This window comes from Poromitra crassiceps (assembly GCF_964638095.1).
Source record: "Poromitra crassiceps genome assembly, chromosome: 5".
Lineage (NCBI taxonomy): Eukaryota > Metazoa > Chordata > Actinopteri > Beryciformes > Melamphaidae > Poromitra > Poromitra crassiceps.
The window spans coordinates 54,234,997-54,307,085 of record NC_139642.1 but is presented as its reverse complement, the minus strand read 5'-3'; the positions used below and the strand labels follow the sequence as shown (position 1 = coordinate 54,307,085).

At 45.1% G+C, this 72,089-nt stretch overlaps 3 protein-coding genes across 4 annotated transcripts in view; 2 read left to right on the top strand and 1 right to left on the bottom strand.

Annotated features, from left to right (window-relative positions):
• The window catches only part of gria4a (glutamate receptor, ionotropic, AMPA 4a), a gene marked incomplete at both ends in the record, with an annotated part of 168,574 nt that extends 158,979 nt beyond the window's left edge, over positions 1-9,595 (top strand). Inside the window, 3 exons of one of the 2 annotated variants that reach the window (XM_083637609.1) lie at positions 480-594; positions 5,250-5,387; positions 9,431-9,595. In XM_083637609.1, the coding sequence (XP_083493735.1) occupies positions 480-594; positions 5,250-5,387; positions 9,431-9,595 (418 nt within the window). Of the gene's footprint in view, positions 1-479; positions 595-2,216; positions 2,332-5,249; positions 5,388-9,430 lie in introns of both variants that reach the window. The other variant, XM_083637608.1, reaches the window with a different exon arrangement.
• A 13,532-nt stretch (positions 9,596-23,127) lies between these two features.
• Positions 23,128-27,043, bottom strand: msantd4 (Myb/SANT-like DNA-binding domain containing 4 with coiled-coils; the record flags this gene model as incomplete). The annotated part of the gene is made up of 5 exons (XM_083636794.1): positions 26,909-27,043; positions 26,588-26,683; positions 25,587-25,883; positions 23,775-24,185; positions 23,128-23,454 (listed from the first exon to the last, which is right to left on the bottom strand). Exons 1-5 carry the CDS (start codon positions 27,029-27,031, stop codon positions 23,128-23,130), a joined length of 1,254 nt encoding a protein of 417 aa, XP_083492920.1. The 5' UTR covers positions 27,032-27,043.
• Positions 27,044-34,388: 7,345 nt separating this feature from the next.
• Positions 34,389-45,842, top strand: aasdhppt (aminoadipate-semialdehyde dehydrogenase-phosphopantetheinyl transferase). The gene is made up of 7 exons (XM_083637572.1): positions 34,389-34,584; positions 35,077-35,190; positions 35,969-36,098; positions 37,083-37,204; positions 39,286-39,447; positions 45,335-45,403; positions 45,532-45,842. Exons 1-7 carry the CDS (start codon positions 34,441-34,443, stop codon positions 45,697-45,699), a joined length of 909 nt encoding a protein of 302 aa, XP_083493698.1. The 5' UTR covers positions 34,389-34,440; the 3' UTR covers positions 45,700-45,842.
• The last annotated feature ends 26,247 nt before the right edge of the window (positions 45,843-72,089 follow it).

Genomic DNA, 72,089 nt, shown 5'->3' with positions numbered 1-72,089 from the left:
TCCCCCCAGTCCCCCCCCCCGAACAGGCATCCCGACCGACCAGAGGAGGACTCATACCCCCCCCAGCTTCCCACCCGCAGACATGGCCAAATTGTGTCTGTAGGAACATCTGACCAAGCCGGAAGTAGCCTAGCTACCACTATCGGGAATTTAACCCGGGTCTCTGCGGTGGTAGGCGAGTGCTTTTTACCTAGTCTACACTACCCAGACACCCCCAGAAATCATGTTAAAGAACAAACTGTTAGGGGGAAGCTAGAGAGAGAGAGAGAGAGCGTTGTCTGGGGTGCATCGCTCCCCACTAACCCACCTTCTTCCCTCCCCCCTCTGCCTTCCTCCCCCCTCTGCCCCCCCCCCCCCCCCCCCCCGTTTCCCTCCCCCCTCCCTCCCTCTGGCTGTGGCTCCTCCCATCTTGTCTGTCTGTCCCGCCCTCCTCTGCTCTGACCAATCTATCTTATCTGTCCCTCCTTTTTTATTTAAAGAAACGCGGTCAACCTTGCCGTGCTAAAGCTCAACGAGCAGGGCCTGTTGGACAAATTGAAAAACAAGTGGTGGTATGACAAAGGAGAATGTGGCAGCGGGGGAGGGGATTCCAAGGTTAGCCCTCACTGTCTGCCCCCCCCAACCACCACTAGTAGGCGCCAAGGGGAGGGGGGCCGCTCACCGGCTGGGCAGCCCGCGACGGCCCCCCTCCCCCGGCCCTGGGGACGTAACGCACGCATCTGCCCCGGCACAGAGTCAGGGAGCTTACAGGGGAGGGCAAAAGTGACATCTTAAGTGTCCTGAGACAACTCACAGTTTAAAAAATATCTATAACATCTGTTGTCACCCGTGTGTGCCTTTTTCGTGTAAAAGGTTCAGACCCAGTGACAAAGGTGCAATGCTCAAGCTTGTTGAGTCACCTCAAATCACCTGCACTCGCAGAAAAAAGGGTGCATTACGTTTTGCGTAATGTAAGATAAAGAAAATGATTTTTCATTTTTGTTGGGATTTGGGCCCCAGTGACAAAGATTTAACCTTTTTCTTTTTTAGGGTGCTTCCACCCTGACCAGAACCAGGGCAACATATGAGATGAATTTATTTTGAATAAGCAGAAAGAAAGAAAAACATACTTGATTTATCTGTTGAGGGCGCTTAACCAGTCTCTGGCAAGATCAATCAAGCACCCCTCACATAGTCGACATATTTAAAATCATAATCAAATGTATTTGGCCTCGGTCTGGTCTGACATGCTTTCTCTGGAAGGACCGCAGAGGAGGAGATGTACTGTAGAAGGGGGAGAGTCATGGGGAAATGGATCAAGAGGAGAGCAAATACTGTCAAGGCAGGAATATTCGCCCCCTAGTGGCAGCTCTGGGGAGAGGAAAGAAATGGAGGAGAGCAGCAGGGAGAAAGCCTTATTGTGAGAGCAAATTTGATAGGGCGATCGAGAGATGTCAACAGCAATACTGTTGGAGGTTTTAAGGCAGTTTAAGGAGAAAAAACAGGCCTAAGTGAAACAGCATATCAGATTTTAAACCAGTTTAAAGAGAAAAAACAGGCCTAAGTGAAACAGCATCTCACATTTTAAACCAGTTTAAAGAGAAAAAGCAGACCTAAGTGAAACAGTATCTCAGATTATTTTAGGCTCAGATTGATTCCAGGCACAAGGAGGGATGAATTATTGATAGGAGCGAAATGCAATCAGAGGCAGAAGGTTCCCTACTGCCCCTATAGGTGTACTGTAGGTATTGTTACGATTTCATCAATTCTATTTACAGTATTTTTTCTATTTAATACAGTCCTGTAGCATTTGTCTTAATGATTATGGAGTTTATGAGGTCCTCCTCAGCCCCACATCAGAACCTTCTCACTCCCTCTCCCAGTCGCAGCACAGAGCGAGCCTGGTGCCAACAATCGTGGCTTGACAGTACTTGCCTCTGGGTCAGTAACCGCATCAGCTGGGGCAGCATGGGTGTGTTACCAGAAGTGACAAAGGGGGGTCCCACTCATATGTCTGTAGCTCGCCTTAGTCCCGCCCCCCCCCCCCCCCCCGCCCCAAGCCCCTCCTCAACGAGCATACACACATGTACTCAGTGGGATCCCTACTAGGTCACTTGATGTAAACATGAGTACCTGACTGTCTATGTGACTGAGCTGTGCAATGCAAATGTGAAATATCCTAATAACATAAAATAACATGACCTATGATGTTATTTATGTTATTTTTACACGCGAAGAACCCCGGTAAACCTTGCAGTTTTGAAACTGAGCGAAGCAGGCGTCTTAGACAAACTGAAAAACAAATGGTGGTATGACAAGGGAGAGTGTGGACCCAAGGACTCTGGAAGTAAGGTCAGTCTCACAGGCCCACAGAACGCTAGCCTGAAACTCATAATGCTGAATACGCTCCAGATGACATATTGTTTAGCTTAGCAATAGCATTTGCAGTACCGTCTCAGTTAGCCTGAAGCTTACCGTATGTTGATGCTCCATGTTAGACTGTAATTGTTTAGCATTTAGTTATCAGCTGCATTTGGCCTATTTCTGTTTTGATGGCATACATTGGACCACAGACATTTCCCTGAATGTGCACCAGATTAGAATGACATAGTTGTTTGATTAATTAAGCAATACCATCTCCATTACAATTAGCATTACAAATATGATCTCAATTTTGATTATCATTAGAAATAGTCACTTTAATGTTTTTGTTTTGATCACATAGCTACACCACTTCTAGTCTGAAACTCATCCCCCAGATGAGAACTACCTTTACTTTATTAGTAGCCTAATGTTATTGGTTAAGTACTAGAACTAATGTACATCCCACCATCTTTCAATGTTAACACATTGGTCTAGAAATACTAGAAGCTCTATCAGAGAATATCAGAGAAGTTATTCAAATAGTAAGGAGTTTATCAGACATGATCCAGATTTTTAGAATACAACTTTAGAATATAATTTTAGAATACTCTTTAAGTCTGACTAAAACTGGAATAAAATGCCATCACCGCTCAGATAACAACCTGCTCTATGATTTACTTATAACAAATTAACATTTTTAAACTGACTTGAGATTAGATGTTAATTCATGCTGTCATCTAACTATGTTGCAGTTGTAGAAATGTGGAGTGTGCTGTACATTACGCTATTGTAGTAGTTGTGCTGTGGTAGTGATAGTAACTCTAGTTGCCATTGTAAAAGTAGAATGTTAGAGATAATTACAATAGTGATAGCTATATTATGTATTTCCAGTTGTATAGAATAATACAGTCGTAGCTATAGAACAACCTAACTTTTCTGTGAACCTGACTGCTTTTTCCTTTATCTGACAATCTCCATTTCTCTGTGGTGTCTAACCCTGTGCACCCCTATTGTCCCCGTCTGCTTTCTCCTCCTCTTCTTCACCTCCTTCCTCCTCATGAGCCTCTCCTCCTTCTCTTATTCTCCCATCTCTCCATTTCCCCCTCTCCCCTTCACCTCCCATTACACCACCCTCTCCCTGCCCTTCACCTCCCATTACACCACCCTCTCCTTGCCCTACACCTCCCATTACACCACCCTCTCCCTGCCCTTCACCTCCCATTACACCACCCTCTCCTTGCCCTACACCTCCCATTACACCACCCTCTCCCTGCCCTTCACCTCCCATTACACCACCCTCTCCCTGCCCTTCACCTCCCATTACACCACCCTCTCCCTGCCCTTCACCTCCCATTACACCACCCTCTCCCTGCCCTTCACCTCCCATTACACCACCCTCTCCTTGCCCTTCACCTCCCATTACACCACCCTCTCCTTGCCCTTCACCTCCCATTACACCACCCTCTCCTTGCCCTTCACCTCCCATTACACCACCCTCTCCTTGCCCTACACCTCCCATTACACCACCCTCTCCTTACCCTTCACCTCCCATTACACCACCCTCTCCTTGCCCTACACCTCCCATTACACCACCCTCTCCTTGTCCTTCACCTCCCATTACACCACCCTCTCCTTGCCCTTCACCTCCCATTACACCACCCTCTCCTTGCCCTACACCTCTCATTACACCACCCTCTCCTTGCCCTACACCTCCCATTACACCACCCTCTCCTTGCCCTACACCTCCCATTACACCACCTTCTCCTTGCCCTACACCTCCCATTACACCACCCTCTCCTTGCCCTTCACCCTCCCATTACACCACCCTCTGCTTGCCCTACACCCTCCCATTACACCACCCTCTCCCTGCCCTACACCCCCCATTACACCACCCTCTCCCTGCCCTTCACCTCCCATTACACCACTCTCTCCTTGTCCTTCACCTCCCATTACACCACCCTCTCCCTGCCCTACACCTCCCATTACACCACCCTCTCCCTGCCCTTCACCTCCCATTACACCACCCTCTCCTTGCCCTACACCTCCCATTACACCACCCTCTCCTTGCCCTACACCTCCCATTACACCACCCTCTCCCTGCCCTTCACCTCCCATTACACCACCCTCTCCTTGCCCTTCACCTCCCATTACACCACCCTCTCCCTGCCCTACACCTCCCATTACACCACCCTCTCCCTGCCCTACACCTCCCATTACACCACCCTCTCCCTGCCCTACACCTCCCATTACACCACCCTCTCCCTGCCCTACACCTCCCATTACACCACCCTCTCCCTGCCCTACACCTCCCATTACACCACCCTCTCCTTGCCCTTCACCTCCCATTACACCACCCTCTCCTTGCCCTACACCTCCCATTACACCACCGTCTCCTTGCCCTACACCTCCCATTACACCACCGTCTCCTTGCCCTTCACCTCCCATTACACCACCCTCTCCTTGCCCTACACCTCCCATTACACCACCCTCTCCTTGCCCTACACCTCCCATTACACCACCCTCTCCTTGCCCTACACCTCCCATTACACCACCCTCTCCTTGCCCTACACCTCCCATTACACCACCCTCTCCCTGCCCTACACCTCCCATTACACCACCCTCTCCCTGCCCTACACCTCCCATTACACCACCCTCTCCTTGCCCTACACCTCCTGTATCACACCCTCTTCTTCTAACACCCACCCTCCCTACCCATCCTCTGTCCCACCAATCCCCTTTTCCTTCTCGCTCCCTCTCCATCTCTTCTCCTTCCCACTCACCTCCCGACACCCCCCCCCCCCCGCCGCCGCCAACCCCACTCCGCTACCTCCTTTCCCCCCCCAACTCCCTTCCCCTACCCCCCCCCCCCCCCTCTACCACACCTCCTCCCCACTCCTGCTCTCCAGGACAAGTCGTCCCAGGCTCTGAGCCTGTCCAACGTGGCAGGGGTCTTCTACATCCTTGTGGGAGGCCTGGGCCTGGCCATGCTGGTGGCCCTGGTTGAGTTCTGCTACAAGTCACGGGCCGAAGCCAAGCGCATGAAGGTGGACCTTAGCCCCCCCCACTGCCCCAGCCCCTCCCCCAGCACCCAGAATCTAGCCACTTATAGGGAGGGGTACAACGTGTACGGCTCCGAGGGGGTCAAGATATAGGGGTAGGATTTAGAGGCTCGCATACAGTATAGGTGGGGTAGTGGTGGTGTTGATTATGGTGGTGGTGCTGTAGATTAATGTATTGTCTATGTAGATGTTGCAGCAGCCCCACGCAACCATGCTGTTGTTAATGTGGTGATGAGGATGTGGTCAAGCATTGTGGAACCAATGTCATTTTGCATTCATTTATTTTTTTTACTTTTTTTGGTGAAAGCTACATATACAGATATGTTTCTTATTTTTGCTATTTTGTTTTGTTTATTATTGGCCCTTATATTTTCTTCCATTTTGGGTTTTGATTTGGTTTGTGTTCTGTTATGGTTGTTATGTTTCATTACTTAGCGCTTCACCCCGGGCTAGATTGGGGTTAACTTTATGTGACTACAGAATTGGTTCCATCGTCTTTGGCTGCAGATGAGGATGATGATGATGATGATGATGCTCTTGGCTGATGACTTGACTAGGCACCTGCATTGTACTCTTAGCTAAGAATAAAATCATAATAAGAATGGGGCGGGGTTGCACAACTCCATCTTCAGGGACTGCCACTGTATTTGATCCATTTCCCGCATTGCCCTTAGGTATCAGTTTTGGTATACATCACAACAACCTTCAAAGCATTAGGTTGGTATTTTAACTATTGTAATAACAAGTAAGCGAAGAGAGAGACTATACTGAAACATTGTTGCCATCATCGATATGAGAGATGTCTATCCACTCCTTTTAGAGACTATACTGAAACACTGAGGCCATTTACACCTGGCATTTAACATGCATTTTCTGCCATCAGATTGCAATCAGATTGTGCTTGACCACTTGAAAGTACAGGTGTAAACGCCCCCAAGACACATCGAAGACGGATTGCGATCTGATCGGCCAAACCACCTCCGGAGGTGGTATGGGACGCATTGTGTACACATTGAACACAAGTGTAAATGCAATGTGTCCTCTCAATCTGGATACAGCAACTGTATGCAGATTGAGAGGACACCCATTGCCATCTGATCACCCAAAACGCATGTTAACACCAGGTGTAAATGAAATCAGGCTAATGTAATGTAATGTAAACCAGGGATACGTACAATCTCAACGTAAATTTGAGACAAAACGGCGGTTAATTTGAAAAGCTCGCCGCCTTTCCAATGTGAATCCCTCTGAACAGGCACTATGCAACATCCATATCCCTTCATATTTCATCTGTAAAGTGGAGTTGTGCACCCTTGCCTTAAGACGGCCCAACCAGAAAACACCTTGAATTATTTCACCCACGACGATGTGGAAACAGCCCAGTTACTTAGCATGGAGGAATAACTGATCAAGCAGACACTTCATAGAATGGCTACTCAGTGATGTTTAAAGGAAAAGTTTCTGATGCAGAAGAGCAATTAACTGAAATTAAAGGAAACATTGGTAGAACTTCATTTTGATGATTTGCACACAAACTTCATAGGCGTTCTCAGGCCACATTAGATGGTTTCATCACAATGAGAAACAGTGTCAGTTACAGTACCCAGGATGCATCACGAAGGAGAGCTACAACATACTGTCTGTATGTAGAACGTGATGCCAACCCCGAAGACCTGATGAAGCATTAAGATGCCCATTTATAAACCGTATTGAGGCTCATGGAGTTGACCTCAAAGCAAAAAGCTAGAATATAAACAAGTGATATAAATATGATCAGTTCCGAACCACTGTCAACCAGTTATGAACAGAAAATGTATGTTGATTCCCCCGAAAATCATCCTGGGTACTTTTCGAGTGACCTTTTCTATCTTTTCCACGTGGCTCTCAGCTGAGCTGTAGATCAGCATGACAGCACAAGTTAAAAGAGGGGTGTCTGGCAATGGGAGACTATAGAGAGGCAAAGTGACTGCCTACTTCCTGCTTCAGCACTGTACCAGAGATTTTCATCCGCCATTTATTTTCCCATAGACATTTTGTAAAATCCTTATAAAAAATAGTTTTACTTGTTCAAACCAAACGGTTCATATTTTGAAATATATTATATTAGTATTATATATATATATAGATTTATTTATTTATCTTATTTTTTATTATATTAAAATAAAAATGCGGATTTAAAGAAGGTATTTTTTCGATGTCGTTTTTTACGTTTTGGTCAAAGTAAAATGTTATGCGATCTCTCCTTTTTCTAAATATATCTGTACCTTTTGGTTTGAACAAGTAAAACTATTTTTATAAGCATTTTACGAAATGTCTATGGGAAAATAAATGGCGGATGAAAATCTCTGGTACAGTGCTGAAACAGGAAGTGACGTTCCACTTTGGCTCTCTATTGGCTGTTTGTTCATACAGAGTGGACCATTCCTGAGATTAAGAATAGCATGCCTGGATGCTTATGTTCAGATGTTTTCTCCAATTATCCATGTATCCAAATGGCATCCAAAGCATTTCTATATGTGTCTACAAAGGCCAGTGAGTCATTTGTAAGCAGAACATCAAATTGCTGTATTTCAGAACATGATGAGGCAACTCAGCACATGTCTGTCGTGGCCCAACTGCAGCATCCAACCGTGTTTCCTTTCCGGGCATTATTTACAGAGGTCACCCCCTCTACCGCTGTCTTTGTGTGGAAAAAAAAGTAAAAAAAAAAAAAAAGTGGGTAGATTTTTGAGAAATGAGGAAATTTCAGAATAGTACAACCAAAACCTACTCAAAATGGTCTAATCTGGTGGGGAGGTGGGGGGGATGCATGGGCGTCATGCTGAAAATAAGGTGTGTTGGCTCTCACACAAATTTGACTGAACATCAGGGAGTAGCCTGCTGGTGTGAAGTGTCGCCCCCTTGAGCAGTATAGCCAGTCGATCCCTCTCTATAATAATCTGAACCCTGGAAATCAAATCACTCCTTCGTGTCTTTCCTCTGTCTTTCCAAAATCCTCACCTTCCAAATCCTCACCTTCTCTTTTGGGGACTTTTGAAACCCCAGACACCAGAAATGCATGGTCACCTATGAAATGCAGATGTCTACAACCTGAACCTACTTGTCTACTTTGTAGGTCTTTGTTGATTGTTGCCTGCTTTTTAGTTTATTTCCGCTTTTGTCAAATTATTTTAGTGTTTGCACAACACAGCCTGTTAGTTTGTGAGAGGTGAATGTGTGTGTTTAGGGTGCGTTCACACCAGGCATGTTTTGGAGCAGTTCAATCCAACTCTGGTGAGAACAATGCCACAATGTTGAACTCTGGTGCCGCACCAGCGCCTGAAAATGCTCGCTCCTCTTCCAGGTGACCTGTGTGGTTAACTAAGAGTGAGAACAAAGGAAATAAATTACCCAAAACATATGGTTTTATGAGTATTTAGTTGTTTCTACCATTGTTGCATATAGATTTATATGGGTATCGATGGATGCTGACATCTGATAGCCAGCAGTTACTGGAAAAGCCTATAACAAACAGCAAAGACCCCCGACAAGTCCGCCATGCTTACTTAAATTTACAGGTACTGGAATCCTAATCCTATCTCGCGGGATGACAGGTTACCAAAACTCTGTCCATTAAACAAGACCTGGTTCGCTTGTACTGTAGGCTACTGTAATTGGTGAGTGTGAACCAAAATGAACCAGGTCAACTATACTTGGAATCCAAAGACAATGTCGGTGTGATCGCACCCTTTGTGATTGTTACAGACGTGTATACTGGTGTGCACGTACACATGCATGAGTGACGCTGTTTGTGTGTGTGTGTGTGTGTGGGGGGGGGGGGGTGCGTGCGTGTGTGTGTGTGTGTGCGCGCGCATGAGGGTGTGGGTGTGCACATGCAGTCATGCGTGTTTGTCTGCGAGCGGCTATAGTTATTGTATGCTTCCATGTATATAAGTATTTTCATGCAAAATCTCCACTGCCTCCCCTCCCTCACCTCATGTCCTCTCTCCCCCTTCTCCCCCTCCTCCTCTCCCTCTCTCCTTGTATAGCTGTCGTTTTCTGAAGCCATGCGGAACAAGGCCCGTCTGTCCATCACAGGGAGTGTGGGGGAGAACGGGCGTGTCCTGACGCCAGACTGCCCCAAAGCCGTGCATGCTGGCCACGCCTCCCTCCGACACCCCGGCCTTGCAGTGGTCTCCTCTGGACTGCCCTGAAAACCAAAAACACCTGCCGTGCCTTATAAACACACAAGTATACAGACTTCAACACACACACATACACACACACACACACCTACAGTACATGTGCTTACATACACTACAACCACATATTAGCACACACACACATACACACACACACACACACACACACACACACACACACACACACACACACGTACATACATACACATATAAAACACATACGGTACATACATCAGAGACCCATGCACACACACAAACTAGATCCAGTTACACACACTTAATTTGAATACTCGCAGACACACTCAAACATACATTTTTACAGACACACACTTGAATAGACAAACACTGCGCCATCGTCATCTCACTTTCCTGATGCCATTGACACACAAGAGACAAGTAGGTAAACACAACTAAGGAGTGAGCGGTGGGACAAAAAGAACGGACAACTTTGACGATCACACAAACAGCATAATTTTTTTTCTTTTTTCGGGAGGATACCACTATCATATTGACGAACCCACAGAAAACCCAGCACAGACGTACAAGAAATGAACTGTGAACCCGACAACAAAATCAGTGATGATGATGATGACGATGATGATCATGATGAAGATGATGACAACAGCTGATGATAGAAAGACAACCAAACAATTTGTCTCAGTTTTGTCTTGATTGGACAATATCGACTCATGAGCCATGCCGCCCTGACAACGCCTTACGAAGACTTTTGGTTTTCATCATCGTCGTCGTCGTCGTCGTCGTCGTCGTCGTCGTCGTCGTCGTCTTGACTTGCCTGCAAAGACTGAGTGCCAGGTAAATCACCCTTAGAAGACCAGAAAACTGTAAACTGTAAACTTTGGACTGTGCAAACCTGCTACTTTGCCATGGACTGTTCAAACTGAATGAACATGCTTTCTTACTACGCATAATGGTTTCTCGCCCAAACCAGCGAGATGATCAGCCAACATAGAACAGAAATAACCTCGAACACACATTATGGCTGATCACAGCCATAGAATACACAGGGGTTTGTAAAAAAGAAGAAGAAAAAAGGCAGTAATTAATGAAATCCTTCATCAACAACATTATCATGACCCTACTTAGTATGCTAAATAGCAAATAGACGATTACTTTTTGACAAGTGGGAAACTGGAGGGTAAAGCTGTACATTCTGTGATAACTGATGGGGGGAGGGGGGGGATCACATGGGCAGATCTCAAATGACGGTCGAAATAATGTTTCTCAACCTTATATATATATATATATATATATATACACACACACACACACACACACACACTGTGTGTGTGTATATACAGCCTGCAGGCCTCTTTGAATAATTCCTCAAAACAGCCTGACAAGGGAAACCAAAAATCATCATTTGGTGTCAAAGTTCATCCTTGTTTGCATGCTGGCCCATAATGGGAGTGTTGAGAGAAGCCATTTGCTTCCAGGGTTTGCGGGTCAAAAAGGTTGAGAACCATGAGAACCACTGCCCTTTGCTGTGTGCACATCATTTGACTTGAACCACATAGACTTAGCTACAATTTACACTTTCTTTAAAACTAGTGCATTCAATGGGCAGTTTGGGCGTCATTTGAGATCCTTAGTCTTTTCCAGTGGCCAGGGAAAGGAACCATATCAGAAAGCTTGCTTTTTAAAAAACTGTTGTAAATAACTGCGTAGCAAAACAGAACTCACCTCTCTTTTTTAACCATCTTAGATAACAATTCATTGCAATAATGAATATAAAAGAAAATGCCACTACTTGTAATTAAGACAAAATCTTTTTTTATAAATCTACATATTATATATAATACAAATGAATATATATATATATATCTATACGTCTATAGAGAGCTATAGAAAACATTGATCACTGATTGTGGGAGGCCATGGCATACATTCTGTTATATGGCTGTTTTTGATAACTTGAGAATATGAATATGCCACAGTCTTTCGTGTGTCCTCAACACTGAATGTCCATCTGGCACTCACACAGGCACACACACATTAAACGCACGCACACATTGTTGCATACACAGGGTCAGCTCAGAGTGATCACTTTCTCTAGCGTCACATGAGAGGTTTCCATCTTTTCCTTTGGCTGTTTGTCGCACCGTGTGTTTTTCAACCGTATGTCGATTTTAGTATGTGACACTGAATACTTTAAGGGAAGCCGAGGCCTCTAGGATGATTGCTGTATTGTAAAGAAACGGTTGGTTACACTGTAACCCAGGTTACCTGAGTGGAGATTATCTCTCCCTACAAATTCCATCTGTATTGTTGTCCTTGATTAGCGGCAGCTGACATTGAATAGCTCTAAGACACAATCACCTCACCTGTGGGTGAATCACTTCACCTGGTGATTGGGGGCAGCATCCTGATTGGCCTCAGGCTATATACAGTACGCCTCTGATTGGCCCCCCCGGCTAGATAAACCCTAATCTAGGCGCCGGCCCCTTTGGTCACCCTTGATTTGAGCAGTTTCGGAGTGGCTCTTAGCTGGAGAGATAATCTCCACTCAGGTAACCTGGGTTACCATGTAACCAACCGTTAACCTTTCGTGTCGATTATCGTGCCTGGATTGGGGCTTTATAGCCTGGGGCCAATCAGGACGCCGCCTCCAATCACAGGTGAGGTGATTATGTCTCTTAAAGACCGATTCAACGTCAGCTGCCACTAATCAAGGATATATCAATACAAATGACATTTGTAGGCAGAGATAATGGACACGAAAGGTAACACTGCTGTCCACCATTTGGAGAGTGTATCATCGGTGTGCTACGGCCTCAACGCTTTCTGTCTTGTCTTCTAACCAGATGTTGGTCAATTGCAAATTTAAATCCTATCAGTAACTTTGATCATTTGCTTTGGTCTGTCTAGAGTTCCAAATGAACAGGGAATTGCACTTTTGGGGGGGTGGGCTGATTGGATCCATTATTGGCAAGAGTAGTCAAATCGAGTAAAACTGTTTGAATCCACTCCTTCCATTCCTTTAAATTCCTGGACCTTTACATTGTTTGTTTGTTTGTTTTTTCAGCTACTGGAAGGGTGGTAAAATAAAGATAAATTAAATATAAAATCTGAGAAAAGTTGTATGGGGGGGAGGAGGTTAATAGAATTACAATTTTGGCAGTTTCACTTCAACCTGAATTTGTTGTAACACAAGTTTAGCACATTAATAGTAGTGACACTTGTGAAGGGAGCCCCCCCCCCCCCCCCCCCCCCATAAATTATCGGGGACAGAAGAAATACTACGTGTATCCTTCTCCCCTCTCATCTCCTCAGCTCTCATCTCCTCAGCTCTCCCCTCTCATCTCCTCAGCTCTCATCTCCTCAGCTCTCCCCTCTCATCTCCTCAGCTCTCCCCTCTCATCTCCTCAGCTCTCCCCTCTCCCTCTCCTCAGCTTCTCCCCTCTCATCTCTCCCCTCTCATCTCCTCAGCTCTCATCTCCTCAGCTCTCATCTCCTCAGCTCTCCCCTCTCATCTCCTCAGCTTCTCCCCTCTCATCTCCTCATCTCTCCCCTCTCATCTCCTCAGCTCTCATCTCCTCAGCTCTCCCCTCTCATCTCCTCAGCTCTCCCCTCTCATCTCCTCAGCTCTCCCCTCTCATCTCCTCAGCTCTCCCCTCTCATCTCCTCAGCTCTCCCCTCTCACCTCCTCAGCTCTCCCCTCTCCCTCTCCTTTGATCTCATGTCCTCTCAACACATCTCCACTCTTCTCCTGCCATTGAATTCTTTGCTTTCTGCTGCTTGACGTCAGTCCTCATTCACACTACACTCTATTCTTCCGCCCTCCTTTCTTCTCCTCCTTTTCTCTCCTCTCCTCTTTTCCCCGCCCTGACAAAGTAATGGGATGGAGATGACACGAGAACTCTAGACACCGAGTGACAATCTGAAACTCTTGGTTCTGAACATTGCCAAGGTTTGCATTGTAACCTTTTGACATTTTCCAAAAAGCATTATACTCGATGCATTCAAAAACCTCTGCTGCATCGGCAGCCATTGTAGAAGTCCCTCATCATCATCATCACCATCAGCACAAGTTCTGCATCAAATGTATTCAAGTAGGAATTCAAAAGACAAAACATGTGCCCTTCAAACAACTGATAAAAAGATAAAAAAGTGAATACATTTTCCAATCACTTCCTATCAGACTTGTGTACCACTGCTAGCCTGGCATTGCTAAAACCACTTCACGTTGCACTCCATTACATTTGCAACTGCGATTTGGTCTGGAATCTCTGTTCAATTTCTATTTCCAGGGGGGAGTTACCAACGGGCACATTCCAAAATGCCTCAACCAATCAGAGCAATGAAACGTGTGATGCAGCGCAGAGCAACTGAAACACATGTAAACAGACTCATGTTTTTTAACAACATACTTTATTAACATCATTCACTGATCAGTTGGTTTACCAACCATGAGAGCTGTAACAGTGAGACGAGGCATAATGTTTGTAGCCTGTTGGGTAGGGACACCTAGTGGTGCTTTGACAGAAGTACATGTTTTGACCCGGATGTTGAATGTGGGTATGCGCGGGAGCTGTGCACTGTTGTTGAAGTAGCAACTGTCTGCTAGCAGTTTGGAAATAAATAACAGGCGTAGAATTCCGTGACCGACCAATCAGATGAGTATTTAAAAAAAAGTCGTGTAATAAGGGGGGCTGTGATTGGCCCGGCCGTTTTTAGGTTGGTGGAAAAATCTTAAAACGGGAGGGTGGCCAGACGCAGCTGCCACAGCAAATATAACATGAGCTAGCTGGCAATCGTCCGGTTCCCAAGCTATACCAGTGCAGCAAACCAGCATGTAGTAAATAGTTGGATTTCTACGATGGATACATTTGTGAAGAGACAGTTTCGCTACTCTAGCTATCGCCAAACCAGACACACCAGACGTTTAGAGTGTACATGACGGTATTCTGTTGATTTCTTTGCCACCTCCAGCACATGGTATGTCATGCCTAGACAACAGAAGGCTGACTGTTGGGCTGTCTGCTATCCACTAAACACTCTGGCTTTAACACTCTTGTTTCTTTGTTTCCATTTGGTTTGGTTTCTTTTTCTAGTAAAAACATCAATGCCAAACTTGCTCTCTCTGTGTGGTTATTTACTTGGGGATGGGTCCTAACTGTTTCTCTCTCTGTGTGGTTATTTACTCGGGATGCTCCTAACTTTCTCTCTCTGACCCTAACCCATAATACTATTTCAGCCTTGTTCGAGGTGTTTCATCTGTCAAACTCTGTGTGCATCCATGAGCTGAGGAATGGCTGATAATGGGTTCAACATTTCCTGCTGTGATTTTGCCATTTAGGCTCCTTTTCCCCCTCCATGGGGACCTACAGTACCACTCATAGAGACAAGCATCTTCCATTACTCCACAGCTCTCTCTCTCTCTCTCTCTCTCTCTCTCTCTCTCTCTCACACACACACAAAACACACACACACAAACTATCTTTGGTCATTACTGACAAGTATTTCCCATTTACTCGAAGAGGAAGCAAAATAACAATTCTGAGCTGTCCTTCCATCCTCTTAACCTTGCCCTTCACGTGCAAGTGCACACCCACACACACACACACACACACACCCATCCACATACACACACACCTCACTGTGTTGATGCAATATCACAGAGGAATGTGTTGAAATATCGTACTGCAAATTTATAAATTGCTAAATTCTTTTTGACCACCTCATAGCTGCAGTTGCCATCACACACACACACACACACACACACAAACCTTCAATCTCCCTCTTTTATCATCACTGCAGAGTGACAGCAGCCTTTTCACCTTTTTTATTTGTATTGGTTCATTTCATCTCCTCTCTCTCTCTCTCTCTCTCTCTCTCTGCCCTGCATTATCTCCGCTCAGCCCCTCCTGCGCTGCTCTCCCTCCATCTCTGTATCCTCTCTCTCTTCACTCCTCCCTCTCTTCCCTATCTATGCTCAGGACCCATCTCCCACTTTTTCTGCAATGCCTTCTTCCCCTCCCCCCCATTATCACCCCCTCCCCTTTACTCGCTCCTTAGTTCACTCTGATGCATTTCCTCCTGATCAGATAGAAGATGAAATGCTCTCCACTGCACCATCACTTTCATTGCTTTCAGGTAGCTCATCCCTGTGCTGCCTTTTTCACTCATTCACCACAAATCATCAGAATACCTCGGGCTGCTGGCAGTGGTGTGATCTCATTTTTTCAAGTAAATGGTAAATGGCCTGCATTTATATAGCCCTTTTATCCAAAGCGCTTTACAATCAGTAGGTACATTCAGCCATTCATACACCACGCAGGGTGCTGGCACACCATCAGGAGCAATTTAGGGTTCAGTATCTTGCCCAAGGACACTTCGACATGCAGACTGGAGGAGCCGGGAATCGAACCACCGACCTCTTTCATCCAAAACGATTAGTGACGACCCGCTCTACCTTCTGAGCTACAGGAGCTACAGCCGCCCCTCAAGTCGGGTTCACATACAAACCACACACACCCAGAGTCAGGTGCATGTACAAACCAGACACACAGAAAGGACATGAGATGACAAACTGAGTGATTATAGAGATTTTTTCTCTCTCTCTCCCTGCAGTACATTAAACATGCAGGCACACACACACACACACATACAAGTTATTTTTCCACAAGGCTGAATTTACACATCAGCCAAATACATGTGACTTTCTGGCCTGAATGTGGAATGGGTCTGCCATCTATAGGATCAATCAAATATTATAGGTTCAGATTTAAACGTGGATCTTGGACTTGTTTCCTTAATGGTATACCATATTGATCATAGTGGAAAATAAGCTTCAACTTCAAAAAGTCAGTGAAGGGAGACAAGATTATTATTATCATTATTATTATTATTACTACTACTACTATGTTTAAGCTCTTTGATTTCATGGAACAACAAAAGAGGGAAAAGAAAAACATTGTGTAACAGGTTTTCACAGTAGGCCTACATTGTGATTTTGACTCCTATTTCCCTCCTTTAATTGCATTACAGTAATATAGGTCAAGTGATATCCATGAGGAAGATAAAATGCACGAAAACGATCATTATTGTCCTCTGTTGATACAATATCACAGATGAAAGTGTTGCAATATCCTCCTGCTAATTTCTAAATTGCTACATTATTTTTCTCCACCTCTAGCTCCAGCTGTCATCACACACACACACACACCGGGCCCGGCGCCACGAGGGGGCCCCAGGGGGCTTTGCACCCTCAGTTAAAATTTCTGCCCCCTCACTTAAATTTTTTTTTTTTTTTTTTTTAGAATAGTTCATCTATAAAGGCCAGTTAGCCAATGTTTGTACCTGACATGTTTCGGCTGCTGTTTCTGCAGTCTTCATCAAATTTGATCAGTTTAAGTTTATGTAGGCTACCCCCTATAAACATAGCTCTGTTGTTTCAGAATTGGCAGGGAAGCGCTATTTGCTGTGCTTTGGTTGTCACAAGGTGTCAGAGATGTAGCTATTTATTAAATTTGAACCTCACTGCATGTTGTAGTGATCATGACGTGATTAAAACACACACACACACACACACACACACACACACAGAGAGAAATCAGCTGCACCCAAGCACACAGCATGCCATGAGCAGAAAGATGGAGACAACGCATCTGATCACTTTATTTCTTTAATTTAATGAACCTGGCACTGACTGGCTATTATTTTCTTTAGTTTTTTGTCATTTTTTGCAGCAATTGTTTATTCTATGACTTTTCATATAGACATATATGTTCAGAGTGCTCCAGACAGGTCCCGCATTTCACGTTATGCAAAGCTCAGCTCTATTAATGCCTTAATCTGCTGCTGTGAAATAAAAGTTTTATTTGATTTTGAATAGTAGTCTTTTTTGTGTTGTTATTGCGCTTTTCAGAGGTTATTATGGTTAAAAAGTCCAGAAATAGGCATAGCGGGTATATAACCTATGTTTTATGATATAAAAATATCATATAAAAAATCAAGAAAAAAAAAATCTGCCCCTCCACAGTTATAACCGCCCCCTAAGTCATTTCATCCTGGCGCCGGCCCTGACACACACACACACACACTCGGTAGTCCACACAGCACTCAGTCAAGACACCGGTGCTGAGATACCCAATAAGATGGATTTTCACACCAGTTCTAAATCCTGACAGAGCTGGCTTTCATTTCGCAGACAGACGACAAAATGACACGTAGATGGAAAAATAAACTAGTCTTTGTGATTCGATCTGCCCGCTATGAGTCCCTGCCTGTGTGGGTGTGAGAGGGGGGGGGGGGGGGGTAGACAAGTGTGTGAGTCAGGGAACAAGACAAGGAGGAGCTCAATGCTGGCAGATAGGGTGACTTCACAGTTAAAGAGGTCTCACCTAGTATGGATCTAGAGGTTTCAGTAGTGTCATCTCAAACCAGCCCATGCACCTTATTGTCCAGGTCCAATAAAAACCCTGTGGCTCCAATCGTTATGGCACCTGAAGCTGGCTGGCCCTCACGAGTACCGTCTCAAACATGAGCTTTTCAAATGTAGACTTTTTTTTTTTTCAATAATATTTTTATTCAATTTTCAATTTTTCAAGACAAGACAGACAAAGACAAAAAACAAAAACAAAAAGACAGGGCAGCTTAAACACTTCACAAAGACACATATGTGGACAACAATGAAGAAAAGGATGGACAGATGAATGAGAATACAATAAAATAAATTAAATTAAATTAGATGTACAAGGCAAAAGGCAGTATTCAGGTGGCAGTATCACTTCGGTTGAGATATCCAATAGTCAGTGTCTCTGCTAGGTTAGGGTCGATATATTTCAGGTAGGGCTCCCACACTTTATAAAAGACATCGGTTGTTGAGTGCAGCATACATGTCATGAACTCCAGAGGCATAAGCTGCATAATTATCTGGTGCCAGTTCCTCTTTGTTGGAGGTTTGTCTTTAATCCAAAATAAAAGAATATTTTTTCTAGCAGCAAAAGTTAATAAATTAAATAGCCGTTTGTGATGTTTATAAACGAGTTTCTTATGGGGAAGACCAAGAATAAGGCTGACAGGGTCTGGGTCCAACTCCACACCAAAGATGACACTCAACTGCTGCACTATGTCTGACCAGTATCGTTCTATCTTAGGACATGACCATATGCAGTGAGTGTAATCTCCCACCTCTATCTTACACTTAAGGCAGAGGGGAGACAGGCTAGCATTCATTTTATGACGAAGGCTGGGTGATATTTGCAATCTATGTATAATTCTTAGCTGCATCGACCACAGTCTGTTCCACACAGAAATTCTTTTGGCATTATCAAATATATCACACCAGTCCTCGTCATCAATCTCCACCTCAAGGTCCCTCTCCCATATCTGCTTGGTGGCCAGAGTGTTCAGAGTAGAGGTAGACCTTAATAAACTATAAAGAAAACCAATAAAACCTTTTCTTGGACCAAGTGAGAGTACCCTTTCGACCTCAGAGGCTTCTATATTTGTTGTTAATGTTGTACGCCGGAGTAACAAATGTAGACTGTTAAAAATGCAGGAGTGACGATGGGGAAATGGACTCATTGGAGAAAAGGTTTATAATAGCACACTAATGTCATGACTCGTGCAGCCAAAGTGTCTTCAATGCTCAATTCTTTCATGCCTGCATTGGATCTGAGCGCCTCTGATGAGCCGTGAGGTGAGACAAAAGAGGATTTACACTTTCCTTCTTATCCTCCTTTACTCTCAGTCTTCTTCATGTTTTATATCCAGAAAAGAACTAGACTCAGTTTTCAGTCTTTATCTCAGTCTTATATCTTAATCATTCGCTGCAGCCTCCCCTGAAACTGTTTGAGGCCCCCTGGGGAGGCCCACCTCCCACTTTGGAAACCTCTCTGAGCTGGACCTTTTGGTTGTTGTTATAGTGCTGAGGCTAAGATTAGATTAGAGTAGGACAGGGCAGACTAGGCTGTAGATTAGTTAGATTCCTTGTGTGCTAGTTCGTTCCGATTAATGGCTAGAGTAGTCTGATTGTCTGAGCTGTTGCTCGTTTGGCCTGGCCGCTCTGCTGCCGGTTCTAGTGTGCCGCTGCAGTGGATTGAGTAGCTGCTGTATGCCCTGTAGGGCTGGGCGATAAATGTCAGACTAATCATGTGTTGTCTATTCAGTGACTCATATCGCCTGGTAACTATAATACATAACTTGATTGCAAAATTTTCCTTGACCCCTGTGAATATTCATGACCGTATCGCCCAGCCCCAGTATATCCTGTCTGTTCTGCGCTCTCTCCTCGCCCACTTTCTCCCCTTCCCTCTGTCTCTATCATAAGATTGGTAAACCATGTTATTATTATAATTATTATTACTGTAATTGTTATTGTTGTGTCAGCTAGATTTAGCTAGAAATATTCTCCTTGAAGCCCTCTGAGACATGCTTGTGAATTAGGGCTATACAAATAAACTTGACTTGACTATCCACTTCGCTCGACTATAAACTAAAAACCAATCCAGAGTCTTTCGTGCGGCCGCACAGAAAGCCGTTAAAGAGGAAAAACTGGTCTCAGATCAGGAGGAGAGTGAGTCCTGTTTGTTGCAGTCTAAACAAGTCAAATCAGATTTTTAATGTTGAGATGAAACAAAAAACAGCATTGTAAATGAACATATTGTGCTTTAAGTATACATTACAGTATCCAGTTGCTCTTTACATACAGTATGTACTGTATATGGCACCACAGTACTAAACATATTACCTTCAAAAATATGATCAAGCAATAATTCACTAAGTACACTTTCGTTTTCCAGCATGCTTGCCTCACATGACTAATAACACTGTCCAATAGCTGCCCCCGTAATGTGTAGTCACATGACTCTAATAACACTGAATGTCCAATAGCTGCCCCCGTAATGTGTAGTAACATGACTCTAATAACACTGAATGTCCAATAGCTGCCCCCGTAATGTGTAGTCACATTACTCTATTAACACTGAATAGTGTGACTATGTGAACACAAACAGCTGACACCAAAAGACAGATAGAAATAGCTTACTGTACAAATTATTCTGTACAAGTAACAGCTCTTTTTGACACTTAAAAAACTTTTGTGAAGCTCCAACAGATTGATGGGCTGATTTGGTTTGCAAATGTGCACAATACCATTATTATTCATCCTGTCAGTCAGAGGTACCGTGCAGTCTTGCAAAGGTGCATTCAACTCACAGTCCAATATTTTATTTTATTTCTTGACTTAATATGCCCAGATGGGCTGCTGAAAACCTGCCCAAACTTATGTCATTTTGTCAAACATATCTCAGTGTGCTCACCTGTGTCATGAACAACCGACAAAAACAAATTCTATGGATCTTTATATATATATATATATATATATATATATATATATATATATATATATATATATATATATATATATATATATATGTGTGTTGGAGAAAAATATAAGTTCCATTGGCATTTCCTAATCAATAAGCTATAAGCTATAATTGCATACACATAATTATGCTATAAGTTAACATGACATGACATCTGACACATAAAGATTCACCCATAGCAGAGGACTGCTCCTTTTGCTGAAACCTTGGTCAGTGCATCAAGTTCCAATAACAACTGATACAGACAGGCAGCCCTGTAGGCTCCAAGTCAAGTTCATCCCCCCTCCTCTCTGCTCTTCCTCCTCTCTCTGAGTATAAATCTATGTTAAACTGTCAGCCATTTGCTGAATATTTGGACTCTGTATAACATATCAAAATGTGTACATTGAGATTCAGCCCTCTGACAATACATATTGCAGAGAATGTTATGGTAAATAAATATCCTTTTATGAGACATCTTCCTAGACTCCTGGCTTCAATTTATTTGGTTTAGATAGGCTGTTATAATTATCACATTAGCGGAGAAGAGAAATTGTATTCTCTATCAATATGTATGTATGTATGAATCAGCATCTGATTGTCATTTGGTTTCAGCCACAAAGGTGGTCTGCAGCTTCTACAGTAGATCCAGCTGACTGAAGTCTGGGGCAATCAATCGAGGTGAGCAATAAAGCAATAAAGCAGGTGAAACATAACATTGAATCTTATGAGAGTTACAAACACACTGCTGTGTGACATGCAGCCTGGCTGTGAGAGTTACAAACACACTGCTGTGTGACATGCAGCCTGGCTGTGAGAGTTACAAACACACTGCTGTGTGACATGCAGCCTGGCTGTGAGAGTTACAAACACACTGCTGTATGACATGCAGCCTGGCTGTGAGAGTTACAAACACACTGCTGTGTGACATGCAGCCTGGCTGTGAGAGTTACAAACACACTGCTGTGTGACATGCAGCCTGGCTGTGAGAGTTACAAACACACTGCTGTGTGACATGCAGCCTGGCTGTGAGAGTTACAAACACACTGCTGTGTGACATGCAGCCTGGCAGTAAACTGCCAACCACATTAGCTTCCTTCATCATTCTCTTCTGTATTGCAATTCAGTGTATCTCAACAGAATGTGCATCAGTTGCAACATACAGTAGTAGTAGAAGTACTACACAGCTATAGGTAAATTAGCCCTTTTTTTTTTACTAAGTCAGACTTAACCCGATCCTATCCAGGCCTGGCTCACTGCACGAGATGATAGGAACATAACATAACTGGCATCCATTCAAGCTTCCTTCATCAAAGGGAGTTATTCAGAACGAACTAGAAATAATTATTTCCAGATAAACCCGGCTTATTTCAGCAAATAAAATGATTCCAGCTCCAGGTTTTAATTGAGCTCAAGCTTAGCTCCCATGAAATAATTACAAATCGTTACAAAACACTGCCCCTTTTGATGTGAATGTGCTCACACAGGTAGATTGTAAAATCCTGGGTTGCCAGAGTGGTTTGATAACCACACACAGAGTGGTTTGATAACCACACATTGTTTGATTTTGTTTACAAAGATACCGACAGTATGTTGAATGGCTTCATGTTTCAATGCTTACAAACGATACCAGTATAAACAAACCCCCGAAAGCTTAATATTGCATGTAACTCTCAGATAAATGGTCAATTTGAGAGTGAAGAAAATACCTTGAATCCAGTGGAAAAATATGAATAAATCCAGTAGTGGGGATACAGTGTTTCAACAGTGCAAGACTACAAATATGGATGAGGAATTGAAAAGGCTTTAAACTGTAGGTTTGTAACAGCACCGTACCAATTGGTAAAGGAGGAGAGAAAATTCAACGCAGGACAGCTACTGTATCTCTCTTCAGCGGTCTTGTATGAAGGCATCTCTAGGCAATGCTGTTTCACACACATAACTGTAACTGTACATATGACAATCCTTCATCTCAGTCTTCTCCTTGGCCACATTCCAATCAGGAACGATCACTCCTATGCGTCACACCTTCCATGGGAAAATGAGTTCTCAGTCTTGAGAGCGTACACTTATTTGCTCCCTGAAGGGAAAGTGTTCACACTTTTACATGTCATCGCTTGGATTATTTATGAAAATCAACTATTTCCTGTGTAGTGCTGCTTCTCAACTGTTTGATTTTGTATGCATTCCGTGCCTTCTCTCTTTCTCTCTCTCTCAGTGGTGGTCTTTGAGCAGCTGCAGTCTCTCTTTCTCCACTTGGAGGCGCTCTCGCTCTATCTGCAGTCTGCCCGACTCAAACTTGAAGAACTGCAGTCTCTCTTTCTCCAGCTGCAGTCTCTCTTTCTCCAGCCTCAGCCTCTCTGTCTCCAGATCCACCGCCGCCGGCATCCATCTCTGACTTTCCCTCTCTCTCTCCTTCTGTCCGTCGTGGGCAGCCGACAAGGAGGACGTGGAGGAGGAGGGCGGGCCTTGCTGGGTGAAGGAGGAGTCGACGCGTTGCGATTGGCTCAGGAGCAGGACCCTCAGCCTCTCCCTCTCCACCTGTAAGTAGGGGTGGGAATCACCAGATGCCTCATGATACGTTTTTATCACGATACCTAAGTCACGATAAGATAGTATTGTGATATGCTAGTATTGCGATATACTGAGTATTCCCATATATTGCGATGTATTACCTTTTTTCCACTGCAAATTATGTCCCCAAAGGAAAATTATCAAGCAGACAGCCTGACCGACCAACCAACAGTCATAAATGTTGCATGGCATGCACCTGACAATTTATACGTATAATAAAATATATAAATATTTGTCACACAAAATATCGCGATACTATGCTGTATCGGTTTTTCCCCGCACCCTACCTGTAAGCGTTCTCTCTCCAGCTGCAGCCTCTCCCTCTCCACCTCCGCCTGCCGCAGTCGTTCCTTCTCCACCATCAGGCGTTCCTTCTCCACGGCCAGGCGCTCCGTCTCCACGGCCAGACGTTGTTTTTCCAGCTCCAGCCGCTGTTTCTCCACGGCAAACAGAAACCCCGCCCCCACGCTCTCGTAATTGGTCAGTCCGCCCGGTGCGTGGGCCTGCGCCCCCGCTCCCGTCAGGCCGGCAGCGGTGGACGTGGGAGCTTTGGAGGAGGCGAGCATGCCGAACTCGATGTGGGAGTAGACCTCGGACACGCGTCCCTCGCCACGAGACTCGATGTCACTGAGGAGGGAGGGGAAGTCGTCCTCGTCGATGTCCCCGTCTCCGTCTCCCACATCACCATCACCGTCCAACTAGAGAATGAGAGTGAAGTCATTAAAGGGAGAGTTCGGATTTTTTCATGTGGGGTTGTATGAGGTACTTGCCGACAGCCAGTGTATGTGCAGTGGAAATTTAGAGAAATGGAGACTGGCCGCGTCTGCTGAGTGTGAACAGGATCACGAGCAAAAACGCAAAAAACAACAGAACATAAATAAATAAAATACGTCCATACTGCTCAACTGGCGTAATGCAAGTCTCCACAAGCCCTGAGATGCCAAGTTGACTTGAAAAGAGGTTTACACCCTGTTTTTAGCTGAAATCTGCACTGCGGCCAGGTCTGGCTATAAGTAGTGGAGCTGCTGCACCACCTGGCTACAGTGAAGACACTGATACAGTTTAGTCACATATGAGCAAAAGACGAGAAGGAAGAGCAGGAAAAAGTAGTGTGGAAGCTTTGAGACTTTTAAGATGAGTGGTGGAAGTGGTATGGTCTCAAAATATATCACTAACAATAACACGTTCAAGTACAGCTTCATTTAGCCAGAGAGTGTATGCGTAATTGAATGTGATCTCTGAGTGATTAGTGATCCTACCTGATGCAACAACAGGAGGCACTCGAGGTGCCTGATGTGCTGCCATAATCACCATGATATATTAAATACAGACAGTTATGCTAACGATGTCGTTAATTAAGCAAATGACTGCAGTAATTAATTAGTCATATTTTTGTCAACATACTTGCCTTTACAGTACACAACACAGGTGGTGTTACGATGAACTCTGTATCTGCATTAAGGACTTACACTTACAGTTTCATTAAAGCCGTTATTCCTTATTAAAATGCATATTTAGGGAACCTGTGGTGTAAATATGCTTCCTTGTATTGTTATTGTATTACACAGCTGCACAGCAGGTTTGTAGAGTATTGGTATTATATGTGATCACATGTAGATGTGTATGTATGTACTGTATGTGCCAATGTACAGTATGTACAGTATGGTGTGTGTGTGTGTGTGTGTGTGTGTGTGTGTGTGTGTGTGTGTGTGCCAACAATTATGTCTTGTATTATTATGATTTATGCTCAAATGTTGTTTTTTATGTGGACTCTTGGAAGATTAGCGAATGGGCTAAAGAGATCCAAATAAAAATCAACTCAAATCATGTATTATTATTGTGTTCACAAGAACGTCACACGCACACACACGCACACACACACACACACACACACACACACACACACACACACACACACACGCACACACGCACACGCGCACACGCGCACACGCGCACACGCACACACGCACACACGCACACACACACACACACACACACACACACACACACACACACACACACAATCATGATGACAGCATGTCCTGCATAACATGTCCCAGGGGGGCAGGACATAAAAATCTTCTTAGACATTCTCTTACTCTGTATTCAGTGACGTCCTCCTCCATCTTCACACCGGCCGTTGCTGTCATGGGCGGCCCGCTCGGCTCCTCCAGAGCCACCAGCTCCGGCCAGTCACAGTGGCAGTCCTTGGGGAACCCGGAGAGGTCGAGCGACTGGTCGCAGGATCCCAGCGAGGCGGCCTCGTGCTCGGGCGAGGAGGGCTCGTACTCTGCCTTCAGCACCAAGGAGGAGGAGGAGGAGGAGGAGAGGCAGAGCTCAGCCTGGAGCTGTTTCCTCTTCATCAGTGCACGCCAGTCCAAGTACCGACGCTTCACCTGGAGAGGAGAGGAGGAGAGAGGGGAGGAGAGGGGAGGGGAGGGGAGGAGGGGAGAAGAGGAGGGGACTTAATACAGTCTTTGTAGAAAGACTAAGAAAGACTTAATTAAAAAAAAATCTTTCTTAAAAAATTAAGAAAGACTTAATACAGTCACTGGAACTGGTTCCCGTGTATTTATTGATGATGTGAGGGCTGACAACAGCAGCAGAATGAATTCTGAAGAGTTTCGGGAAATATTATCTGCTCATATTCAGCCAAATGCTTCAGAACTCATTGGATGATTATAATTTGTCCAATTACTTTTGGTCCCTTAAAATGTAATTTTGGTCCCTTAAAATGTAATTATTTAAGAATAAAAATAATTTATTTAAAATAATTAAAGCTGAACGTTTGCAGTTGAAGCACATCTTGATTGTTTCATTTCAAGCCCATTGTGGTGATGTACAGAGCCAAAATGACGAAGATTGTGTCCAATGTCCAAATATATATGGACCTACAGTAACTGAAAACTGCTATTTAAACACAGAATTACACACATACCGGTACACACACACACACACACACACACACACACACACACACACACACACACACACACACACACACACACACACACACACACACACACACACACACACACACACACACACACACACACACACACACACACACACACACACACACACACACACACACACACACCTCAGCCGCAGTGCGTAGCTCCGCCTCCCCCAGTGCATTGACACCTCCGGCCACCTCCTCCCATGCCTGTCTCTTCAGCTCATTAATGGTGGTGTTCTGTTGGCGGGAACACGTGGAAATGTTCAGCGACACACAGACAGAACAGCCACCAAGCAGTTTGACTCCACTACTTCCAAGACATTTTGCCTGTTATAAATTGTCAGTTAAAAAAACCCAAAACCAAAACATTGCTGTAGAACTTCGCATCATTTTTAAAAAAATGTTCCTGCATATATTATCCCTACTGTGCATCAACTCAACTGTTGGAATAGAGCAGAACACCTGCTGCCTGGAGAACAAGATGTCCCGTCTCTTGTGTATCTCCCTGAGGAGCGTCTGTGTCTCTCTAACACTGTAGTTACTCTTCCTCTTCCTCTTCAGCTGCTTCATCATCAGGAAATCCATCTTGGCGGTGAGGAGGGGCGAGACAGGGAGAGGTGGATGATGAGGAGAGGAGGGGCGAGACAGGGAGAGGTGGATGAGGTAGATGATGAGGAGAAAGGAGAGAGACGGGGGTCCTGTGAGAGGGATGAGGGGAAGAAGCATAGGACTAGGGAGGGAGTGGCAGAGGAATGCAAGAGAGAGAAATGGAAGGAAGGAGGGAGGAGTGCATGAGAGGAGAGAGGGACGGAGGAGGGGAATATGAGAATACAATGTAGAGCCTTGGTCATAAAGAGAGCTGTGTGCATACGGTGTTAAGCTTAATACAAGTGCAACAGAGTCAGTCTTCCCAAATAGAAGAACTTTGGTCAAGGAAGAATCCCCCTAGGTCCCCGTGTGGCAGACTGAGGTGCTGAAACCAGCTGTTTCCTCTGGAGAGGCCGGGTCTTCTTAGCAATCCTCTCTATTTAATGTTTTCTTTAACAGTTGTGTATTTTTATTTATTTATTTCAAATGGCACGCCCACCACACAACTCCTGAATGGGGCAAAACTCTCTACCACTACACTATAATGACAGTCAACGTGGGATCATTCCTGACACATGACAGAGAAGCAGTAGGCTATTTAAGCTATCGTTCTTTCATGTGGGTCACAGTCTTGTTCCATTTAGCAGAGATGATGTATCTGGCGAGAACTATGTGTGTCCTGGACTGGTCCAGAGCACATCATCATTCATAGGCTATGGGTTATGGATCATGTGATGCCATAAAATGCACAATTTTGAGGCAATGTAGGCTAGGTCTATGTGATGAATTTATCACACGTCACCTCTGAAGGAAATTATACGTGCAAGCCTGCAGTGCCTAACTATGCAGCACTATGGCGCTATAAAATATGAGCAGAAATAGCTTACACCACCAATTTTCGCCATTTTCGTTCATTTTGAAACATATCTCAAACACATTGTGAGGTATGTGATTATGCAGTATTTGTTCTTCCTATTGGATACGCACAGCACGTTATGCAGCGGTCAATGTATAAAATACCAAAACACAAATCCCCCCCAGCCTATATGCGAGATTATCCATACTGATAATACAACTCACCTTGATGAGCAGACGGCGTTAAATCGCAGAATGATCTCCCACATCAATCAAAAACACCATCCTAACGGCACAATCTCAATGATGCCTTCAGGTGCACCTCAGAAGCTCTCATTTCCGAAATCCAGCATGGTGAATCTGATTTCAAGTGATTTTTACTCGGAAATAAATGGTCGTGGTAACCAAAGTAGCGTTTAGGTTGTTATTATTCAAACAGCAGAGATCTGTTTGGTACTGCAGAGGCAAGCGTGTCAGGGATGTAATGTTAATTGGTGTTATGGTTCATTTATTGGCCAACATTTGTGGTATACACATCGCTTAGTACCATCGGCTGATCGGCCCGACTTCCAGGATTCCCTGCCGAACGTCACATCTAGGCAACTCGGGTATATTAGAAAATTCCCACCTTCCCCACTCGTATTTGCCACTTCGTGTATGCGTAAATGGTATAATTCCGATATTTCTGAGAAAATTTGAATGCATCACCAGTGACGCACTGTGAGAATCGTTCCTATTGGTCAATTCTCAAACTTATGACGTTATGACGCTATTACGCACTGCCACCGACTCTTCCGGGTGGGTATGTGTTGTTTACCTAGCTGTCCAGTCCAAAATGTAAACAGTGACTCCATATTTGTTTTGTAGTTTGTTTTACCAGCCTCAGTTCAAGGTGATGTGCCTCTAGCTTAGCTGAAAAAATGTAAACGTCTGACCGTCTGACATACAACTTTTCCTCTCAACTTCAAATCCAGGCATGCCCTGGTAGCTCCACCGTATGGGGCAGCATAAGGGACAAATTTAAGACTACTGAGAAGCCGTCGGAGGCTATATCTTTGCCGAAGCCAGCTATGGATCTGGCCAATGATCTGTCAGCACCGGCAACTGAGAGACCGTCAGTGAGAAATGAGAAGCCGACTATTGATTTGTCTTACCTAGCAGTCCACTGGATCGGCTATTGGATAGGCTGGTCATTAGCTTGGAGAGGCTAACAACCCATTGGATCGGCTGGTCATTAGCTTGTCTAGGCTAGCTACTAGCTTGGAGGGGCTGGCAACCCACTGGATCAGCTATTGGATCGGCTGGTCATTAGCTTGGAGAGGCTAACAACCCATTGGATCGGCTGGTCATTAGCTTGTCTAGGCTAGCTACTAGCTTGGAGGGGCTGGCAACCCACTGGATCAGCTATTGGATCGGCTGGTCATTAGCTTGTCTAAGCTGGCTACTAGCTTGGAGAACTGCGGTCAACTGAGCCATCGTTTGCGAAACCACAGTCAAGCCAGCCGCCACTTGGCTTTTGATGCGCGTCTATTCATGCTGTAACGGTACTGCTGCTTCACCGGTGTTCGGAGCGGGATAAAAAGTCGAGTGTCACAATTCAGCGATCCTTTCTCACATTTACTTTACCATACTAGATCGACATTACAACAAACAGCGTATTGAATGACTGTTGAATATGTCACAAAAGTCCAACCTTATTGAACGATCGTAGCAGGAGTTTCGCTTGGTACTATCATGTTGATGCTCTCAACAAGGTGGGAAAACAGGCATTTCCGGGACTAGTTTTTCAAAATAAAAGCACGATTCGACTCCAGTCTAGACCACACAGATTTAGTGTTTTTTCCGACTTTCTAAGTACTGTACAATCGCATAACTCCATAATCCCACACCATGACTGACAGTTGTGTGTACACTACACCCCTGGGTATACACTCTCATGAAATTAGTCATTTTCACGGTGCCATTGTGGAGAAATTGACAAAATCTCAATACTGACCTTGAAAAAGGTGTTTTTTCCGCCTTTCTAAGTACTGTACAATCGTCAATTACAACTACTGCTGCTACTACCAGTCCCACTACTACCAACACTACTACTATTACTACTACTACTACTGCTTGGAAACCATCAGGTCACCGGATCTCAACCAAACATTGTTTACTTGTGCGCATACCAACTGTGAATAAATGTGCACTATTTGGTGTTTATTATGTCTCATATATCCCCAGGTCACCCGTCAATCGGCGCTTGTGGCTATATTTTGATTTTGTTATTGTACTTTTCAAGATGTAACGTCTGCTTCTGTACATTAGTGTTTCCCATAGAGAGCCAATGCGTCCTCTGTTGCAACACAAGACCACCTGAGACAGGGCCTCCGATGACCGACTGGGTATGGTATTGTTCTACCCTTGTGTGTGTGTGTGTGTGTATACCATTGAGATATAATATGGTGTATACAGTGTATATATACAGTATATATATATACAGTATATATAGATTTGGGGTTGGATAACACACCAGAACGTTTTGTTAAGTTATTGATTGTTGATGTGTCTGATAATCGCATGTGGGATGGTCAATTGTGCTGACACGAAAATAAAATAATTCGTTCATAGTTATTGTTAATATTGTGTGTAATTGATTAATTAGAAGGTTTATAGATGATGAACTATGCATCGTCATTCATGTTCATTCAGGGATATTATGATGACAGTGGTTTGGGCGCCCCACTATAAGATGTAGCATAGGGCTGCTAAAAGGGCCAGAAACTGCCCTGGGCAGGGGAAAAACTGAAGCCACTCGCCGTTGACTTGTGAAGTCGGTGAGAAAAAAGCTGAATGGATTTCGTTTATAAATTAAAACTAGAAAGACTGCCCCGCAAATATATGCCTGCCCCAACCAGTGAACAGTTGAAATGCATGTCTTTTTAGACTTTGATGTTTGGGCCAAATATGAAGAAATTAGGTCAAGGTGAGAGATGGGGTTACCAAGCTTGGAAATGGTGTTCGAGAGGTCACAATGACCCTAACCCTTGACCACCAAAATGTAATCAGGTCATCCCTTGAGTGCAAGTGGACGTTTGAGGCAAATTCGAAGAAATTCCATCAAGACATTCCTGAGATTTCGGGGAAACGAGCTTGAAAATGGCGTTCAAGAGATCACAGTGACATTGACCCTTGACCTTCGATCACCAAAATGTAACCATTTCATCCTTGCATCCAAGTCGACGTTTTAACCAAATTGGAAGTAATTCCATCTAGCCATTTTTGACATATCGCGTTAACGAACTTGGGAATGCCGTTTGTGAGGTCACAGTCAGTGACCTTTTGAGTTTGACCTTTGAACACTAAAATCAGTTGTTAATCAGTGAGTCCATCAGTTTGAGGCAAATTTGATGAAATTCCGTCTAGGCTTTACTCAGATCGCATTAGGAGAGAACACACAGACGCACACAAGCACACACACGGCCAAATACATCTCCTCCAGGGGATTCTCGCCTGGCGGAGATCATTATTAAACAATAACTAGGGAGGTTTCACACAAGTTGTTGGATTCACAGATTTGAATTAGGCTAATGAAGACGTAGCTCAGCCGGGTGGGTCCTATTGAGCGTTGGTCCTGGGGCGTTCACCCCCACAGTCGCTCCACTTGTCTGCTGCAAACCTCTCAGACGTCTCTACTTAAGCATTTACAGATCCAGTGTGACAGCTGTCCTCGTTGGTACCATACTGAGTGCCTGGAGATGGATGAAGAAGAGTTCCAACGGGCAACGGATGATGCATTCATCTGGAATTGTTGTGTATGCAAATGAACCCTCCCCTCATTGAACTCTAAGTGCTCCTTCATACTAGTTAGGGCTTCAAGCCCCACAGGTGCAGAACCCCTATTATTTTGACTTTATTTACTTTCTTTGTTCCTCTTCCGCCACGATGCAAATTCCCGTGCGTTGGTACATCACAGACACCTGAAATCTGGTCCAATGACAGATATTGGTGCTCACTAGATGCCCTAGATTCTTTTTTTTTTTAATTTTCGTGTTGATGTGCATATCTTTTCTTATCTGCATTTTTTTAATTCTCACTTTTTAAGCAGTGCAGCCCCTTCTCTGTGTGATTTCGCTCATGTGCACGTGGAGGTCAGTAGTTGACCATGGCTAATTCATCTAGTGTAAAAAAAAAAGGATGTAAAGTGATGTCACTGAACTGGTAATCTCGCTGGCCAGCCTCCTTTCCCTTCCGTCCGAGGAGTCTGGTGCCGCAGAAACAGGCAACTGGGATAAACCCTCCCCTGCTCTACAGCTGCTCTCCCATTGGAGCGACTGTTTCGGTGGCAGCCGGATGTCCGCTCCCGGCTTATTACAAAGTCTGTCATTGGCTCCGACCATGTCAATCACAATGGTAACTAGCTAGCAAGCTAACGACAGAAACCTACACGCTAGCTCATTGCTACACGCTGAAAATGATAAGTTGTATTGTTGGAAACTATTTTCCAAGGGCACTGCCGCTAAGTGCCGCCCATCGAGAGGAGGCTGGCCAGTGAGACTACTCAACTGGAAATTATGTCATAGAAATTGCTCGTATGTGATGTCATCAGGTAAGTCCTGATGATGTCATACATTGTGACATCATTATTGATCATCATTTTGATCTCATTACACTAATGATGTCATTGGCACTGATGATGTTATAGGCATTTGACATCATCAGTGATGTCACTCGACCATTTGGGGTTTTCATCGGTGATGTCACTCGACCATTTGGGGTTTTTGGTTAACTCGAGCAATTGTGACATCACTGATGATGCCATAGACATTGTGACATTATTGTGACGTCAGCAGACTTGAAACCCTGGTATTGCCGCTTGCTGCTATATTTACACTTTGTTATAGTAATTATTGTTGGTCTTATCCTGCACTTTATTTTATTGCCATTTTTATTTTTATTTTTTTATTATTATATTATTTTTCAAATTATTCTCATCATCATTTCATGGAAAATTCAATGTAAACTGATAATTAACCGGGACTGTAAATTCATGTTACTTCACTGCCCATTAATATTGAACTCGGCTTCTAAATTTAATGTAGATTCAATGTAAACTCATATTTAACTCAGACTGTACATTCATGGAAACTCATGCCTATTTAATGCCTATTTTGCTCAGACTGTAAATTTCATGTAAATAAACACAAATTCATATATAGTCAGAACACTCCATCACTCATGTACGTATTGTATATAATTAATTTGATTGCACTTGCAACGTTGTGATTGTCTTTAGTTACCTTTCATTTCTTAGGGTGTTTTTTTATTTTTCTTTCCTTATATTTCAAGGTCAGTATTGAGAATTTGACTGTCAATTTCTCCTAAATGTAACCGTGAAAATGCCTAATTTCATGACAGTGTATACCCAGGGGTGTAGTGTACACAACTGTCAGTCATGGTGTGGGATTATGGAGTTATACGATTGTACAGTACTTAGAAAGTCGGAATAAACACATTTTTCAAGTTCAGTATTGAGACTTTGTCAATTTCTCCAAAATGGAACCGTGAAAATGGCTAATTTCATGAGAGTGTATACCCAGGGGGGTAGTGTACACACAACTGTCAGTCATGGTGTGGGATTATGGAGTTATGCGATTGTACAGTACTTAGAAAGTCGGAAAAAACACTAAATCTGTGTGGTCTAGACTGGAGTCTAATCGTGCTTTTATTTTGAAAAACCAGTCCCGGAAATGCCTGGTTTTCCCACCTTGTTGAGCGCATCAACATGATAGTACCAAGCGAAACTCCTGCTACGATCGTTCAATAAGGTTGGACTTTTGTGACATATTCAACAGTCATTCAATACGCTGTTTGTTGTAATGTCGATCTAGTATGGTAAAGTAAATGTGAGAAAGGATCGCTGAATTGTGACACTCGACTTTTTAGCCCGCTCCGAACACCGGTGAAGCAGCAGTACCGTTACAGCACGAATAGACGCGCATCAAAAGGCAAGTGGCGGCTGGCTTGACTGTGGTTTCGCAAACGATGGCTCAGTTGACTGCAGTTCTCCAAGCTAGTAGCCAGCTTAGACAAGCTAATGACCAGCCGATCCAATAGCTGATCCAGTGGGTTGCCAGCCCCTCCAAGCTAGTAGCTAGCCTAGACAAGCTAATGACCAGCCGATCCAATGGGTTGCTAGCCTCTCCAAGCTAATGACCAGCCGATCCAATAGCTGATTCAGTGGGTTGCCAGCCTCTCCAAGCTAGTAGCTAGCCTCTCCAAGCTAATGACCAGCCGATCCAATAGCCGATCCAGTGGATTGCTTGGTAAGACAAATCAATAGTCGGCTTCTCATTTCTCACTGACGGTCTCTCAGTTGCCGGTGCTGACAGATCATTGGCCAGATCCATAGCTGGCTTCGGCAAAGATATAGCCTCCGACGGCTTCTCAGTAGTCTTAATTTTGTCCCTTATGCTGCCCCATACCACCGCACCAGGCACACCACCCCGAAGTGACTCTCGAGTTAACGTGGTTGAGTTGACAGCAGGAGCGGACGGGTTTAAAGCGGGATGGGCTCTGTTCGCTGGGCTTTTCGGTGCGGCTCGTGGACACCGAGCCGGTCCGAGTGGCTGCACGCGGCTCGCTGCATTCAGCGCGAGGAGAAGGACAGAATCGGACAATTTGTGTTTGCTAAAGACGCCAAGTCAGCCATGGTGAGTCAGGGGGTGTTCAATCTGCAAAACGGTGTGCACCGTTTGCTACAGTTTCCGGGTTCAACGTTTCCTCCATTCGCCTTTTCCGCCTCCCACCCAATTCATAAGGCAGGAAGTAACACAGGTGCACGCAACACATTAATGAGGTCTCTCTGTCTCTCTTAGGACAGTCAAGTCAAGTTTATTTATATAGCCCTAATTCACAAGCATGTCTCAGAGGGCTTCACAGAGAATATGTCTAGCTAATTCTAGCTGACACAACAGTAGCAAATTACAGAATAAAGATAACACGTTGAACAATTGATAGAGAAATATAGAAAATATAGAAATATAGGATAGAGCAGAGGAGAGAGCAGGAGAAGGGAGGAGAGCAGGGGGAATGTGAGAGAGTGATGGGGTGGGGAGAATTTGTTCGTTTCAAATCAAATCTATTACCACATTTCAGAATCCATTTGACAATGTTTTTTTCTCTCTCTCTCTCTCCCCCTCCAGGCTGGCAGGTTGTTACTGAGGAGGCTGGTGTGTGACAGAATGGGTGTTCCCTGGTCAGAGATCCGGCTGGAGCGTTCTCCCAGAGGGAAGCCTTACCTGGCAGCACCCCTGAAGGTCAACTATTCAATGTTTTCATGCATGTCTGTACAGCCATCTACCAAACTGTATGGTACTCTGTCTTCAGGTGACAAACTGTAGGCCACTCTGTCTTCAGGTGACAACATGAGGTCCCACTAGAAACATGCCTGTGATTTTTTTTTTTTTTTTTTTTTTTACCTATTTACTGTAGGTGTTGGACCCCTGGATCCTTAGGGTTAGAGTCTGGTTATGGTTAGGTGTTGGACCCCTGGGTCCTTAGGGTTAGGGTCTGGTTATGGTTAGGTGTTGGACCCCTGGATCCTTAGGGTTAGAGTCTGGTTATGGTTAGGTGTTGGAACCCTGGATCCTTAGGGTTAGGGTCTGGTTATGGTTAGGTGTTGGAACCCTGGGTCCTTAGGGTTAGGGTCTGGTTATGGTTAGGTGTTGGACGGACCCCTGGGTCCTTAGGGTTAGGGTCTGGTTATGGTTAGGTGTTGGAACCCTGGGTCCTTAGGGTTAAGGTAAGGTTAGCCATTGGACCCCTCTGGGTCCTAAGGGTTAGGCCCTAGGGTCTGGTTAAGGTTAGGCATTGGACCCCTGGGTCCTTAGGGTTAGGGTCTGGGACCTCCTAGGGGTCTGTGACCCCTAGGAGACCCCTTCTGCCACCCCCCAAGGGGACCCCTGGGTCTCCCACCCAGGGCTCAGAGACCCCAGGTTGATCCATTAAATGGGCTTTTGTCAGGTAACCTGTGCAAGCTGGGTTGTAGCGATTACTACAACTCGATCCTAAAGAACGGGCCTTGCTTTTGTCCAGGTCAGTCCAGATGCAGGTGCTGAACCCTGGGCCTGGAGTTTCAACCTGTCCCACCAGGGGGACTACGCTGTGCTAGCTGCAGAGCGGGGGCTGCAGGTCGGTGTGGATGTCATGAAGACCACCATGCCAGGTAAAACAGCTAAACCGGCACTGATAATATCAGCCAGTATTTCCAGGTATATTGGGAACTGCATACAGTATATTTAACTGATTATGTATTCATAGTAATAGCACAAAGTTGTTGTTGTTGATGTTTTAATAGTTATGGTTTCTTCCTGGGGTGAGCTGTAAATTTACAAGTAGTCTACATTTTTATTATTATTATTAGTAGTAGTAGTAGTATAATTGTTGTCATTGATAAAATGAGCATAGTTCAAGAATAATGACCCTTCCTCCTCAGAGCTGAATGAACAGGCTCGTATAGGTCGTATAGGTCATGTGGTTGTTCATTGAATACAATGGGCATTGTGGCCGCCAGGATTTAGGGGAACTAATGAACTAATGAATGCAGAGTAAAACACAAAACCAACATTCAACTTCCCAAACAGATGTAACAGATGTTCTGTCACCCAAAATGAAATCATTGTGAAGCTATCTCATTGGCTGTTGCTGGTCTTGATTTAAATCTGAGTCATCCATGTAGCCCTGTAGTGTGAGATGGTGTAAGACTTGTTTGGATTCAAGTCTTAAAAATAAACCATCTCTCTCTTTTTTACAACAGCTAAATTGCAGCTTTAATCAGCCTCATCAGTTATGCTGTGTGTGTCCATGTCCAGCCTAAACCAGAATTTGTATTGGATTTCCATTTCCCACCTTGGCCACAAGGTGTCACTATTGTCTTGCTATATCTCAAAGTGTGTGTGTGTGTGTGTGTGTGTGTGTGTGTGTGTGTGTGTGTGTGTGTGTGTGTGTGTGTGTGTGTGTGTGTGTGTGTGTGTGTGTGTGTGTGTGTGTGTGTGTGTGTGTGTGTGTGTGTGTGTGTGTGTTTTGAATGATTTTGTGCATTTCATTCATGTGGTGAAAAACATATATATTTATATATATTATATTTATATATATATATATATAATTCTTCTATCCTCTCTCTTTCCACCCCCGCTTCCTCTCTCTCCAGGTAGCAGCTCTGTGCCTGAGTTTTTCCGCATCATGACTCGTCAGTTTACAGAGTACGAGTGGAGCGTCATCCAATCAGCCGGCTCGGAACGCCAGCAGCTTGCCGCGTTCTACCGCCACTGGGTAACCATGGCAACCATACTACCCTGTCATCACATTGCATCACTGCTGGACTGTTTGTGTGTGTGTGTGTGTGTGTGCGTGTGTGCGTGCGTGCGTGCGTGCGTGCGTGCGTGTGTGTGTGTGTGTGTGTGTGTGCGTGCGTGCGTGCATGCATGCGTGTGAGAAAGGACAAAAAATACTCTTAACAGTACAAATGCCCCTTGAGATGCACACATTTGTACATTTGACACATGTGAAGTGTTGAACTCTCCCTCCCTCTCTCCCTCCCTCCCTCCCTCTCTCTCTCTCTCTCTCCCTCTCGCTCTCTCTCACATGTAGACGTCGTATACCCTAAATTGTGCTGTTTAGCTCTTCTTCGGCTGTTCAGTACATATAGAGCAGGGGCTTTCTATATATATATGAAGTATTACTGTTGTATGTTCCACTCAAGCATAAAAATTAGTTGCAAAAAAGTTGTAAACATCTTTACCTTTAAAGATTTTAAAACATCTTTATCGTTCTTGTTTCAAACCAGTGATGATGGGCGAGACAGTTCGTGTGTAAATCCTTATAGGTGCGCTCTCGGCAATATCTGGGAACCGCTAGCGTTGCTTTTCATATCAATGTCTCAGCAGCACTGTGCATAAATCCTTTGCATGTGCTCTCGCCAATAATCAGATCCATTTTGGCTCTTTATTTAGCTCACTCAGCCCCTACGTTAATCATGGGAGCTATGAGTCTGCGTCTTTGATGCGCATATACGAGTGATGGACAAAGGAATAAACGCACATCATCCTCTACCTGCAGTCTTGACCGCTACTTGCTTTTAATCATGGTCAATGTGGAAAACCCTCACTCACACAGGTATGATGAGGACTTGTATAGCCTTTTTGGAGAGGTGGGGGATACTGTCACCTGCTGCTAGCATTGCAGAGCACACAGTGTTTCCATTACCCTCAGAAATGCGCAAAATCTAAATATCGCAATAGAAATTGGGTAATGGAAACACGTAAATTTCTTCAGACGTGTCGATATAGCAGTTTATCGCAAAAGTGTAATGGAAACACTTTTTCCGCATTTGCACGTCATGTGACCCGTCTTCTCCTTTGGAAAAGCAGCGGAAAATGAGTGTGGGCTGTGGCAGGGGAGCGTCGTCGGGACCAAACGATGTCAATCCAAACAATAAACAATCCGGGTCACACGTCCTACGTTTTCTGCTCGCACCAGACGCTGTCGCCTCTCTCATAGGTACTAAATAATGTTGGATTGTGCTCCACCATGGCACGGCATAGCTGAAGTTAGCTACCAGAGTTTATTTTTTCCCTTCCCTCTTCTGTTTTTTTCCCCCCATCGCATCGCGTCTCCCCTGAAGCTCTCTTGCGCCCCCCCCCAGGGGAGGCGTGCCTCACAGTTTGAAAACCACTGATATAGAAGAACAAAAACAAGTCAACAGATATGGAACAAACATCTCCCCCTCTTCATGTTCTCCTCCCTTTTCTACACACACTCTTTTAATTGTATTCTATCTCTCCCCCAACTAATTCTATCACACATCCATGTTGTCGACTCTTTTCCTTTCCTTTTCTCTCTCTCTCATTCTCTCACACACACACACACACACACACACACACACACACACACACACACACACACACACACACACACACACAGATGGACAGGGACAGTAATGGTGGTGCTAAGTAAAGAAAGATGTTGTGAGATTGAGAGGGTGGCGCAGAGACGTCAAGCTCTGATATCATCACCACTGACTAATGGCAGCGCTCGACGGTTGCCATGGTGATTAGCCTTGTAATACTGTTATTGTGGCTCATTGGCTGTTGAGGAGCAGGGTTTTGGCTGGACGCACACACACATTTACACTGAGACGTGCACACACACACACACACACGCACACACACACACACACACACACACACACACACACACACACACACTCTTGTATACACACTGTTCAAAGTGTGCACGGACTCTCGCTCACTGTGGCTCTAAGCACTGTTGTTTTTTCCTCGTATACCTGTAATCAATAATTATCCACGTACTCCTTCCAATGAGCTGATTGGTTGTCCTCCCTGTCCGTCAAGGCACTGAAGGAGAGCTTCATCAAAGCCATTGGCACAGGATTGGGCTTCAACCTGCAGAGGGCGGAGTTTCACCTGTCCTCCCACCCAATCACACAGGACCGGGCACTGCGCCACACCAAGATGCATCTGGATGAAGAAGAGGAAGATGCCTGGATATTTGAAGTGAGTCCGTTTGAGAACAAGCTTGAGGGGCACGTCCAAAACAGACAGATTCAGACAAGATGCTTTCATTTGCTTCACTTCACCTTCAGGCCAAACTCTACCACTGCTGCAGCCACCTTTTTATATGTATTTAGAACACGGCTCTCTTGAATACTCGATTCTGATTGGTCAATCAACAATATTCACCGGTCATTATTTCTCGACAACCGACCGCTGCTCTGCCACACCTGGATTAATCAGTTGATAAGAGCCTTTTGTCAGCAAGCCACTACTAATTAGGCCAACCAGTTGCAGCTGTGGTGTCTTGTGTGCCAATTACGAATGAAACCGCTTTGTCGTTGAAAACGCTATTAAAAAATATATTTGAATAATTATTTTTGTCAGATTATTGAATGTTTTAGTTGTAGGCCGTGTTCTAAGCGGGATAATGTATATTGAGGCGGTGATTACTGGGAAATAATGACCTTCAGGTGAACGATTAAGCCCTCCGCTACGCGTCGGGCTCAATCCACCTGTCGGTCATTATTTCCCCCGTAATCACCGCCTCAATATACATTATCCCTTACATATATTAGGGCTATTTTTTCATGTCAACTTTTCTATCCATAAAGTCGAGTCAACATCGATTACGGTAGTCGTCACATGGTGCAGTGTTGGTATAATAATAATAATAATAATAATAATAATAATAATAATAATAATAATAATAATAATAATAATAAAAAGTCTCGTCTCGCTTACTGAGTTGATGATGTCATCAGCTTGCGACACATTAACATTAGCCATGTGAGGTACAGTGTTTCCCACAGGATTTTGAGTTGTGGTGGGTGCCTCTATATTTTGCATACAGGTCACTATGGTAGTGGCAAACAACCGCGCTATAGGACGAATCAGCGTGATGTCACTTGACACCCAGGAATGCGCAACCCCGCGGCAGTTAATAGTATGAGTTGTGCCAAACAAACATTCATATCTCAGAAACTATACATCACATCGCTTATATTTTGACATTATGAGTGAGAGCAGAAGTAGCTCAAGAGTTTAATGTATAATATATGGTGCTGGGAGGTGTTTAAACCTTCAGGCCCAAAAAAACGCCGCAAACTCGGTTTGGGCTAACTCAACCGGGATGCCGAGCGGCTTTAAACAAACGCACATTCAAACGAGAAGCACAGCCAGTTCACTGAGCTGACAGGTCGTGTTTTGAAAATGTCGAGAAAGAAGAAACTACACATTCCTATTGTGAGTACAATGTGTTCAAGTGAACTCAATTTGTTTGTTTCTATCAAGTAGCTCCGTTATGAGCGAAGCTAGGCCCCCCCCCCCATGTGTGTGTAGAAATTCAAATCAATCAAAATATCAGTCTACTCAGGATGTTTGAAAATATATAACGGGGCTGGTGTGGTGGTATGTCTTCAGACCTGGAACCAGCTTGTAGGAAATGGATGCGTTTAAAAGGAAGCGCTGAAAAGACTCGGCTGGCTATGCTGCAGAGGGGTCGTGTCTGCGCTCCACTCTCCCTGGCGACCGCCTGTTGACGGCATGTGCAAACTAAGTGAGTCCAAAGTGGTCTTACAGAGAAACACACAGGAGAGAGAGATTGCCATAGGGGGGGCTCTCAAGTGGCACTCTCCACCTCCCTCACACCACGACATGAAACTGGTGGAGTGAGTGGAGAGGGAGAACCATCACTCTCCACTTCTCCCTTTCATCGTCACTTTTCTCTCCCATATCCTCGTCTCTCCGTTCCCTTCTCATCTCCTCTCCTCTCCTCTCCACCCCCCCCCCCCCACACACACACACACACACACACACACTCTTCTTTCTCAAGAGAGAGGTGGACAGGTCCTGTAACCGCTAAGTGTTGACCGCGGCTGGGTAGTACGCCTAATGCTGCTTTGGTGTCTGTGTTCACCAGGGAATAACAGCTCACTCATATTGATGGCAGGGAGATGGTACTGCATCTTCTTCTTCTTCTTCTTAACCACAGAGATTTTAGGGCCAAAGTGAGGTAACAGGGAGATGGTAATGAGGTAACACCAACATGCATGGCATGAAGGATAAAAAAAAAAAAAAACACAATTTCAGACGGACAAGCCCGTCTTTATTGTCACACGATTACAATCAACACATGCACGGAGGGCCAGAACACACACATGCTGACGGTGGCCGGTGAAATTTGTCCTCTGCATTTAACCCATTTGTTTGATTTGTTTGGAGGCAAAGGATGGAGTCATGTAGGATGAGGCATGGAGGAATGAAGCAGATCTCTAAAGGTGTGCTCAGGCCAGGGACAAAAATATGTAACCGTTTAGATGCTTAACAGTCAAATTCAAATACACCAGAATGTGTGTCTAAATGCACAGACAGCCACTTCAGACTGCACTAATGTCTTAATGAAGTTGGTAAGACAGACAGTTTATCTTCCTGCATCTCCTCCTTTAAAACAACAAGGCACATCATTATTTGTGACCAGTGAATAATCGCTGCGACCCGTAGAGGTCGGATCAACTTGAACCCAATCGATTTCCAGAAGCGCCTGTTGATGCGTCTCATATAGAAAGACACACGAGCGCTGTGCTCTGTATCAACAGAGAGGTGAGGTGAGCGGCAGTGCTGTCGACCTCAGTGTCCTCTGGCTCCACGGCCTGCCGCCTGCCTCTGGCTCCACGGCCTGCCGCCTGCCTCTGGCTCCACGGCCTGCCGCCTGCCTCTGGCTCCACGGCCTGCCGCCTGCCTCTGGCTCCACGGCCTGCCGCCTGCCTCTGGCTCCACGGCCTGCCGCCTGCCTCTGGCTCCACGGCCTGCCGCCTGCCTCTGGCTCCACGGCCTGCCGCCTGCCTCTGGCTCCACGGCCTGCCGCCTGCCTCTGGCTCCACGGCCTGCCGCCTGCCGCCTGCCGCCTGCTGATTGGCTAGGTTGGAGAGGGCGCCTCTGAAAATGATCACTTCCTGGTGACCTGTGGTGATGTCACCCCCTCTAGTGGAGAGGTCACAACACTGGCAGCGAGGGACATAATAGCTGGTGCACACACACTTTGCTTGTGAAGAGTTTGTCTGATTGTATCGTGTCAGCGTCAGCCCCCCGACACAGAGGCAGAGAGGGGAGAGGGATGGAGGGGGAGTGGAAGGGAAGATAACTACCCCCTATTAGGACTCGAATATGACAGAGCGGACAAGCCGAGAGATGTGTCCTTTGAAGTGTGAATATAGGATGCAAATACGTTCATCGTATGTCCTGGGTGTCAAAGTGAAATCCAAGGAGACCCCCGGTTTTGGGGGATTTTCTTTTATTATGCACATGACCCCCGCCTAATTTGGACATGTACTGTATTAATCATTTATTACATGCTATGAACAGTGTTGGGCTGTCATTTTCTTACTTTCCTCAATAACGAGTAGTGTAAGGGATTACAATTTCCAAAACAGTAATTATATTACAGTAACTAATCCAAGTAACTTTACTGCATTACTTTCTCCAGCGCTGCCTGGCACAGCCCTAATCAAAGTGTGGAGATAGATCTGGCTATGCATTGCCAGAACAAGATATGTTTAGGTAGGCAAACATAAAGATGTAATATTGAAACGTTAGTCTTGTGCTCTGCAACTATTAAAAAGGTATTGAACTGCTCAGTTAATAGCAGACATCAACTTATCCAATTTAAAGTTGCTCACCGTCTTCATTACTCCAAGCATAGGTTACACAAGATGTATCCTTCGGTCTCACCACTATGTGATAGGTGTCGGGTGTCGGAGGGCACACTGTCCCATGCTTTTTGGTTTTGCCCTTCACTATCAGGATTCTGGGCCAACATATTTGACTGGTACTCTAAGGCCTACAGGGTAGCCCTCCAGCTGGAGGCGGAACTCGCCATCTTCGGCTTCTCGGAGTCCTCTTTGCTCCTCCCAACAGCCGTGCAGCAATCTCTGACGCGTGATTTCTAACCCCACATAGGATAAGCAATAACCACGCCCTGTGGCGCCGGGATTGGCCAGGAGCAACACTGGAGGGCACGCAGCCCAGCGATTTCATGAACCAACTGAATAGCTCTTGAGAACGGACGGCGATTTCGAGAGCGGACATTGAAATTAATTATGGTCACCTACCTTCCTTAGCATAGTAATAATAATAATAATAAGCATAATAATCTACACAATGTACACAATCTACAAATACATGCAATAATATAAACGGTGTTGTGTTCACGTTCATAGCTCATATAATATAATGTATCATATCGTTAATTTCAAGCTCAATTCTTACCCAGAGAAAAGGTACAGCACTGAAAATGTAACAAGCAATAGTTTTTTAAACATCTTTATTTTGAAAGATGAAAAACCCCAGGTGCTTTAGTCCCAAGCTTCAATGCTCCTGGCCAATCCCGGTGCCACAGGGCGTGGTTATTGCTTATCCTATGTGGGGTTAGAAATCACGCATCTCTGACACAGGGAATGACAGTTGCCAAGAAACACATTTTGAAGGAATGGAAGTCCTCATCTCCACCTTCTTTTCAGCTGTGGCTGACAGACATGATCTCAGTTATACGTATGGAGAGACTCGGGTTCCAGAGGACAAATTCTTTAAGGAAATTTTTTGTTATTCAGGCTAAAAGCAGTAATTGAGTTTTTTTTTTTTTATCGTTTTGTAAGCACATTTTCTATGACTGGTAGCACCATTTTGTAACATTGTAATGTCGAATGTATGTATATATGTTTTTTCTTTTGTTTTATTTTTTCCTGTTCTTGTTTTCTTTTCTTTATGTTCTGAAAAAGTAAAAAAGTAAAAAAAAAAAAAAAGGCATTGAACTGTTTGAGCTGCTTCAGTGAATCTTTCCTTCTTTAAATGCTGCTGCCTGTGAGGCGCTGGACTTTCCTACCCAGCTGAAGCGCGGTGGAACTCCCTCTCTACTCGAAATGATAGTTGATTTTGGCTTCTTGCTTCTTCTGCCAATCTGGGGAGAGCCGTAGACTGAGGATCACGCTATTCCCACCAGTTCCCTTCCACCGCGACCAGGCGCCCCGACCGACCAGAGGAGGCGCTAGTGCAGCGAGCAGGACACATACCCCTAATCTGGCTTCTCACCCTCAGACACCAGCCAATCGTGCCTGTATGGATGCCCGACCAAGTCGGAGGTAACACAGGGGTGCGAACCTGCGACCCTCGTGTTGGTAGGCAGGGAGTCTACCGCTACACTACCCGGACGCCCGGCTTCTTGCTTTAAATAATGAGACTGATGTTGTTAGAAAGCACTTCTTATGAGAGGATGGAGTCCTGCAGGAGAAGGCTCTGTCTGCCGCCTCTCCCACACACAGATGCCTCCTCTTTCTGCATGCTTCATGTTTACCGCTGTGATAAGGCACCACGCTTTGCCTGGGAAGCAGTATGCTACTGATCACTCCAGCAGTCATCTCACTGCATCTTCACTCTTTGATTAGCCTGGGAAGCAGTATGCTACTGATAACTCCAGCAGTCATCTCACTGCATCTTCACTCTTTGATTAGCCTGGGAAGCAGTGTGCTACTGATAACTCCAGCAGTCATCTCACTGCATCTTCACTCTTTGATTAGCCTGGGAAGCAGTATGCTACTGATAACTCCAGCAGTCATCATCTCACTGCATCTTCACTCTTTGATTTGCTTGGAAATGATAGGAACGGATGGATGAGTTGTATGCATGGATGTATTCAAGGGGTTACATAGGTATAAGTGCACACATGACCTGTGTGTCGGATAAGGACACAAATACCTGTTTGTCATACCATTTGCAGTGAATATCACTGTAATTGTGAGATATGTAGAGTGTGTGTGTGTGTGTGTGTGTGTGTGTGTGTGTGTGTGTGTGTTTCTGTGTGTTTATATACTGTATGTGTATGTGTGTGTTTCTCCAGGAGAGCTTGTTGGATGCAGACCATCATGTTGCTGTGGCACTAGGACCTCCAGATAGCGCGGGGGATGGGGTGAGGAACACAATATATAATGTGATATCTAATTGAACTCAATCTAAACTGTCTTTATGTGTGCCTGTCTCAGTTAACAGTTAATGATTCTCTCTCTCTCTCTCTGCCTCTCAATCTCTCTCTCTCAGCCTCCTCCTTCATCGCTCCCTCCTCCCGCCACGTTTGCGCTGCTGTCGTTCAGTGACCTCATCGGCTTGGCCACGCCCCTGACAGAGGAAGACCCCGCCTACTGGGACAGCTTCGAGAGGAAGGCCGAAGCACCAGAGAGACGGACAGATACACACACATACAAATGAACACTGGACACATGACAGTGAAATAACGTGTGTGCAGCCCGGGCGTCAAACTGTTAGCAGTACGTTTCTGTTCTTGCCCAGAGTTTTCCCACTTCTGCACAGACTTTATGCATTGCCGTTCATTTCTTAGCCACTGGAACCTTTCTGTAGCCTAGTAAGTATAAGAGAAGAGATGAGATATTTTGCAACTGAAAAATAAATTGTGACTCAGAAAATCTGCCAATATTCTCTGGTTAGCAAGTGTTTCATGATATCTTGTATGTGCGGAGACGGACAAATGTGCATCTCTTGCTGTCACCATGGTCTAAAGCCCAAAACACGTCTGACGCTGAAGATGCGAGTTGATGGGATTTCGTCCTGGGCGGCGCAAATTAGGCAAGAGACGCGAATAGTCTCTGCACGAATGACGCGATTTGCGCCTCATCGCCCGTTCACTCAAGTTGAAATTTTTCAACTGGAGTTTTCAACGACTAACACCACAAAGTTATAAACAGTGGTTGTAAGCCCGCATTAGTGTTTTGCTTGCACCTGTGTTTACCCTATACCTTTTCGACAACAAAATGGCCACTGTAAAAAGGGCCTATATGGAGAATTGGGTGAGGTCTCTCTTTCTGACCAATATGCTTTGGCAAAGTGAACTCTTTCTATCCTTCCTCTATCCTTCCTTTTTGTTTGACTCCCATCTTAATTGTTGTTTTCTCCCCTAAATAGTCTGTTCAACATCAGCTCGTTGGAGTGTGCGTGTGCACGTGTGTGTTTGTACAAGTGTGCATGCGTGCGTGTGTGTTATCAGTCATCAGGTTGTTTATTTTTCCCCTGCTCTGAAACGAGCGCTGTGCAGCCCAACGTGTGATTAGAAAGTCACGCTGCATTTCACACAATCAAAGGACAAGACACACACACACACACACACACACAGGCGCACACACACACACACAGACGCACACGCACACGCACAGGACAAACATGTAATACCAGACCTAATCAGAAACATTAGCACATGTTTACACTTGTTGCCTTGTACTGATTAGATGCGCATATTGTAACCGTGTGTGTGTGTGTGTGTGTTCTAGTGGTGGAGCAGCAGTGTGCATTTTCATCTAATCCTCCTGACATCATCAGCCCCAGGTGACATAATGTCAATTAGTTGATTTAATGTCTAATTGTAACTGTGACTTGCATGTAATGACATGGACTGGTGGTTACCCGGTGTATGAGTGCACATAGCTACTGTAGCATAATGGTATGATGATCTGGTACATTTGATAGTAGAGACATTATAGCAACATTGCAGAGGCAATTAGCTTTTGTCTTGATGCATCCACACAGTAGAGTCCTACAGTGTATGCAGACAGAGTATTAAAGGATGTCATTGTATCCGGCTACTTGGTGGCTACTACTAGACTGACAAGTCATGGGGCTGTAAAAAAAAGAACGTCACATGACATGAGTCACATGATTTTAGATGGGTCAAAGTAATATTTCCGGTGTATCTTGCCCATTCTATAGCCAGACGAGTTGTAATATATTGTCATGTCATGGTGTTTTGGGGTCATTAATAAATGAGATTGATTCTGTTATTTTTCTATGATTTTTTTGGGTACTGCTATTTTACATTGAAGTCAACGGGGGAGAGGCTTGTGTGTTCCCCCCTAAAAGGGGGCAAGGCCTAATTGCTGATCTGATGTATCCCACTGATTGGTGCCGATTGCATTTCAGCCCCAGCACCTGTGCACCAGGTACAGGTAGATGCTGCAGGAAGATACACCACACCAGTGAACTCACTGAGATGACCCAGCCAGAGAGACTGGGGCACAGGACACTTTTTGCCACATTGATCCATTTCCCCTTTTCCCTGCTTTTAGATTTGTATTTAATAGGTAAATAAAAGTTATATTTTTATACTGAAGAACCAAGTCTGCCTGAGTGTGCCACTGCTTCTTCTTATGGCGCACCCAATTCACCTATTTTGTGTTTAAAAGGCAGGAAGTAACACAGGTGCAAACAAGACACTAATTAGGGTTTCCAACTTCCAATCCATCCTTGCACCTGTTACTTCCTGCATTTTAGACACAAAATGGGTGAATTGGGTGGAAAGTGAAACAGACTAATAGCTGCGCTGACGCGGGGAATATGTTTGTGTCAGTGGATTGAGATGAGCATGTGTGGAGTAATGGTGTGAGACTGAGACGTGAATGGCTGCACATGGACTCAGAGCTGAGGACAATCAATCAATCATGTGACCTGTATTTTGATGTGATACTTTTCCCTGGGGCTGGATGCTAGGGCTATCCAACTGACCAGGCCGTCCGCTGAGAGTGCCTTTCCGACTGGATGCAGCCCCTCGACGACGGTCGGACAACGCCGAGACAGCTGTGAGTTATTTTCTCATTTGCACGCTCGCTCACTCATGTCGGCTCAAACAAGTCAATGCATGTGTTCACCTGATAGTCACAGCGACGTAGAGCACGGTTGGCGTGCGGAGCGTGAAGTTACCCCGAGACAACGTTGCCAAATTAATAGTAGTAGACACATTCAAACGTGACCGTAATAGAACTCTCAAATTGATGTTCATTATACGGAAAGAGGTTATTTAAACAAAACCAAAAGCCCAAATGACTGCGCCAAAAGTGTCATTGATGTTTGTTCTTCGGTGGTTTGTTGTCTTATGAAAATAAGTAGGCCTAACTGTTTACATGGTTTGCTTGCCACTGAATTGCTGGCACAATACAGATTGGTACTGGGGGGTTTTCAGTAGAGGTAGAGAGAAGATGAAGCTTGGACTGATACATTTATTTCTGTGTGGCAGCTGGGAGGGGTGTACTGCACTAGGATTTATTTATTCATTTGTATGGTTTTGCCATATGGATTTTGTGTGTAATGTTACATAATAGTCCTGCTCTATATATTCTTTATATGCTTCATCTATTATTGTAGTCCTTATATTGCTATAAGTATAGTCTCCCTAACATTGTCTCTCACACACATTTGTGTTACTGTGAGGACCTTTCCAGTGGACCTTTCCACTAACCCTAAATCTAACTTCAACCCTCACAACTACATGCATAACCTTAACCGTTAAACATAATCCTAATCTTAACTCTAAATCCCAGATTTAACCTTAATTTAGCTTAGCCCGAATAGCCCCTTCTTGAAGTGAGGGCTGGCAAAGTGTTCTTTAGCCTTGAGGCGTGAGGATATTTGGTCCTAATATGGACAGACGTATAAAAACACACACATGCACTCTCTCTCTCTCACACACACACACACACACACACACACACACACACCTGTTTCTTGGAGATAGCATTTGCTCCTCACCCATCCCTTGCATCTGCAGAATAGGTGGCCTTAAGGCACACATACACACACATGCATAATCGCAACCACCGCCACTGGCCTATTTTCAATCTTGTAACTGGGGCACCTCCATCTAGTCAGCTGTATTAATGCAAACCTGTGTGTGTGTGTGTGTGTGTGTGTGTGTGTGTGTGTGTGTGTGTGTGTGTGTGTGTGTGTGTGCGCGCGCGCGCGCGCGCGCGCGTGTGTGTCCAGCCATCTGCACAAATGCAATCTAATGCTGCAGGCAGAACTCCAGCATCAGTCACAGGGGAAGGGGGATGGGGGAGGAGTTACTTCAGTTTCCTTAGAGATGAGAGAAACCGGGAAGAAGGGAGAACGTGGTGAAATGAATGAGCGTAAGAGGGTCAATGGATGCTGTGCATGAGCGAGATTAAAGAGCCAAGTTGACTTGTCAAATAGAAAGCAGGTGAGGTGAGACATCAAAACAACAGCAGGGGGCAGCATGGAAAGACAAAGACGATGTCATGATGAAAGAGAGTGTTGTGTCGCAGAAGAAGTATCAAATTCTGTGGCGTTGAAAGCAAGCAAGCAGATCAATGTGGAGCACTGCTGTTGTGGTTTACAACGTGGTCAGTTTCATATAGAGACTGAATCATACAGGGAATGAGCTCTTAGCCGCTTGCAAGAGGGGATTCGCCCACTGAATTTGCATACACATTACACACACTAATATTGGACTGGAGAAAGACCCACCACATCGAACAGAAAACCGATGAATAGGGGCAGAGCGTCACCCAGGACGCCTGACAGGTTGATTCCTCACAGGTCTGGCGCGCATGGGGCATAGACGGTGCAGTCTCTCCTCCCTGTCACCGGCATGGGCACGAGGAGAGAAAATATCCAGCCGAATCATCCTAGACCTAAAGGAAGTGGTGATGTTCCTCGCCGTGAAGGATGGATTCTGCATGAGAATGGCGCGACTCAGATCCCCACGAACCATCAAACAGCTGGAGTGAACAGACAGTCACTTCATCCTTTAGCTGAGGTCAGGGCAGCAGCAGAGCCGTCTTGATTGACAACAGCTTGAGAGAGATCTGGCCAATCAGAGGGGTTCGAATGACACCTGATCCAGCACCAAAGGCAGATCCCGAGGAGTGCAGCACAGGGCGCATGCCCTTTACAGCACCACAGGGGGCAGTCTCCTACAGTAGCTCCTAGCAGGAAAAAAACACTTCAGGAGAGGTTGGCCAAAAACCGCCCTCTCACCGAAACCCTCATGACAAGAACGATGTCTCTCTCTCTCTGACACGCACACTTTGATGGTATACGTCAGCCCCCGTTTTCAATTTGCGTCACTCAAACTCAAACACTTACTGTACAGCTGAGCTCTGTCCTACTGTTGTGTACCAAGATCAAACCCAACGGCAGAAATCAGACCAACATTCATCAGATTCCCCCACATATTAGAAGCAAATGGATTTTAGCACAATTTTGATCGGTATAATCAAGGGAAGACTTCAGTTATGGGGGAAGAGTGGAATCATCACAATCGTTGCGAGTGAATGCACACACAAGGGGAGAGAGTGCGAGGAATAGGGGGGGGGGGGGAGGGTGTCCAATGATTCCCCCTCTCCCCTCCCCCCACTAACCTGTTGCCCCTAACAACACATCCAGTGGAGCATGTTAACCTTGTTTCATTGAATTATTCAGCATTGGTTTGATTGATGGTTGCTCTTTGAAACAATCCATGAATGAACACACGTACACGTGTACCCACCATGAAAGTGCTCCGTGCCGATTGAGGCGATCGTGAGTGCTGGGCAACGTTCCTGGTTGCACAAAATCAATTCCCCTTTAGGCATGACCACACACACACACACACGCACACACGCACACACACGCACACACACACACACACACACACACACACACACACACACACACACACACACACACACACACACACACGCAGCATTAACGTCAGAGCAACGTGAGACTAACGTCACAACTGCCACACTGGATTAGACCTTGTCTCGGTCAGTTGCACTGCACCCGTTCTCCGTTCCTCAAGTCAGCGATGCAGTTATCTGTAGAGATATAAAAGCAGTGATCCAGCTCAAATATCAAGGAAGCCCACAGGTGCAGGTGGTGTCATGCCGAGTTTTGCACCCCCGCCGCCAAATGCATCCCCACCTCACGGGAGCACATTGTAATGATTTATACAGAAACTTCACTGTTTACAAATTATATAATTGTCTGGGTAGACGTGATCTCCAAGCCAGGGGGTCTGTCCTGGCTCATGGAGACCGACTTTGATGCATTAGATCCGCGTGGAGGTGACTTCCATGCTTGGGGCTCTCTTCTGGCTCATGGAAGCCGACTTTGGTGGTTAAAATCCGGGTACAGAGGACCTGGGGATCTCTCCTGGCTTTATGGAGGGGATGCCGGGTACCTGCCGAGATTTGCATCCCTGTTTTTAAGTTGAAACAGTCCCAAAATATGGTGGGGATGCAATTCTCGGCGGGGGTGCAAAACTCGCCATGACAGTGGCACAGTATCCGGGGCATTAAAAATCCTTCCATTTAGCAGGGATAACCAACGCATTTCCACTCACATAGTCACTCACAAGGGATTTTCACTTTATTCAATAGGACAGTAGGCAGACAGGAAAGGTGGGGAGAGAGAGGGGATGACATGCGGCAAAGGACCGCGGGTCGGATTGGAAACCCGGTTCGGGCCGAGCCTCCGTGGTATGCGTGCTACCAGGTGAGCCACCGGGGACGCACGACTCTCATAGTCTTCATGATGAAGACTCGGAATTTCCGAGCTCCGACGACATTGCGTTCACACTGTTTTTAACTTTTTGTAAAAAAATTCAAAGAAAAAGCAGCTAGCTAATTTCATTCATAAAATATGAACAATATAAACACAGATGACATAATTACACAACAAATTTAGTCAACGAAACACTTTGTTGACGACGTCAACTCGAACAAACCGGAGCTCTGAAATGAGACCCAAATTTCCGATCTGTAATTCCCGACTTCAACAAGAGTTTAATTCATTTTTTACAAGTCGGAGCTCGTCGTTTCCCCCGGGTTCCAAGGTGTCTTGAACACGGTAAAAAAAGACAGAATTACTATCGTACAGAATTTGAAAGGAAAGAGCACATTGTAATTCAAGTCAGTGTGGTATGTTCAGTTGACTGGTACAGTCAAGGTGGCTGCTACAGAACGAGTGAGTGGGCTTTGTCTGACGAAGACATCATTAACTGGATGAAACATGCACCTGGAATGGGAATGCTCCTGCAAATGCCCGAGTGTCCTGCTCTGACTACAGATGAACTCCTGCATTTTACATGACAACATTATTGATTATTATAAAACGGCTCTCTCAAATCAAGCAATCTGATTGGTTCACAGCCATTGTATAAATCCCGTAACCGAGTCCAATAACCCATGGCCATGGGTTATTGAGTTCCTGTCATGAGTGCTGTCTAATCTGTTCCTTGTTTGCCCTGTGTGTGGTGTGATTAGGCTGGGTTCCTGAGAGACCAGGTGTGTGGCATGAGCAATCAAGCAGTTCCGCCCACAATCAGGCACCTATATATACTGGGCTGGGACTCCTGTTCGTTGCTCGGGTATTGTCTGTTAGTGTGCGGCCATCTCGCCACTAACATAGGTCAGTTCGGTTCTTTGTTATTTTGGAAGCTTTTTCTGTTTTTCGACTTTTGCTGATTCGCTCTCTCTCTCTCTCCACCAGTCTGCTTGAACGTGCCTGTCTACCATCTGTCTGCTGCCCGCCTGTGCCTCATGGGAACCTGTTGCTCTACTTACTCACGCCTCGTCAGGACACCCCTGTTGCGTTGTTACGCACACCATTGACGTTAACTTTTGGCCTTCGTGCCTACATTTTGGATTTTGAAAACCTTATTAAAAGACAATCTCAGTTTTGGCATCAACTTGTGTCCGTGTCTCTTGGGTTCTTCTGTCTGTCGTGACAGAATACCCGAGCCACAACAATGAACCCAGCAGATGCGGAGACACTTCGCCAAGCTCTTACCAACCAGGGGGCACTGATCGGGCAGCACGACCAGGCACTAAGAGAGGTCCTAGACGGTATGAGAGAATTAAATGTGAGTTTGACTCGTTTACGGAGTGAAATGCCTGCTCCTAGTAGTGCGGCTACCCATCAGGACCAAGAGAACTGGGAAACTAACGGTGTGCAAAATGAAAGTGGCTTACCTGGGAATCACCATGAGACCCGTGCGCCGATGCCGGAGCGTTATGGCGGAGACCTCGGCACCTGTGGCTCCTTTCTCCTCCAGTGTGCATTGGTGTTCGAGCTTCAACCCAGGGCGTATCTTACGGATCGTTCCCGCATAGCCTTCCTTATCGGCAGCCTAAAGGGGAGGGCGCTGGACTGGGCCCGGCCTGTGTGGGAGAATCAACTCCGTGATTGTCGCTCGTACAATGCCTTCACCGACAGCATGAGGAGCGTTTTTGATCATCCCGTTAAGGGAAACGAGGCCTCCAAACGACTCATGTCGCTTCGCCAGGGGTTCCGTAGCGTGGCAGAATATGCAATTGAATTTCGCTCCCTCGCGGCGGAGAGCGAGTGGAATGACGAGCCACTCCAACAGGTATTCATATGCGGGCTTAACGAGTCCCTGAAAGATGAGTTGGCGGCTCGAGAGGGGACAGATGATTTAAATTCCCTCATTACTCTGTCCATTCGTCTGGATAACAGGCTCCGTGAACGTCGGAGGGAGAGATCAAGCGGCCGCTCCACTTTTTCCCCTCGCCGTTCTCCTACACGGGAGTCGGCTATTTTTTCATTTCCGTCTCGTGCTCCGAGAACCTCCGGAGATGCCCGACAGCTTCCGGAGATGCCCGAGTCTGAGCCCATGCAAATGGGAAAGCTGCGCATTGCAAATCGGAGACGCGATAATTCCTGTTTTTACTGCGGAAGATCAGGGCATTATATAAATGATTGTGCAATGCGTCCGGGAAACGACCAGGCTCCTCTGTAAAAGGGAGGTTACAGATGGGCCAGACCTCTTGTCACTCCTCTTCTCCACTACCACAGCTACAAACTTCTATAATTTGGAAAGGTAAAATTCATTCTTTTCCTGCTTATATTGACTCTGGGGCGGGTGAAAGTTTTATGGATTTTTCTGTGGTAGAACTGCTTAACCTCACCCTTGTTGATGTAGAGACTCCTACAGAGGTGAATGCTGTTAATGGAGAACTGTTATTTACTGTAACTAAGAAGACTGTGCCTGTGGCCCTCCACCTGTCTGGTAATCATCAGGAGATGATCAGTTTTCTGGTAGGAGAGCTTTCTGGCACCCGGTTGCTTCTGGGCCTTCCTTGGTTATTGAAACATAACCCTCACATTGACTGGGGAGCAGGTATTATAAGGAGTTGGAGCTCTTTTTGTCATGCAAATTGTCTAAAGTCTGCTTTGGTCTCTGATGCTGTTTGTTTGCCCTCTCCTTCTCCTCCACCGGACCTAACGTTAGTACCTGCTGTGTATCATAACCTGGGGGAGGTTTTCAGCAAGCATCGAGCTCTCTCTCTTCCACCTCATCGACCATATGACTGTGCCGTAAGACTTAAGCTTGACGCTACTTTGCCTGGTAGTCGGTTGTATAACCTCTCCCGTCCTGAACGTGTGGCTATGGAGGAATACATCCAGACATCACTAGCGGCTGGGTTGATCCGTCCTTCTTCGTCACCAGTGGGAGCAGGTTTTTTCTTTGTAGCTAAGAAGGATGGTAGCCTACGGCCCTGCATTGACTTCAGGGGGTTGAATGATATCACCATCAAGAACCGGTATCCTCTTCCCCTCATCAGCTCGGCTGGGGAACCACTACATGGGGCTACTATCTTCACTAAGTTGGATCTACGCAACGCCTACCATCTGGTGCGTATCCATGAAGGAGATGAGTGGAAGACGGCATTCAACACTCCCAGCGGCCATTTTGAATATCTGGTAATGCCTTTCGGGCTCACCAATGCCCCGGCTGTGTTCCAAGCTATGGTTAATGATGTTTTGAGGGACATGTTAAACAAATTTGTGTTTGTTTATTTAGATGACATTCTGATTTTCTCTAAGAACCTTCATGACCATGTCCAGCATGTCCGCCAGGTATTACAGAGACTCTTGGAGAACCAACTGTTCGTGAAGGCAGAGAAGTGTGAGTTTCACGTGCCATCCACCACGTACCTGGGGTTCGTCATCGCCGAGGGGGAGCTGCGCATGGATCCTGCTAAAGTGTGTGCTGTGGCGGATTGGCCCGAACCTACTACACGCAAACAACTGCAAAGGTTTCTGGGCTTCGCCAATTTCTATCGGCGCTTCGTAGGTAACTACAGTCACTTTTCTGCTCCTCTGACTGCTCTAACTTCCACTGCTTCCCCGTTCCAGTGGTCTCCTGAAGCGGCTGCTGCCTTCAGAGACCTTAAGGCACGCTTTACCTCTGCTCCTGTCCTGATCCAACCTGATGACTCTCGTCCGTTTGTTGTGGAGGTGGACGCTTCTGACGTAGGTATTGGAGCAGTTCTGTCACAGCGGTCAGCTACTGACCAGAAGCTCCATCCCTGTGCTTTTTTTTCTCACAAACTAGAACCACATGAGAGAAACTATGATGTGGGAAACCGAGAACTGCTGGCAGTGGTTATGGCTCTGGAGGAATGGCGGCACTGGCTGGAGGGCGCAGAACAACCATTTGTGGTGTGGACGGACCATAAGAACTTGGCGTACCTCAAGACCGCCAGACGTCTAAATTCTCGTCAAGCCAGGTGGGCACTTTTTTTTAACCGGTTTCAGTTCACCTTGACGTATCGACCTGGGTCCAAGAACACCAAGGCCGACGCTCTGTCCCGCCTGTATGCTGCAGAAGAGGAGAAAGCACCAATAGAGACCATCTTGCCCTCCTCCTGCGTCATAGCTACACTGACTTGGGCAGTTGAGTCCGCCATCCTGGAGGCTCAACGCATACAACCTGACCCTGGTACAGGTCCTCCGGATCGTCTGTTTGTTCCCGATGCTGTGCGTTCCACGGTTCTCCAGTGGTCCCATGCTTCCCGTGTCAGCAGCCACCCGGGTCAGAATCGCACCGTGGAGATCCTGAGACGTCATTTTTGGTGGCCCACATTGGAGTTGGATGCTCGCAGCTTCGTAGCAGCCTGCCCAGTATGCGCACAGAACAAATCATCTAACAGACCGAGTTCTGGACTTCTACGCCCCCTGCCTGTACCCCGGCGTCCCTGGTCCCATATAGCACTGGATTTTGTTACTGGTCTTCCACCATCTGAAGGTAATACAGTCATTCTCACCATCATTGACCGTTTTTCAAAGACTGCTCACTGTGTTGCTCTTCCCAAGCTTCCTTCTGCCAAAGAGACCGGGGACCTCCTTGTGCGGCATGTGTTCCGGTTACATGGCATCCCAGCAGACATAGTCTCAGACCGTGGACCTCAGTTCACATCCAAGGTATGGCAGGCTTTTTGTACCGCTCTGGGGGCTACTGTCAGTTTGTCTTCTGGATTTCATCCCCAGACCAATGGCCAGGTGGAACGTTGGAACCAGGAATTGGAGACGACCTTGTGGTGTTTGGCCTCTTCACAACATTCTACCTGGGCATCACAACTAGTATGGGCAGAATATGCTCATAACTCCGCGGTCAGCACAGCCACGGGTATGTCGCCTTTCCAATGTTCTTTAGGCTATCAGCCTCCATTGTTCCCCGCACAGGAGGGAGACATTGCTGTTCCGTCGGTGCAGGCGCACATTCGCCGCTGTCGAAGAACCTGGAGGACTGCCCGTGCTTCTCTGTTGAGAACGTCAAATCGCTACCGTGAGCAGGCTGACCGACGTCGCACCCCGGCCCCGGCATACCGCACCGGACAGAAGGTTTGGCTCTCTACGGCGAATCTGCCCCTGCGAACTGAGTCACGTAAGCTCTCTCCCAAGTTCATTGGCCCCTTTGTCATCGAGAAGATTATTAACCCCGCCGTGGTACGTTTGAAGCTTCCCCGGACCCTCCGTGTGCATCCATCTTTTCATGTGTCACATATCAAACCTGTTGCCTCTAGCACTCTGTCCACACCCGTCCCACCCCCCCCTCCTCCTAGGATGCTGGATGGTGGGCCTGTGTATACGGTTCGCCGCCTCCTTGATGTTCGTCGTCGGGGTCGTGGACTACAATACTTGGTGGACTGGGAGGGGTATGGTCCAGAGGAACGATGCTGGGTTCCTCGACGCCACATATGTGACGCTGGACTCATTCGGGATTTCCGTCTACAGTTCCCTGGTCGACCTGTGGGGGCGCCTGGAGGCGCCCGTAGAGGGAGGGGTACTGTCATGAGTGCTGTCTAATCTGTTCCTTGTTTGCCCTGTGTGTGGTGTGATTAGGCTGGGTTCCTGAGAGACCAGGTGTGTGGCATGAGCAATCAAGCAGTTCCGCCCACAATCAGGCACCTATATATACTGGGCTGGGACTCCTGTTCGTTGCTCGGGTATTGTCTGTTAGTGTGCGGCCATCTCGCCACTAACATAGGTCAGTTCGGTTCTTTGTTATTTTGGAAGCTTTTTCTGTTTTTCGACTTTTGCTGATTCGCTCTCTCTCTCTCTCCACCAGTCTGCTTGAACGTGCCTGTCTACCATCTGTCTGCTGCCCGCCTGTGCCTCATGGGAACCTGTTGCTCTACTTACTCACGCCTCGTCAGGACACCCCTGTTGCGTTGTTACGCACACCATTGACGTTAACTTTTGGCCTTCGTGCCTACATTTTGGATTTTGAAAACCTTATTAAAAGACAATCTCAGTTTTGGCATCAACTTGTGTCCGTGTCTCTTGGGTTCTTCTGTCTGTCGTGACAGTTCCATGGCAACTCTCTTACTAAAAGGCAAGAAAAAACAAATGGCGGAGACAGCTGTCAGATCCTTGTGAATCGATCTTCGCTTATAACTTTACTAATACTTCGCAGAACATTATGTTTTGTACAAGAATAGACGCGGGCTAATGTCTTAACCCCTCTCTCGCGCGCCCTCACTCTTAACCCCGCATTTCTAAATAAGACGTAACGTTACTTGGTGTCGGCATACGGCTCTGGTGTCGGGCTTTGCAAAAAGCTCTCAGCTTCTCAGCAAGTGCCAGGATTGGCCAATGTCAACTTCAGTCTCCAGAACGATCCAATCAAATCACCCGCACGTCTATCTTCTTGCTAGAGGTCCCGCCTTACAGTAGTGTTTCAACTGACTCTATCAGAATACCATGCCAGTCGGACTTATAGTATTATTATTATATTTATATTATCATACTTGGAAACCGTTTTATAAAAGCAATATAGCACTCGAGCAGCGTGTGTTGTGGCATATATCCCACTGCTCAGTTGTTATCCCACTCGGCCTGCGGCCTCGTGGGATAACAACTGATCAGCGGGATATATTTGCCACAACACACTAGCTCTCATGCTATATTGCTTAATTATACAATTATGTGGCCACCATCTAGGTTTATTTGACCTACAAATATTTCCACGACACATACAGTAAGTGTTCACTCTATAGTTTTTTGGGGGGGATTGTTGGAGATTTAAATCACAAAAATACATCAGGAGGTTTCAGCTAAATGTCAGTCTGTACATAGTGGATCAGCTGGGTAGCTCTGTGCATAGTCTGCTTTACACACACACACACACACACACACACACACACACACACACTGCTACCAATCCATCCACCGCCACACACACATGCATTGTATGCTGCATAAATATGCAAAAAAACTGACACCCCCACACACACCCCCCCCATACACACAGACATGCGCACGCACACACACGCACACACACACACACACACACACACACACATTATACAGTAATACAAAAACACACAATTTGTTCTGACAGTGTGTGTACTGTCACTGTGTCCTGTGAGCAAGCCATAATGTGTCACCCCAAAAATAAACGTCACCCTAGGGGAGGAGAGAAAGGCCATGGACATCACACACCTACACACACACACACACACACACACACACACACACACACACACACACACACACTCAAACAGATAGAGAGCGCTGCAAGTGTGTGTGTGTGTGTGTGTGTGTGTGTGTGTGTTGTTAGTGTCTGCCCTGAACACTGACACATCGGAGGTGGGGCTTAGTAATTCCGCCACATTTACCGCTTCCACAGGCTGTGTGAAAGTGTCTTATGAGACGAGTAGAGGGGGGAGGAGCTGCCAGTGGCTCTGTGTTCCTCTGTGGGATGTGAGAGGAGCTGCCAGTGGCTCTGTGTTCCTCTGTGGGATGTGAGAGGAGCTGCCAGTGGCTCTGTGTTCCTCTGTGGGATGTGAAAACTTCAACACAAGTGCAGATGGGACATTAGGATTCAAAGCTAATGCAAACAGTATTTGACCTTCAAGACCACGCGGGGGCGGGGTTATCTCTACATACCATCAAAGTGTCAGCTCACAGGCCCTGAAACTGTAGATAAGGTTAGTGCTTAAGATAGTAGCTTCAAAAGCTTCAGTAGCCAGCTACAGTACACACACACGCACGTGCACACACACACACACACACACACACACACACACACACACACTCATGCTTGCAGACAGAGTTAGAATTGTTGGGTTGTTGTTGCAGCTGAGGAAGGAAGATGGATACAAAGAGCTCACAAAGGTCGAAGGTCAAACAGGCCAGAGGAATGTTTACTGTCAAACTGCTTTTACACTCTGCATGTGTGTGTGTGCCTTTGTGCATGGCAACAACACAACCTATGTGTGTTTATGCCTGCGCGTGTGTGTGTGTGTGTGCGTGTGTGTTCGTTCGTGTGTGTGTGTGTGTGAGAAGACATTCCAGTCCATGTTCTCACTTTAATCTGCATTTGATTTATGAACCTCGTATGTTTATTTCTCCTGTTGCTGAATTTATGCTGCAATCAATCTCTGTAGAGAAAATTAATATCCGGGACTATTGCATGACACTGCTGCAAGCTTGTTGAGTTGAATTGAGTTGAGTTGAATTCTAAAGAGACGTGCCACTGTGGCTTTTGGGTATTATTATTATTAGACTGTGGTCACAACATGGCTGCTAACTCGTATGACTTAGAACGATCACACAGACAGATGATCTCTACATTTTAATAACGTGTGCTGCACGTAGTATTTACAGTCCTGCATCCTACAATAAAATGAAGTGTCTGTGTGTGAGTGAGTGAGCACAATTGTGTTCAGGTGACCCAATGGGGCCAGATTTTTTAATTATGTAATTAGCGCTGATTAATTGCACTAATTACCTAATAATTGCCCTAATTACCTAATGATGTGATGTCACTTGAGCAATGATGATATCATCTGGTAACAGCATCACTGATGACATCACTCACTGAGTGCGTTTACATGCAAATAATAAACAGATAACTGAGAATAATCAGGTAACTCGCAATAATCTGATTTCCGTTTTTACATGCACTTAGTAAATAGCGGGAACTCACCTCAAAGTGCGTGAGTGGAGATTGACTGCAATGAATAAACCTGACGATTCGACACAAACCTAGGTGTGTTTTTCAGTTTTTTTTCATAAACTGATAACACTGTTCCAGACCGGGGGGTCCAATTAGGAAAATGATGCATGCAACTTCAAATGTTAAATCAGCCAATACTGAATCAGAAGACAAATGCTGTTACATGGGTAGAATCATAGATGTGAAATGGGAGCTGCCTAGATCAGTCACTGAGGACCAGGAGGAAGGAAAACACACTAATTATAGTATCTAGAACTGCAAACAATAGCACATTGAAATGGGTAAAACAGAGGTACTGTAGCAGATGTGCTGTTCTCCCAAATGAAACATTTAATAGCGAAATATGAATTCCGCAGAGTGGAATACATTTTGTAACTGATCTTGAAGTGTTTGCAAAGATGAGGTGGTCTTTAAAGAATCCAAACTCTTACAGTACTGTTAGAGCAATTTATCATTCATAAAGTGCATTCCAGGAGTTACTTTGTGCTGGCATGTTGTAATTTACTTTCCCTCAACCCGCCTTATTTACCCTCCATTTCAGTTAGCCTTATCTACCTCCATTTCAGTTAGCCATTTCCTATATTTTGTGACTTTCAACAAACCCCTGATAACAGGCGTGAACTTGTTTTATTCAGCTGTTGGTTATAATGTAGGTGAAGAGAGCGACACGACAAAAGAGCGAGACTTTTTCCAGTCGAGAAAAAGTGAGAGTCGCGCCCCTTACGTAAAACATGGCTGCATGGTCGAACTGAACTTGACATCCAGATAGGAGAGAAGGGAGATGATTTGGACAGGAGATTGAGGAGAGAAGGGGGATGATTTGAGCAGGAGACTGAGGAGAGAAGGGAGATGATTTGAGCAGGAGACTGAGGAGAGAAGGGAGATGATTTGAGCAGGAGACTGAGGAGAGAAGGGAGATGATTTGGGCAGGAGAGAAGGGGGATGATTTGAGCAGGAGACTGAGGAGAGAAGGGGTGATTTGAGCAGGAGAGAAGGGGGATGATTTGAGCAGGAGAGAAGGGGGATGATTTGAGCAGGAGAGAAGGGGGATGATTTGAGCAGGAGACTGAGGAGAGAAGGGAGATGATTTGGGCAGGAGACTGAGGAGAGAAGGGAGATGATTTGAGCATGAGACTGAGGAGAGAAGGGAGATGATTTGAGCAGGAGACTGAGGAGAGAAGGGAGATGATTTGAGCAGGAGACTGAGGAGAGAAGGGAGATGATTTGAGCAGGAGACTGAGGAGAGAAGGGGGATGATTTGAGTAGGAGACTGAGGAGAGAAGGGAGATGATTTGGGAAGGAGACTGAGGAGAGAAGGGAGATGATTTGAGCAGGAGACTGAGGAGAGAAGGGAGATGATTTGGGCAGGAAAGGTTAGTTATGATGTGTGTGTGGTGACTGTGAGTGCTGGACCTGCTGTGGAGCTACAGGGGGGCAGAGTTCATCTAAGCAGATCTTGAGGCATGAAAAGACGTTTCATGTGGTGTCTCTAACCACACACAGAGCCGTGTTGAAAAAACAACCCACACCTTTTATGGTGTCATTGTCAAAGCGTCTTGTTGGAGCTCTTATTTAGATAAATAGTCTGAAGTTAATGCTTGATGATGATCAATTGAAAACCCCATCATCTTTGAACTATGCACTTAAAATAGTTCTCTCCTCATTCATTCTCCCTATCATCTAGATATGATTAATAGCCACCTTTGTGATTCATGTTGTAAACTGATGATGGCCTTGGAGAATATTGGAGACATTTTTGTTACTGTCTGAGAATGTGCCTGAGATTATTTCATTCCAGCTGTCTTCTCCCTAAAAAAAACAGTTCCTGCCATTCTGCAGTATGTCAGGATTGCTCAAGCCAGAGTCTGTCGAGATGTGATCCTATCAAAAGTCTATTCCTTCCCATTCCTCCGTCCTTTTGGTAAATGGTAAATGGCCTGCATTTATATAGCGCTTTTATCCAAAGCGCTTTACAGTCAGTAGGTGCATTCACCCATTCATACACCGATGGCGGCAGGCTACCACGCAGGGTGCTGCTGGCACACCATCAGGAGCAATTTAGGGTTCAGTATCTTACCCAAGGACACTTCGACAATGCAGACTGGAGGAGGCAGGAATCAAACCACCGACCTCTTTTATCCAAAGCTCTACCCATTGACAGTAAATATTGCTCTACCTCCTGAGCTACAGCCGCCTTTTCATTCTTGTTGTCTCCTTTCCTCATCACTGTCCTCCTGACTTGCTCCCTTCCCTCTCATCATCTCTCAAACTGTCATCTGCTTCCCCTCAATTCATTTGACAGTTGCAATTGCGGTAAATCACCAGAAACGAGCATCTGCCAAATGCCCAAAATGTAAAAAAAAAAAAAAAAAGTTTCCCTCCTACGTCCTGCAATCAGCCCTCCCTTCCTATTCTCCTCCCATCGCTGATTCAATTTGTTTTTTCTTCCTCGACACACACACACACGCGCACGCACACACACACACGCACACACACACACACGTGCACACGCACACACACACACACGCGCTGCACGCACGCATGTCGTCTGCAGAGACATGAGAACAAATGGCCTTTCTGAGTCATCAGTGATCAAAGTCAAGTTAGAGCGACTCCCCCTGAGTTACGGTATTGTTGTCTTGGCACGTTATGTCAAGCTGACTGTTAGTGCTGGCTCACTGTGACCCTCCTCCTTCTGACACATCTCTCACTTAGCAAAAGTTGCCTAATTATTAGGGCATGCTAAAGAGAACACACACACATACACATACACACACACACACACACACACACACACACACACACACACACACACACACACACACACACACACACACACACACACACACACACACACAGCTGGTGGTGTGTCTCATCTCTAATAGGCGGGAGGTTAGGACTAATAATGGATTGCTCATATGCCGAATGATTGGATTACGGACCAATCTGATTGGTCTAAATGAGTGACTAATGAGTGCATGGTAATGACGTTACTGATGTTCCAGGAAGTAGGACGTTAGTGAGAGTGTTATCCCTAACTCATGCACACACACACACACACAACACACAACACAACACATGTTGGCCATGTGGTGTGTATGATTCATCAGCTGTGTATCAGTGTCTTGCTCGCTCCTTTGAACAGTCTTGGACTGATTTCAAAGCCTGACACACACACACACACACACACACATTGAGTTGCAGTTTGTCTCTGGATCTGAAGAAAATTCACCATCCACTCCAGAATTTGTGTTGTTTGCCTATTGATATTTGCTCATATCACAAAGTCTGCCACGATACCAATCCCATTTGATCCAGGGGCCTGCGATCGATATGAGACAATTTCATTCATCTGCCCGTTAAGCACAATCAGTGACATGTCAACTCACAAAAAGCAACTAAAATATCACCACAATTTTATTTCTGAGCTCCTCCAGACATTTTAACGAGAAACATTTGATCTGTTGTTCACTATAAAAGTGCCAAATTTCTCGTGTTTAAGTGCAAATTGAGCAGTTAATTTAAAGAGCCCTTGATGACAAGTTGACTTGAAAAGATGTCATGTACACTCTGTTTTTAGCTGAAATCGTCACTGGAGCTAGCAGCTGAAAGTACAACAACAGTGACAATTTCAGCTAAAAACAGGGTGTAAATTAAATTTTTTCAAGTCAACTTGGCATCTCAGGGCTTGTGGAGACTTGCATTGCGCCAGGTGAGCAGTATGGAAGAATTTCATGTATTTTTTCCTGTTGTTTTTTTATGTTTTTGCTCATGGCCCCCTTCACACTCAGCAGACAGCTCTCTGTGCCTGCTGCAGCTGGAGTGCAGTTCTCCTATCTCGGTGCACGATGTGTCCAGAGTGCTTTACCCAGTACACTGACTGTATGAGAGTACCTCATAGGACCCTACTTCAAACAAACTGAACTATCCCTTTAATGCAATTATCAAATGCTTCACTGAGGTTCTCCATTATTGTCTCATGCTGCTCGAGATTTGTGCTCCCATCAGTTGGTCCATACAGGAACAAAGGGTGACATAACATACCTGGGTTAGGGTGACAGTGACATGAAATAGGTAAAAATAGCAGGCTAAAGATAAAAAATAAAACAAATTGCTGCATTTTTATCACAGTCTCACGTGGTCAGACCACCAGTCTTAGTACGTCAGTACGCTTCAAGCAATGGACTCGGAGGGTCTGAAATAAATACACATTATTTTGTCATAGGACAAAACTTGTGTGTCAGACTATGACTGGAAGTTATGTTACTGTATATGATATAGCCTACATTTTTGATATCCCACAGATATAGCCTATACATTGATCTCTGAGATCAACCATGATTTAATCATAGGTGGCCACAGAGTCCATCCACAGTCCCAGAACATCACATGACAAGTCATGTATTACTCATCCCATGAAGATTTAACACAACCCAGTGCCCCCTACCTGTACTTTACTACAAACTCCATTCAAACTTTAATCAGGTCAACACTTGGGTACTTTTTGAGAAATCGCAGTTTAAGTTTCCTTTCAAACTAGAGTGTGTGATGCCACAATTGACTCTACCAGACTTTACAGACTGCACTTTTTGCTAAATTCACACATTTTAAAACTGTGGGTAGTTCACTTTAATACTTCATAATATATTATACATGAAACATTTCAGCTACATCTGCTCTCTCTCACAACATGTAAGCGATGCGATGTATAGTTTTTGAGGTATTGTTTCTTTGACACTATCGACTATTTAAATGATTTATTTATGTCCACATAGATACAGAGTACAAAGGACATAAACACTAGTAATGCAATCAGATGTTGGGAGTTGGTCAGATACAAGAGTGCCTAATTGGTGACCACAATAATGCAAACAAAGAAGATATAATACCGCACAGGGTGATGACACACACACACACACACACACACACACACACACACACACACACACACACACACACACACACACACACACACACACACACACACACAGACACACACACACACACACACACACACACACACACACACACACACACACACACACACACACAGGCATGTTGGCAGCAGAGTGATATTGTGGGCATGTGAGAGGGGCATGTGTGAGTCAATGGACCCGCCCTTCAGCCAGAGAGTCTGACAGTTTATTACCTAATAAAAATAAGCACAGGGAGGGAAGGTCAAGGTCAATTCTTCCTTCATACTGTACATCTTCATCTGTGTTGTTTACATCCTGCACAACCGGCTGAGGTAGATTTGTTCAAATGGAAAGAGAAACTCCATCAAAACAGATTGCACATAGCTGCATGTTGTTTAACTGACCATGGACTTTTCAGTCAACATCCAGGAACATCACTTACAGTATAAGCAACTTTCTGCCAGACTAGACAGCAGAGAGCCAATTGTTTCTGAAACGCAACCAAAATCAGGAGCTCGTCCACCGACAGTGAATGGGATGGAGATTTTGTGGTTTATAAATGTTTATAAATGTACATCGGTCTCAGCTGTCAGAGACGAGGATTTACAGGTTGTTTGGTAATAATTTTGTGACATTATTAACAAACAACTACTGGGAAAGGTGAAGGTCATCATGAGATGTTGAGACAAACTAACATTTTGTTTTCCTCCAGTAATGTGAGAAATGAGAATTTTGAGGCATTCAAACACTCCGTGATTGCTTCCTTTTTAGGAGATATTAACTTTTACTCTACATCTTCTGGGGATTAAAAACTGAATTATACCTGTACCAAATCCAACTATTGCATAAACAGGTTTAAATGATGGAAAATGCTGATGTCATTGAGTCTCATAAAAGCCAATTGTGAAATGCAGATTATGTGTTATAGATGCAAATTAAAATTATGTCGTCCCTTTCCTTGGATTATGTGACAATAGGACAAATTGGACATGCACATTTTCACCTGTTTATGATGTGACAATGACAAGTCAGTCCAACTCTCATGCTGGTCATCGAAACCTGCAGATTCTTCAAGAAGAAGGCCAACGGTGAAAGAAAACATTCACTCAACAACTCCTATGTTCTTCAGTACAGTCTACACACACACACACACACACACACACACACACACACACACACACACACACACACACACACACCTCAGACAAAGTCTCTTCTACAGATGGCTCCATGAATAATGACAGCGCACACACACCACGCTCATAACACGCTGTAAAGCTGTTAATACTGCCAGTGCCCTCGTAATTCGTTTGCTTCATTTGGCTAACACGACAGGCACAGTCTGTAAATTACATGACCTTTGTTCACTCTGTGTGTGTGTGTGTGTGTGTGTGTGTGTGTGTGTGTGTGTGTGTGTGTGTGTGTGCGTGCGTGCGTGCGCGCGTGTGTGTGTGTGTGTGAAAGAGAGAGAGAGATTGCCATTAGCATGTTAGCATGTACAATGTTATGCCACAGCCCATGCTGACCCACCAGTGAAGATGGTCCATGTGAAATATTTAAACCTCCCAGAGCCAATTAGTGTAATGGGGACATATTTGCATATCAGCGGGGAGATGGGGGGGATGAGGGAGGAGAGGTTGAGGGGGGGGGGGGGGGGGTAAAGGGAGGTGGGGAGGAGTATGGAGAGTCAGAGGCATAAAGGAATGAGGAGCAGGGAAGAGAAAAGGAAGAGAACAGTGAGGGTGAAATGCTCTATCAACACTATATCACTGTCCTTATTGCAAGAGACAGGGAAGGATAGACCCATGTACTGTACCTCCACACCGCTGTATTTAATTATTACTGCTATTCCTTTCATGCACCATTCACAAATCTGCACAAATTCAATGACAGAAAGCATTGCTTAGGGCAAATAGTAAGTAAACTGCACTGCACTAGTTAAACAAATCGACTGGTTCTGAGTGCGGTTACTCAAAGTCTACCGGTCCTACTTATAGCCTCTGAAGGGAAGGATTTATGACATCACCGATAATGTCGCATTATATGACAGAAGTCCCCGGAATGTTCAGAGTTTTGACTTTGGCGCAAACCCCGTGTTCTGAGCATGCTCAGTTGCGACGGTTTTGACTTTCGGCACAAACGCGCGTTCACACGGTCCCACCCTTATGTAGTAGATGTATACCCTGGGCTGCTGTGACCTTGCGATGTCATACAGATGTTACTCATTTCGTTTGGCCACCTTACCGCTGGATTTCCAAGTACTGCCACAGCGGTGAAAGTGTGAGCTTTCGTTCTTTAAATGTTTTCTTTGTTCTTTACAAAAGGTCCCCCTCACTGCTGCCACGGCATTAAGGCAGTACCTCACGGCTGCCACGCCATTAAGGCAGTACTACAGCAAAGTGGCCAAACTAAATGAGGAACAACTGTATTTATGCACATTTATTCAGGAAATGCAGGAAAACCATGTTCCGAGTCGCACAAAAACCTGCAGTGCACTTCAGCGACGCACCAAGTTCGAAGTAGATCGGACGAATGGTTCTCGCAATATGCAAAGGACATGCTTACACCCACGTACGCAGATGGTACTGCCATTATAGGTAGATGTATGTCTTATCTCTTATGATGTCTTATAGGGGTGTCACGATATTTCGTCGCACGATATATCGCGATATCGAAACGTCACGATATGCGTATCGTCAGAAAAAAATGATATTGTAAAAAAGTTTTTTTTTTTTTTTTGCTCCTGAATAATAATAGAACAAATTTAGCAGCATCAACATGCATGAGTGAGGGGGTAGACTACTACTGGCATGGCAAAACAGCTCAAGGGGTAGGCCTACATAAGATTACATAAGTTTAGGGACCATTGAGCATGAGTTATTTAAGAAATAGATTGTATACTTTATTTTTCTTTCACCATGCAACAAACATTTAGTTTGTGACAGTGTGACACATTCTATTGCAAGAGAAGCATTATCTTCCATGTTGTTTTATAGTTATTATAATAACAATTTCCAAAAACAGCATTTGTTTTGTATTTTGTGTATTTCAAATGAAAGATTATTTTTCCAGTATTTTCCCAGGGCTCCCTTGAAAAGAGGTTTGCGATTTCAACGGGACTCACGTGGTTAAATAAATTATAAATAAATACATAAAAATTATTTACTTTTGTTAAAAAGAATGTTAAAATATCGTATCGTTATCGTGAACCCAATCTCCTGTATCGTATCGTATCGTGAAATTAGTGTATCGTGACACCCCTAATGTCTTATGATACCCAAGAAGATATGATTTACTATGTCACAAAGTGTATATAAGAATAAGGACACGGACACATGAGAAAACAGGAACATTTACTGCCTGGTTCCATCATGAGTTTACATGGCAACCGATTCCACTTTTCATACTGCATGACTAGCCATGCTTTATGGACATTATCAGCACAGTTGGAATGCATCTGTTGTTGGCTCAAACTACCCACTGTCCACTTCATGATGTGTTTACGCAAGCCCCCTGTCTGTGCAGAGACAGTGAGTCACACATAAATAAAACATAACTATAAAGCATGCAGACTAAATCAACATGCAGGTGAATTACTTTATAAGCAGATTTGAAAGTTTTATGATAATAGTGTACAGCAGGGATGATGGATTTTTGTAGTTGGAAAGGTGAACTCCCGGACTTCCTGGATCCGTCTGTCTGTGGGCTCTTAGAATTGGGATTTCACTTGAATGCAGAAAATAAGGTCTGTGGCTAACAAAAGTTTATGGGAGCGGTAATTTGAGTTCAGCAGGATAATCTTCACGAACATGAATCACTTGTATGCCTTTTGAAGCGTTTTCTAAAAACATTGCGTATTAAAAACGCATTTACATTTCAAAAGTCCTAAAAGTGATTCACGTTTGTGATGTGAAGATTATTCTGCTCCTCAGAATCGCCTGGGATGCTGTGGGCGCTGGAGTTGTGACCCCCCCATATCTTCAGTGCCTACTGCCCAGGTGGGCTTTCTCGTCCAAAGGGCCTTTCTGTGTGGAGTTTGCATGTTCTCCCCGTACCCCCCAGGGGGTTCCTCCGTACGTAACCCCCCACTAAAAACATGCAGAAGATCGTCATCCAACCAGTGACGACAACATCTGAAGTTGGTCCAATGATGGTCCAATGATGGTCCCCGGGCGCTGGAAAGAAAAAGCGACCACCTTCTCCTGGCCTGCCCCCCGGAGGAAAGGACAAGCCTGGATGGGTCAAATGCAGAGGACATATTTCACCGGCCACCGTCAGCATGAGTGTGTGTTGTGGCCGCATGCATGTGTTGTAGTGTGTTCGTGTGACAATAAAAGACGGGCTTCCGTCTGAAATCGTGTTTTCGTGTTGTTGTTTTTTTGGAGGTAAACAGCATGATGATATATACCATGCAGGGTAAACAGCATGATCCATACAGTACCATGCAGGGCCGCACTGGCAAAGGCAGCATGGAGCCAGATCCCTCTGCAGAGTTTCGGCAGCATGTTGAATCCATGCCCCAGGTTGTTCTTCTGCCGTCAAACATGGTTAATCATAGCTAGGTATATTAATAATACAGTAGATACAGAAGATCATCTCTTGCACTTCAGGCTTCTCTCTGTTTTTTTTGCTCTTTCTCATTCTTCCTCTCTCCCTGTAATGATAGAGAGTGGTGGAGGATTCCATTCTGTTGTTCCCATACTTCAGTAACCCATGGCCAACTGTTCACATAACATCACTTAGCAACCTGAAGGCCATTCAAAGGAGGTGAGCGAGTGACAGAAAAACAAGTGGATTCCCAGAGAGAGAGAGAGAAAACAGGAGATGACATTTACCAACAGGCTGCTGTTGTATATATGTATATATTATATATATATGTATATGTATGTTGCTGCTGTTGTGTATATGTATGTATATATATATATGTATATATTATATATATGTATATGTATGTGTGTATATATATATATATACACACACACACACACACACACACACACACACATACATACATATGTATATGTATATATATATATATATATATATATATATACACACACACACACACACACATACATATGTATATGTATACTGTATATATATACACATACATGCATACATACATACATGTAACCCTAACCCATATATATTTAAGCAATATAGCACGAGAGCAAGTGTGTTGTGGTGAATATATCCCGCTGATAAGCTGTTATCGGGATAACAGCTTATCAGCGGGATATATTCCACAACACACGCTGCTCGAGTGCTATATTGCTTTTATAAAACGGTTTCCAAGTATAATAATATAATAATAATAATACTATAAGTCCGACTGGCATTTTATTCTGATAGAGTCAGTTGAAACACTACTGTAAGGCGGGACCTCTAGCAAGAAGATAGACGTGCGGGTGATTTGATTGGATCGTTCTGGAGACTGAAGTCGACATTGGCCAATCCTGGCGCTTGCTGAGAGCTTTTTGCAAAGGCCGACACCAGAGCCGTATGCCGACACCAAGTAACGTTACGTCTTATTTAGAAATGCGGGGTTAAGAGTGAGGGCGCGCGAGAGAGGGGTTAAGACATTAGCCCGCGTCTATTCTTGTACAAAACATCATTTTCTGCGAAGTATTAGTAAAGTTATAAGCGAAGATCGATTCACAAGGATCTGAAAACTGTCTCCGCCATTTTGTTTTTGAGGTAACCAAAGCCTAAGAGAGTTGCGCCATCATGCGTCTGGCTGCAAGCGAGTAGCTTTTTGTTTTGACACTACTGTAAGGCGGGACCTCTAGCAAGAAGATAGACGTGCGGGTGATTTGATTGGATCGTTCTGGAGACTGAAGTTGACATTGGCCAATCCTGGCGCTTGCTGAGAAGCTGAGAGCTTTCTGGAAAGCCCAACACGGAGCTCGAGCGCAGGGCTGCCTTTTAGTAAGAGAGTTGCCATGGCAACCAATAACCCATGGCCATGGGTTATTGAACTCGGTTACTGGAATTATACAATGGCTGTGAACCAATCAGATTGCTTGATTTGAGAGAGCCGTTTTATAAATATATATATATATATGCCTATGTACACATACATACATATATATAAAGTGGGCGGTCACTGTTGAGCTCTATTAGGGTTTCCTGTCTCGTCTCTAGTGGCCCAATCTTCTGTTGTTTTCCTTTGTATCTAATTTTTATTACATGCAAATGAATAAAACTAAACTCAAACTTGGACACATCTTCAGTGATAGTACCTGGAGTCATTGGGTGTTTCGGGCCTTTCAACTTCAGACACCCGACCGGGAGTGATCAGTTCCCAGCCTGTGTCCACGGCTTGTCCCTCCTGATCCACAGCCATTGTGAAGCTTTCTCTGCTGGCTCTGAAGCTCTGCTGATGGTCAGTCCCAGGAGGCTGTAGGCTCTGATAGCCAGTGATGCCCAGGAGGCTGTAGGCTTTGCACAGAAATTCTCCCGAAAAGCCCCTACTCCCCATTTCAATGGACACACACCTTGCACGCCACCCCATCTGCGGCACTCCTCCACCAGTTATGCGTATTTCCCCTTTTTCCTTTCGCTGGCCTCCTCCATCCACTCCTCCCAGGGCACCGTAAGCTCCAGCATTACCACCTGCTTAGATGTTT

Coding starts and splice junctions, on each gene's coding strand:
- aasdhppt (XM_083637572.1), top strand. CDS start 34,441: ATGGGCTCTGTTCGCTGGGCTTTTCGGTGCGGCTCGTGGACACCGAGC. Junction 35,191..35,968: donor ACCTGGCAGCACCCCTGAAG/GTCAACTATTCA, acceptor GCTTTTGTCCAG/GTCAGTCCAGATGCAGGTGC. Junction 39,448..45,334: donor AAGATGCCTGGATATTTGAA/GTGAGTCCGTTT, acceptor GTGTTTCTCCAG/GAGAGCTTGTTGGATGCAGA.